A 72,089-nucleotide genomic window follows, 5' to 3' on the forward strand; every position below is an offset into this window, starting at 1 on the left:
TTTTGTTTGCCATCCTTACTAGACCATTTCTTGGGTCATGGAGGTTCAACCATGTATGGATGCACTACAAGAGATTATATCCTTAGGGTCAAGAATTCACAGGTGGTAAAAATAATGAAAAATATGATTCGAGAGTATAAGAAGAAGGGGCGAATTGTAAAATGGGGTGCAAATTTTGTTTTCCTAAACTTTCCTACAGGAGAGGACCTGGGTGTCTGTTCTCTGCTACCCTCTTGGAGATTGCTTTTGGAGGACCACATGAAGTATGGTTTAGCCACTGCTACAGCTAGTCTAGGAGATACTGAATGGCTTGCTATAGTTAGTCTAGGAGATACTGGATGGCTTGCTATGATATGTCCCATTGCAGGTACATAAGATATTGAAATGTCGGTTACTAAGAAAACAACTTTTCTACTTGGTTTATTAGAGTTATGAGCTACTGTATTACATTGGCAGGCCCATGCTTGACATGGATGGAGATATATGTTTGACTCCAAAACCTTCAAGTGAGGAGGAGTTGTGATTCTGGACAAGAATGAGTATGGCTTTGTCAAGCATCATGGAGAGAACATGCCGGTATGTGAATATTATCATTGCAAATTCTTGCTATTCATTCAGTTATCTGTGTTACATGACGTAATTGCTCTTCTACAGCTTCATACTTCTATGTTGGTATTTGCAAACTTCTCTTCAAAAACTCAGAAAGGAGGCAAGTAGACCCTAATGTGGGATGTAGAGCAATACTCATAGAGATGCCGAAGATACAAATGCCAATGTAGTCAATCATTCCAAGGGACAAGAAATAGATTTAAAATTTTTTCAAAAGGGAAAGATATCAACTGGAAGACCTAGAGCAAGGCCATGGAAAACTAGCAAGGGAGCTAAAGGAAGAAGCTCTCGCAATAGAGTTCTAGGAGAACAATATTGAGCACACTTCTAAGTATGAGAAATGACCTCTACTGATCAACAACAAAATGTGTCATCAAGTACCACAAAGGACCCAAAGCTAAGCCAAGTATTAGAAAAAAGAAAAGAAGTGACAAAATCATGGGAAATATTTAGAGACCTGAAGCTCATCATTACAGTGAAGTACATATTTGCAGGTGCTACTGGTATCGTTCCATCCACCAAACATTGAAAATTTGTGTAGCATATGCATGTTTCTATTGGTGTAGATGCTTGCTACTGCAATAGAGTATAGGCATGCTTGGGGTAGGGCTTGTGTTTTCAATATATCCCCAAGTCATCAACCGTGACCACTTCATTAAGGTGAAGATTCAAGGTCTTGAGGTCATTTTGTGCTCTTTTTGTACATCTTGATCTTCCTCTTCTTCTTCCGCTTCCCTTTGTCCTCTCTTTATAGAAAGGCAATGTCTTTTTGCAATACTTGCAACTAGAACTATGGCTCATAAACTTCATGCCTTTTGTATTTGATGTATGAGATGATCTTCCTCTTCTTCTTCCGATAGGAATTGATTGGTTTATTGTGGAACTAGTGGTAGATAGGCTAGTGGAGGCATTGAGGACCCTAATTTTGAATTGCTTGTGATAGGAACTAGGTGAAACTGATACTATTGTATATCTTAGGTCATGTTTTGTATGCTAGGACTAGCTCTTTTTTTTGCATGAAGATAGGAACCGATTGGATGGGGGATCCAAAGCCGAGCAGTTACATGACTTGGTGCACCAGTACAAAGCAGCGACAAGGAGATTTTTACCCCTTAGATTTTTCTTTTTCTTTTGCTTATTCCCTCTTTGAATGGTCACAAGTCCTCAACTCGGCTCACTCAAAACCGAGGTGCTAGTCCCAAAAGAATCACTCATCCATAGTTCCAACAATCATTCCATAACAAGGAGCCACTACATCCCTCTACTGCAATGGACCAAAAAAGATTCAGCCCAGTGCAGACAAACGACTACTTTATATAATCTTCATTGACAAAACCATGAACGCTACACGATCGAGAGGATTAGATCACGATCAGAGGAAGGGGGGCATGTTAATAGATTGGTTAACAATAGGCCACCATTGGTTAAGTGATGTGATTTGATGGACAGTGGCAAGTCCGTAGAGCCAGGATTGTGTCTTGGAGCTAGATGGGCCAAAGACGATGGTAAAAGAATGAGAAGGGAGAGTGGTATAAAGATTCTTGTATCTTTGTCAGTGGATTTGTCATCATGTTCTCAATCACCTTGATTGTCCAAGGTTCTTCCTTCGTGCCTAAGCTCAAGTTGTCTTGGGAACAAAGTTTTTTGTTCCAATTTGACTTATTGTCAATTTTGTTTTATACAATCTTCCTTTATCTCATAACATCTTTGGAGTACTTCTCAAGGTAGAGACTGTTTAGCTCTCCTACTTGTTCCTCTTCCTACCTTTGTTTTATTTTGGCGTCTACTTAGAAGGTGTAAATCTACCATCTACTAAGATATTCATCTAATCAATGTGGTTTCCATGTCTTTGCAAGAGTTCGTCTTCCATTCTATGCCCTGTACTTGTAACTCGTCAGGATCTTATAGGGGTTGGTTGGTGTCTTCACCTTTTTCTACTTTGTTCTGATTGTCATAACTTTAGAGCCCTAATCATGGGGTACTTTTTCATTATTTGGCCTATGTCTTCCCAAAAGTAGTGAATAGGCATTTTCTTCCATGACTATCACAATTAAGCTCACCATGTAGTGGTGGAGGGTGTTTCTTCCATGGCTATTACAATTAAGATCACCATGTAGAGGAACCCTCTATCATGATTACCACATTTGAGAGCATTCCTTTGGGATCCATGGGCCATTGATCTACCATTCTAATGTGAAATGGGGACGGCTTTGAAATTTTTAGCTTCAACTTCTCAAAATAATGTTGACTCTTAATCCCCTAGGAACAATGGCACCTTGTTTGTTTTGCTTCTTTATTTTGAATTTGATGATGAGACTTATCCTCTGAGGCACCATCTGTGTCCTCACCACCCTCATTCTCTTCTTCCTCTTCATCACCTTCCTTAGTGTCCCCTTCCTCTGTCGTCTCAATATATGTGGCTATATCTATACATTCATCTCCTTCATGATCATCTACCTTCTCATCATCAACAAACTTGACCTTGTATTCTTCATCGTCCTCTAAGTCCTCATCACAACCTCAACCTTGCATTCTTCATCATACCTTACTATAGGTGAGCTTGCACTTAAAATTATTCCATCCGATATATTTTGTTAATGATATTTGTGGGACATCCTTTCCTAACAAGATGTTCATATTGATATCCCATTTGACATAAGGTGGCCTCCCATCATGGCAACTGTAAAGGTTTCATCATATTAACCAAAAGACCGCCACTTTTGCATGGACTTTCATAGTAATTCTATCTATGATGAGGGCATCTAGGAACTTTTTGTTCTTATAGCGTCAGATGCAATGGCAACTGTAAAAATTCCATCATATTAATCAAAATATCACCACTTTTGCATGGACTTTTTTGTGGTAATTATGTCTATGATGAGGGCATCTAGGGACTTCCTATTCTTCTAACATTAGACACAATCTCTTGACATTCCCTCTTATATTACTATGTAGATTAGGGTGTAGACTCTCCAAGACTTTGTATCTTGAAGAAACATCTCTAAAGTAGAGCTATCCTCTCACAGAGAAAAAGCATCATGATTGATTCTTTCATACTCAATCAGATATTTGTACTCATGATTGAAGATGCATATAATTGCACTACAAAAATGAAATAGGGTAGCCTCTTTAAGGTCTCATTCAAAATGCTTTTGGTTGTGGCTACTTCTATGGCTAGTCTATTATAAGCATATGCAAATTGTTGACCATTGACAAGATCATATCTATAGTGGAGTAAGAACTTTTCATCCCTCGGTAGCTATTCATCTACCTCCACATTCAGATCGGCGGTCCATAGCTGAAACTTTTGTTTCAAGGAATTTGGTGAATGTTTCTTGAAACTCTTTAGGCCCAAAGAAAATGACTACAAATTGGAGGTGCATGTGCTATCGATCTTTGAACTAAAGGTGCATATGCTCCCCGATTCTAAACTGGAGGTGCAGATGCTGATTGATCTTAAACTGGTAGTGCATGTCCTACCTTGTGTGGAGGTCCTTGAAATTGGGTTGCATACTGTGCATCCTCCAATTATTAAACCTTTATCTTTGTAAGCATCCTATTTGTCTCCTTATTCTGATATTATCTCCAAACATTTGCAAGAGCCTCCAAATCTATAGGTCTGCAACGTTCGATGGTTCAAGAGGTGGCATCACAAAGTATTTAGCATCTTTTCTTAAGAAAACAAAATGATTGCCCCCAACTTTAGGATCTAGAGACTTTGCCAAAATGTCCATAAATTTGTTTTTTGCTCCATTATTATTTTTACTACAAGGCTGAAAGTCAAATCTACCTTGGAAAATGTCCCACTCCATGGTTCCTCATCTTTTGTAAAATCTTTCTTTGGCATCACTAAGAAAAGCTTGTTTTCCTTTTGATCCAAAAACCAAGCTTTCCTACCCATGTGATGTCTAGTCCACTTTGCGAAGCCCTTGGCAAGATCATCTTTCCACTCAAAATTCAAGTTGAGATTGGAGACAAATGCTCTAATGCTGAACTTGGGAATATCTGCATAGAGTGCTCCATAATTTGGAATCCTATATGAAAAATACAGATTTTAGATAGATATAAACAAACAACTAAAATTTAGATAGGTTAACCATGTAATTTATTATATTAACATTTTGTATTTTATATTATTTATAATTTTTTATATCAAGCTGAAAGTCCTTAGACCTAGTGTTGGGTGAGTTGTTTCATTGTTGGTAGATGATGGAGAGATTGTGTTCGAAAAGGCTATAGGCTTGGCATGGTACAAGGACCTGACCCTTGTAGTGGTTCCACCTAGCTCTTATGCCTTGGGGGCACAAGACCCAAGTACTACCCCATGGGTTAGCTTGGTATGTAACATTCAAAAAAAAAAGAAAAAAACCACCTCCCTCTTCGCGAGTTTCTAGCGACTTGACCTTGGAGTTGTCCCATCTATTGTGAGCACAAGGGTGAAGACTACGTAACAAGTCAAGCCTTGGCTTAGCATGTAATAACACCCACATAAAAGCAAAAAGATCCACCACCCTCTTTGAGACTATGCATGAGTGGTCCCATCTAGCACCCATGCCTTGTGAGCACAGGGGCCAAGAACTATCATAAGGGTAGGCCTTGGCATTGCATGCACACACACACACACACACACACACACACACACACACACAATAATTTCGATTAGTAGATGTATGTATCACACACACACACACACACACACACACACACACACACACACACATGTATACTTCCCCAACTATGAATTATTCTTTTATGTACCCCCCCTCCCCCCATGAAATCTCCCCTTTATACTCTCTTTTTAACTACCCCACACACCAAGCACATTGATCCTCCCATACCTATTCTAATCCCTTCTCAACCCATTTACTGAATCACTCCTTACTCCACTTATGACTTAAACTTCACTTGTGACTTAAATTTTTTTTTTAATTATTTAAGAATCCATATGGTTGTCTATATTCCTAGGTAAAGCGATAACAAGCTGGGGAGAACACGCATTACCTATCTACCCAAATGTAACTATGATGTTCTAACACCTAGTTTGTTTGGATGGTGGCAGGTAAATGGACCTTGACCTCGAAACTTGGACTGCCTAAGGATTCAACATCTTTTTTTAATATTGTGTTTCTCAAAATCAATATTATTAAAATTTCTTAATTTTGGTGGAATTTTTGCAAACTCTAGTTGTTGCATTTTTCAACTTAGATGTCTCAAACATTTTTTCCTTATATGTTCCCCTTTTTTAACTTTTTGTCCAATTAATAGAATTAATTTTTTGGCTCAATTATTAATGGGGCTTTTTAATCTAAACACACTCTTTAGTTTCCCAATGCAACTAGCCTTTGGGTGAGCCTTTGGGTAAGCCACTGCCATACAGTTAATTCGGATAATTCTTTAGCATGGATAGTCCCTAGTCATTTTGTGATCCGCCTTATTTTTTACTAACTTTTATATCTATTTTGCAAAAGTGGTTTACGCATTTACTATTGACATCATTTTTTTCATTTTGACACTTATCGTACAAATCCACTTTTATTCACTTATTATTAGTAGGTGGGAAGTAAGTTCCACATGGTGGGCTTACTAACCACTATGTGGTCTTATCCTCTAGGTTGGGGGTGGTGGGCCACACACACACACACAATTTTATTTTATTTTTTATTAGTAAATGTATGTATCTCGCACACATAGATGCTTATTTCTACACACACACATACACATATACTTCCCCAACTATGAATTATTCTTTTATGTATCCCCCTCTCCACTTATGACTTAAAATTCACTTGTAACTTAAACTTTTTTATAAAAAAGTTCTAAGAATCCATATGGTTGTCTATATTCCTAGGTAAAGTGATAACAAGCTGGGGAAAATAGGCATCACCCGTCTACCCAAATGTAACTATGATGTTTTAACACCTAGTTTGTTTAGATGGTGGGAGGTAAGTGGACCCTGACCTCGGAACTTGGACTGCCTGAGGATTCGTTATCTTTTTCCAATATTGTGTTTCTCAAACTCAATATTATTAAAAATTCTTACTTTTGATGGAAATTTTTGCAAACTCTAGTTGTTGCATTTTTCAACTTAGATGTCTCAAACATTTTTTCCTTATATGTCCCTCTTTTTTTACTTTCTATCCAATTGATGGAATTAATTGTATGGCTCAATTATTGATGGGACTTTTTAATCTAAACACACACACATTCTATTATTTCCTCCCCTTTCTTTCTTACGACCCTTCTTTCTCCACCTTTCATTCTCAAAAGGAACTACCCCCCCCCAATCTTCCCCTGTCCCCATATTTTTCTCTAGTTTTCCCTAATTTCTTCCCTTTCCCCCCTATTTTTCCCAATCTTTCCCCTATTTTCTCCTAATCCCCTCTAATTTTTTCTCTATTTTCTCCGTATTTTTCCATATTCTTCACCTATTTTTTTCTAATTTTCTCCCCCTTTTCTTTCTCAAAACCCCCTATTTTCCCCTAATTCCTCTTTATTTTTCTCTTATTTTTCTAAAATTTCCCTATTTTGCTCTAACTTTTCCCTTCACTGCCTTCCCCACCCCCCTTCCATCTTCCCCTTTCCCCCTATTTCCTCTACTTTCCCCTAAATTTCCTCGTCCCCCCCCCTTATTTTCCCCTATCTTTTGCCTATTTTTTCATATTTTTCTCTTAATTCTCCCTATTTTGTCGTATTTTTTCTTATTTTTCCTTAATCTTCCCCTATTTTTCTCTAATTTGCCCCCCCTTTCCTTCTCTAGACTCCCTATTTTTTTCCTAATTCCCCCTAATTTTTTTCTATTTTTTCTTATTTTTTCATATTTTCCTATGATTTTCCTCTATTTTTTTGTATCCCCCCAAGATCCCCCCTATCCTTCTCCTTTTTCTTCCAAATTCCCCCAAATTTTGCTCTATTTTCTCTTATTTTACTCAAGTCTTCCCTCTTATCCTCTATTTCCCCTAATTTTTCTCTATCCCCCCCCTCCCGCGCTCTAGCTCTCTCTCTCTCAACCCTTTTTTCCCTCACCTCTCTCCCTACCCTAACCCCCCCCCCTTTCTCTCCCTAACTACCTCTCTCCCTTACCCCAAACTAAAATCTAACCACTCCTACTCCGGGGCTCTAGCTATTCTTGTCTCTCCGAGAACCTACCATGACGACTCGCTAGGCTCCACTGAACAGAGAATGACTAGCTTCCCTACACCTTATTGAATCACCCACCACGCCAATTGCTCCCCCTCTTCACCATGCTAGCCTCATCACGTTCGTGAGAGCTGCAAGCCTCTCGCCGCCCCTACTTCTTATCGTGCCTTTCAAGCCTCTATTATTTGGCCAACCTCCCTCGTTTGGTTACCTTTTGCCTCCATGGACTGCTGGCCCTTCCCATCCCCTATTGCTACCCTGATAGATTTGGCCTCGGCTTCTGTGCTCAGTTTGCCCGCTCTGCATCCTACCAGCCTACTACTCGCATTGTCTGTGCCTTCTCCCCTATTTCTTGTATCATCTCCTGCCACCTCTCCAGAGTCCACGCCTCCCTACTCGTGCTTGCCGCACTCCGAGACCATCCCACGTCTCTTCATGATCCTCCCCGATCACAGCTACGTCAGCTTGGATTTGTAGGTATCTTTCCCCTTTGCTGATATCTCTTCCCTTTATTAAACTCCATGGTCCTAAGGCTTTTCGTCGCCTTAACTCCTTACTTACATCTATTATCTAAATCTTAACCCTTCTATTTTAATGTCTCTAAGGCCTAACCCCCACCCTTTATATCTTAATTTTAAATTTGTTTTACTTCTCTCCCTCTAAACACCTAACCCCTCTCTTCTTACTCTTTTCTTAACTTTTTAACCTCTCTATTCTTTAACTTATCTCTCTTTTAGCCACTCTATTTAACCTCTCTATTACTTCTCTCCCTCTAAACACCTAACCCCTCCCTTGCTTACTTTTTTTCTAAATTTTTTAACCTCTCTATTCTTGTTTTTCTTTGTTTCCTTTTCTTGGCTTTTTAGCCACTTACTTTGTTTTACTTCTCTCCCTCTAAACACCGAACCCCTCCCCACTTACTTCTTTTCTTAACTTTTTAACCTCTCTATTCTTTAACCTATCTTTCTTTTAGCCTCTTTAAGACCTCTCTATTAACCACTCTTCTAGCCTCTCTATTAACCTCCCTATTTTTTAACTTATCTCTCTAACCCTCCTTAACCCTTTATTATTATGTTTTTCATTACTATCTATTTCCTTTTATTATCCTCTAAATTGTGATTTCTCCCATTTCTACCTCTTTTCTAAATACATTACTAATGTTTCTTTCTCAAAAAAGTGGTTATCCTCTCTATTGTGATTGGTCCCCTCCTCTTTCACATTTGTCCTACTTTCTACTATATTTTTTGCTCCTACTCTCCCCTCTACTCTTTTTCCTTTACATCTCCCTTTACACTCTATTAACCCTTAACTATCTTTCTACTTTTTGCTATCTTTTTTGCTCCTACCCTCCCCTCTACTCCTTTCGCTTTATATATCCCTTTACACTCTATTCACCCTTAACTATGTTCTTATAATTAATTGAAAAATCCTTTCACCTTTAATTTTCTAGTTACCTCACCCAAACCTTATTTCTTACATTACCTCTATATAGAGATTTTTAATAGTTCCCTTCTTCACCTTTTATATCTATTTGATCCTCTCTCCTCTTTTTCTAATTCTTTTTTTCTAAAAGTTATACACCACTTCCCTATGTCCTTATGACTAAAATTTCATGTTTATAAAAAATGCTCATGTTTATTAATCTCTTCTAACCCCCCCCTTTGCTCCTCTTTACTTAACTTTGACACTTCTAATTCTTAACCCCCTTTTTCCATCATACCTACCCTTTAAAAATCCCCTATGTTATTAACTCCAAATAAACTCTTCTATCCTACACTCTCTCCCTATTTCAATCACAAGTATACATTGAGATGTTTAAGTTTGTTGTTAAGCTTCTATTTGTATTGTGACATCGATAATAAGGGAGGGGTGTTACGATCCCAAATAAGGTCTAAGCGAAAGAAATTTCTTTTGTGAGGATGCATTTGGAGTGATCAACGGAGTTCAAGAAAAAATGGGTGTTGAAGAAGTAGTGTGAGTTTAGATGTTAACAACCCTAATAGGCATCTTCCTTTCAAAGATCAGCCCCTTTAGATGAGAGGTTGCAAATGAAAGCAATAGATTGGATGGACAAAGGTGCTAAGAAACTGAGGTTTTCTAGGCACCAAATTTTGTGTTCGATGGAATGAATTTTCATTTCAATATGTCTAGGGGGGAGAAGAGGCACACAAGAAGAAAAGTTTCTGAGTTCTTTGCTATCGAAAGGTTTAGGAGGCTGTGAGAGAGACACGGAGAGGGTTTCAAAGGAGGCTTTATCTTCAAGGAATGAGAGATCAAGGTTGATGAAGTTGTGAAAGTTTCTATTGGAAGGGGCTAGATCAACGGGGGTAGGGAGGGGGGAGAGCACCATTGAGAATGAGGATGTCATTTCCAAGGCTGAAAATGATTAAATGACACTCATTTAAAGTATTAGCATCAATGAGATCTATGGTAGCAAGATTGGAGGCAACTCTTTAAAGTGTAGCAAACCATCACTTTTGCTACAAGAGAACTTTAGGAGTTTAATCTAGTCATTGAGAGAGAGAGTTTCGATAAGTAACGGAGAACTTTTAGCAAGAGCTTCGAGATCATGAGTTCTAATAAAGGCAAAGAACTCAAGTGGTTGAAAATAAGAAAGTACTACTTGTGAGGTGGGAGAGGGAGTCCAAAGTGGGCTATCAAGGGATTTCGATTGGTGACATCCCATGAATATTTTTTAAAGGACAAGAAAAGGATTAGAAAATATTTTTTAATGGAAAAAAATAGTGAACAAAAAGTTAATGAAAAAGTAATGAAAGGAGTCAAGAAGTCAAGAAGGCCTTAATGACTTAAGTGCACCATGTGCAACCATCTAGAGTTGCAAGATTAAGGACATCTATGTGGAAGACTCGACAACAACCCTTTGCATAGTGAAATGATAAAAGAGTGAAGCTAGACAATGGAATAGAATGAGAAACTTATTGGATTAAAGGAAAGGTTTGAATAAGTAGGTAAAACCCTACTAAAATTGTTAATAAGCGGTAGGCAATTCTATCAAAATGATTTTGCATAAATTGCAAAATATTGAGCTTGAATAAGTCCTAGCAAGCATCACTTTTATTGAAGAGGAGAGTCTGCATACATGTCACCACAATCAAAATGATGCTAGCTCTTCAAACAAAGATGACAATTATTATGTCAAGAATTTTTGGAATGTCTTCAAGCCCTATTTAAAGTTTACTTGCCTCATCAAAAAGACAAAGATGTCTTGCAAGTCTACCATCCTCTAACTCAATCATGTCATTCCGTACATGCTCAAGCACCTTGAAATTTTCTTCCCCATCGGTTCCTTACAAGCCAATTTGTTTTCTTTCCTAAACTAGATGTCATAGTTGTCCAAAGAGGAAATAATTCTCCCTTGTCACCTTTTACCACTTTAGGATCTTGCTTCTTGAAATAGTCCAATCCCTCTCCCTTTCTATTGACTACTCCCTCCCTTCCTCCTTTTCCCTCTTTAGCCCTCAACATTCTCTCCCTTTCATCTATTTCTAAACTTAACCCCTATCCACTTGGTAAAAGAAGACACAGCTCTTCCCCAAAATATTCCCTCGAATTCCAAAAAATTTGTCCCTTCAACCCCACTTAGTAATCCCTCTTTTACCTCTCATCTAAAAGATTCCCAACTTGACTCTTTCACCACTTCAACTCCCAAAAGAAAAGCACTAGAGAATGATGATACCTCACACTTCTCCATCAACTAGGACAAACACTTCTCCATCAACTAGGACAAAACACTGATCTTCTCCAACTTCTTGGTTTTGTAGATTGATTACTTCTTCAGGCATGCCCAAGCTTCATGCCACCAAAGTACTCAATAATGGGTTATTTCATTTTCAATCATTTTTTAGAGACACACTTCTCTTACACTTTAGCATTGATTCTGACACTATCCACACCTTTGACTCCTTCTCCTTTAGTTGAATGTACATTCCACCACTTTGATTCTAACTCTACAAGCCCAAACTTGTGTTCTTAGCCAAATCCTTTACCTCTACTTGTCATTGTACCTCACTTAAGAGACCTACATCTTTTCTCAAACCATTTGATGATCAATTTCAGGTCCTCAGCTTGGACCCTAGCTTCTTTCATCATCCTTTTCTCCATTCTCACATACATTTTGGCCTCAATCACATTCCTATCACCCCCTTAGATCCTCATACAGCAATTCAGTCACTTACTCTTACTTTCCAAGATGTTTGTCTTAGTCTCAATTTGAATCACACCTCATACAAAACACAACTCTCCTAAATTTTTTGGAAAAGATTTCTTTTTTGTTTCCCTAACCTTAAGTCCAAAAATCCATTCTAAACCCTTCTCAAAAACCATGTGTGTATCACTGGCTTAGACAAAGCTTCCCAAACTCCCATTATCATTTGCAAATGTTTAATACAAAAGCTCATCCTAGTTAGAATAAACTCACTTGAATTTCTACTCCTAGTTGACCCCCCATCTGTTACACTAAGATCCATTTCAAACACACTTGATTCTCTTAATCTTCTTAACAGTTTCAGTAACCTTACCCCTTTCTCTCTCCACCACCCCCTTTCTCTCTCCAACCCTCCTATCTCTCTACTCCACTACCCCTTTCACTCTCTGCCTCACCACCCCCTTCCTTCCTCCACCCCTCACCTCTCTCTACCACCTCACCTCTCTCTACTCCCCTTCACCCTCCTCTAATGCTCTCCTCCTCACTCCCCTCGCACCTCTAAGCCCCTCTAGCCCCCGCTAAGCCTCCCCTTATTCAACTCCCAGGGCGTCATACGTCAACTGCCAAGCACGACAATGCACACACAGTGAGTGCATTTGGCACTTCGAGCATGATGCATGCCCACGTTGCATGCCTAGGGCACCATAGGTGCATCAAGCATTACAAGCACCCTGTTCTTTATGCACCATCGGCATTGCATGCCTAGGGAATTGCAATTTCCGTGTGCCCTACAAGTGTGCTTAAGGTGCCATGCTTAGGGCATGCTATGTGCCTAGGTACTGAGCACCTCAAGCATCGGCTCTACCACCGAGCACCACATCACCGCACTTTCAAGCATTGACAAGCCATCGATGTGCCACTAGGTGACATTCTAGACATGCTACACATGATTCCATTGCCACACCATTCCGCTGTGTCAAATCTATCGCCATAGATTTTCACACGGCCACCGTCGTACCACCCCGTGCCGCCAATCCAACCGACGGTCATCGCTAATCCCCAAATTCCATGCGTCATCATCATACCCACCTCCACCCCCTCACTCTTCGCCTGCCCTGCTCAGCCTCAATCAGTGTGTTGCAAGAGAGAGAGAGAGAGAGAGAGAGAGAGAGAGAGAGAGAGAGAGAGAGAGAGAGGGAGGGAGGGAGGGAGGGAGGGAGGGAAAGAGAGAGAGGAGAGAGAGAGAGAGAGAGAGAGAGAGAGAGAGAGAGAGAGAGAGAGAGAGAGAGAAGTAGTATAAAAACTAACCTTAAGTTTAGTTATAACTAAGTACATTAGGTTAGGTTAGCCTAGCCAACCCTTTCTTAAGAGATATGACTTGATCTAGGTGGAGGGGCAAAAAAAGAGTGCAATGGTGATGTGGCACTATGAGTCACCTCTAGTATTTCATCTTGGAATGGCAAAGGAAAATGATCCCTCTTAGTACATGCATTAAAAGAACGAAAGTCCACACAAATATTATTGTTATTGCAAGGCATTTTAAGCCCAATCGTGAGTGCCACTCCGTTATAATGAAACTACTTGGAAGGGGGGGGCTTCAACCCAAGAAACCAAGCGTGCAAGTAGGAGGTTATCATCTTCAAGGCAATGCAATCTCTCTACTACATGTCATTTAAAATCAATTCAAGACATGTGCAAGAGTAATAAATATCTAAGAACCATGAACACAAGATACTTGACCTCCTTATGGAGAGAAGTCAATTAAGATGGTGGTGGAGTAGTTACAGTAGGCGTGGTGGGATCGCCTAGAAACCTCATTGCAAGGATTGCTCAAATTGAGATGACTGTGAAGGAAACCAATCAGTGCATGCAACAACTTCCAAGGATAGGTGGAGAGGGGTCAGTTGTATATGACAATGGGTGTAGACTACAAGTTGACAAGATGTCCCTTACCACTCCTTCAAAATTTCCCCAATGTTGAATTCTTAATCCCCACCAGCTGAGCCAACTCTCCATGTAACTTAGCTTGGCTGCTAGAATAGCTCCTTGCCTCCAAAATGCACATATCTCTTCAAAAAGTTGGTCTACCTCCTCCCTTGTTTGACTCAGATACCATCACTCACATAACTCCTTGTGCTCCACACAATGTCTAGTCACTACCTATGCCTGATATCGATGCAAGGTAGCATAGAGAGTATATGGCTTGATCAGAGGTAGCAACAAGCAGACACAATAGACCGAGGGAGATGGCAGAACCAAGGTCTGGAGCAAGAGACAGGTAGACTCTCCAGTGAGTTAATGCACAGATCAGGCTTAGGGACCTTTGCTCCATGTTCACCAGACCAGAGGAATGACCAATGGGGGTGACAGTGGCACTAGTAGACCACAATAGACCACACATACTGACCTTACACTAGCGCTCTTTCATGCCACGACAGCCTCATGCAACCTCCACCAACCTCTAGAGGATCATCCCAGTGATGTCACATCCTCTCCATGGGCTCATGTATTAGTGTTTCTATGTTGTATTTGTCTTGGATGTGGATATCTTCTTAAAGGTTCCACCCATTTAGCTCATTGTATTAGGTTCTTTTAGTCTCATAGACAACCCCTCCCCCCCCCTGCCCTCTCTCACCAGAGAGCCATCATGGCACCTAGATACATGGAGCCTGAGCATGTACTTGGACCATTACCCTTGAGTACTTGATGCTATTTTTGCTTTTGTTGTTACTAGATTAGCAATTTAATACCTCTAGTGGGCCCTTTGCTTCAGCCCAACCATCGTGGCTTGTATGTGTGTGTGTGTGTTTGTGTGTGTTGTGTAAGATCTATTATGACCACTCTCTCTCTCTCTCTCTCTCTCTCTCTCTCTCTCTCTCTCTCTCTCTCAATGGTCTTTCTAGGATAGACAGCATTTGTTTCATTGTTGAACTTGCCTATAAAGTGACCGGGATTTAGTTCCTAACAAAATCCACCCAAGCTATCTATGTCTTGAATGTCAATCTATAAAAATAAGTATTATGCTTAAGATATTTTAATCTTCATATGTATACAATATTTTGGTTGTGTACCATTGTTTATCCATATATTTTCATCATTCTCAAGTATCAATTTCTCATGGAGATCAATAGAGTTCTTGGGTTTAACTTCAGCATGCTCTATAGCATGTGAACCTTGTCATCATCAATACCCATTCTTCTCTGGATCCATAAGAACTCCTCCTCTATTGTAGTCCTTCACTTTCATATTCCCTAAAAAGAGTTGTGTAGTTGCACATGATGAGCAACACCTAACAATTGCTATGTGTGGCAACAAAATCCATCTCGCTAAAGAAATGTTGATTCCCAAGGTTTCATATCCTGCATTCGCCTAAAAATATGAGCTGTCAAGTGGTTATGACCTCCAAAGGATAATTTATAGTTTGAACCTATATCGGAATCTGACATCAAATTAGCAATAATCTAGAGTACAGTTAGTCATTTGTGGTGTGCTCTCTAGCTGTGCCCTCTCTCCTCAACTCCACTCTTCTCCTCTCCCCTCTTCATAATTTGTCATGGTATCAGAGCATTGCTTGCATTGATTGCGTTGGAGCCTGGGAGGCTTGTGGAGGAGAGGTTGAGCACTGGCTACTCATAGGATGTCCCATGGGAGCAATGAATCCCCTAGTTTGGGCAGTTGCAATTGTAGGTGTAGAGCCCTTAACAGGAGATAGTTTGTTGGTCGCCTTTGTTGTAGATCTACCAGGTTGTGGCTACAGAAGTCATTGGAACGTGCGCATTGCCTTACCTCTTTTGCCCTGCAATTGGTAGAGCTGCCTTCACTTGCAGTTGGAATCTTGAAAGATTCCGGTGGCCCTCATCCAAACACATGGCAAGATAAGGCAATCTCTCTAAGTGCCACATCAACAGTCCCATGAGGCTACCATGTCATCATTATCACTGAGAAACCAAATCAACCAGATTTTTTGCAACAATAGTGAAACTGGTCATGCTTATGTAATCAGGATAAAAGACTACAACAATCAACTCGTAGCAACAGGAAAGACTATGAACCCCACAAAAATGGTTCAAGTAATCCTGAATGGACTACGAGAGGGATACGAGAATCTAGTCCAAAGTATTGCCATCCAATGGCAAATTCTGACACTGGAAGAACTCCAGTCAGCAGTCCTACTTGGTGAAGAACTCAGGACGTAAGCCATTCAAGCATGTAAAGGTCACTCTAATGATCAAGCATTCATAGCTTTAGACTGAAGCAGAGGCAGAGGTAGATCATTCTAGAGAAGTGGTCATTATCAACAATAGAATCATAAGCAAAATCAGCATCAACAACATCAAAATCAGTAAAGAGGAAATCATTCCAATCGAGGAAGATTCCAAGGATGAGGGAATGCATCCACTAATGTGTCAAACATCCGGGATTTGGGGATTCATACAGGTGTATCGACATTGCATAGTGATTCCATGAGTGCTATTCAGCTAGCACGGAATACCTCTACTCTTTTTTGTGTGGCTAGTACACCTAGCATCATTGTTAGTGTAGCTCTCAAATTTTTTTAAATTGGAGTCATGGTTGTCGTCCCCCTTATTGAGTCATGTTTTTTTAATAGCTCTTTGGAAAGGCTTAGATGCATTGATTTATCTAAATGTTGATTGCAATGATTCCTTCTCTTTAGGAGTTTTCTTTTTAATTTTTGGAATCTCATTGAAAGAATTTATCATAGAAGCTCTAACCACTTATAATTTCTTTCAAGGAAATGGGTGTTCAGCTACAAAGTAGACACTAAATTCCATAATATCAATGTGCAATAGTATAATCGTCAATAACATTAACAATTACTTATCCATTTGTGCACTCAAGAAAGGAAATAGGGTAGGACATACCTTAGTTTATATGAAGTATACGAACTAATCAACACTAGGAAGTGAAAACATTCTCAAGAGAGAAGTTCACAAACAATTTTGAGGGGACAACAAGTTCACATCATCATGACACTTTACATGTCATGTAATTGGTCTCTATAGGTTTATTGATTTCCATTATCCTCGTCATCATAGACATTGGACGAATAGTAAAGCCAAAGGAAACCTTTATAGCAAACCCATTATAGCTTAGAATCTTATTGAGGTCTTAGAGGAAAGGTCACCAACAAATGTACCAAAAATAATGTGATAGTTCAAGAACTCTTCATCATTGAAGAATTTAAAAAAAAGTAGTTGTGTTCCAACATAAGATAGTTGATTCAAAATATCCTACCAATAAAAAATGCTTCCCTAGCTACAATAACAATAAAATAAATTAAGCACTCAAACATCAAATTAAAGCATCATTAATGCTAATCATTAGTACTTCCATGCTTAGCCATAGAAACTCTTACTAGATCTTTGTTAGAGCTATTGGATTTGGTCCAAACAATTAAGTTATCATAAATACATAACAATGGAGCTTATACCAATAGTTCTACAACAATAGAATAATATTCAAATCTCTTAGTCTTTAGTAATTCAGTCCCATTACATAACATTTATAAGAATGAGACATAACAACCCCATTTCAATGTGATTAACAATATGAAACTTATAATCCAAATGCCCAATAGTATCAAAAGAAGTATATTAATTCCAAAAACCCACATCTAGTACATTTATGCATAACAAATACCACAGTGTGGTCTCTCTAAGGACCTCTCTAAACCCACCCATCTGATGTCACAATACATTCTAAAACAACACCACAATAAGAATCTTTTCATTCATGAAATCAATCGTGACATGCAATTTTGCTACATCCAAAAGAGGGAGGAAGGAGGAAACATTTTGTCTAAGAATGAGCGAGCAATAAGGAAAAACAAAGGGTGAGGGTGGTGGTGAATGAGGGATTACAAAGGTGATTGTGTAGACAATGATTGGAATTGAATAGAGTGGCCTATATTTTGAGAGCTTATTAGAACAATATTAAATAATGTTCATCAAACTTTGTAGATTTAGATCCCTTTTATATCCTTAAATAGCAAACTAGCAAACATAATTTGAACAAAAAAGGAGCTAAGCATCCAATGAGATGCTCTAGAGAAGATAAGAAATCCTCAAAAGCAAATTGTTATACAATAAAATAAGTTGCTACATCAAGCCCATCCAATCCCCTTTGGCAGCTTATTATGGCACTAAGCATTTGAGAAAACATATAATCAATTGAACAAAATTACTTCAGAGAGCATTTAATCACTTGGATTAGCAAAAGAAATAATCAAACAATAAGGTTTACATTAATGCGTGAAACATAGATCTAAAAACATCAATGACTGTGTGTGACTTAATACTAGAATAGAAATCTCCAATGTGACAGATTCACTTTGAGGTGTAAAACTAAAACCATCAATGATCTTCTGTCACTGACCATTGATGATCCTATGTGACTTAACAATGAATAGCAATCTCCCTTTGTCGATGCATTAGGTGAAATCTTGACTCAAAAAGTTCCCTTTCCATTTGAGATTTAAACTTGATTCTAATCAAGAATTAAGAATCCACCAATAAAGAGGCTCTTGCATTGACAATTTGAAGGAAACTTGCCTACTCCTTATATGTTCGGAAACTCAATGTCATCCATCTTACCAAAGTAAAGCGCAGTTTAATTCTCCTAAAAACTTTGTGGATATTGGATATGTGGCAATATCAATGGTGATCCAAGACAAGGATAAGACTCATTGCAACCATGACTAGAGTGTCACGAGCTACTCTCTCCTTCCACCATAAGGAAGGTGTATAGCGACCATAGATTTCCTTCCAAGACAAGGATAAGACTCATTGCAACCATGAATAGAGTGTCATGTGCTACTCTCTCCCTCCACCATAAGGAAGGTGTATAGCGCATAGATCTATACATGATCTAATGGCCATAAATCATTGTAATAGTGGTAGGCTAGATTTGGGATTAGGCTATGTGCACATGTTAATGGTCACGCCGCTTGCGCTATGTACATGCATGCCCTTATATGCAAATCATGATGCAATGATCTAATGGCCATAAATCATTGTAATAGTGGTAGGCTAGATTTGGGATTAGGATATGTGCACATGTTAATGGTCACGCCGCTTGCGCTATGTACACGGATGCCCTTAAATGCAAATGGAGCTAAAAATAGGCACGTCATGTGCACCCTTAGATGTGATTCATGATCTAATGGTTGGATGTAGGCAACTCATGCATGCCCTTAGATGTGAGTTGGGATCTAAGGGTTCAAAATAGGTGCCTAATGTGCACCGTTGGATGAAATATCATATCCAATTCTTGAAAATAGGTGCCAATTTTGCACCATTAGATGAAGGTTAAGTGCATCCAAACCCTCCAAAAATGCCCAAAATTGTAAGGAAATAGAACTTTAAAAGCTCTACGCATCCTATACCTCATTATGCCTTGTGTTTAGTGCCTATTACCATGCTCAATGAGCCCATGGATTAATAAATTCATCAACGTCTTAATCAAATCCTTATGAGGCACATTTTGAGTCCAAAGCTCCCCTAATGGGGTTTTTGTCTTCAAGACTCAAGTCCATACTAGTGCAGTAGCTTAAGGATTATTCAACGCCTACTCTAATTACTCAACCTTGAACGAGTGTAGGGACAAGAAGCAAACCATCATAAATTTCTACCTTTTTTGCTACTAGAGGTGAGTGTCATCAATGCGATACCACATACTCAACCTTGAATGAGTGTAGGGACAAGAAGCAAACCATCATAAATTTCTACCTTTTTTGCAACTAGAGGTGAGTGTCATCAATGCGATACAACATACTTGAGTTCATGTTGAATAGATCCTATTCAATTGCACCATCTTCTTCATTTCTATGCAAATTCTTTACTATGAATTCCCATAGATTCAATAGTCAGTTGCAACCATTGCATATCACTACACTACTCTTGAGTAACACGTTACATGACAAAGCTAGAATCACAATGCACATAATAATAAACCACTTCCTTCTATTGTAAAGTATTTGATAACAAAGATGAGCCTTTAGGTCACAAAAGCATCTGAGTTAAAGACAACTATAAGTAAAGACAGCTTCATGTTATAGTAGCATTTGAGGTAAAGATACCTACGAGTAATACATGGCACAATACTTGACAAAGATTCATTTAACATACAACATTGTGATTCTCTACAAGCGAATCAACAAAAAAGATGAAACAACTCACATGAAGAATGCTTCACATTGTTTATCCATTTTGCATTCTACATAGCATTTTACATGTACCACATGTGAGTGGTATGGGTATCACATTTGAGAGTGCAATACCAAGATTGGCAAACTCAATCTATAATTTCTTATGTTCCTTGTAGGTGTCTACCTAGTTACCCATAGGGATTTAGAGAATGACCCCACAATCCATAGCTCTTGGTGTTCCAATTATAAATGGTTTTATGCCATCAATTGAAAGCATCAACGTTCTTGCCATATAAACAAATTGTTGCTGGGAGGTCATTGAGGGGATTATCTTAGTGCAATTTGCATGCATCTTAATTTCAAAGGTTGGGGGATGAGGCATGCAAACATTTCAATTTCAAAGGCTAGAGGAATGCACTCTTTCCTAAGGGAGTGTGCCGCATGCTCAATCCTTACTTCACCCTTGTTTAGAGGTTCTCTTCCTACAGGAGCCCTGCTACCCATTTTGTTCCTTAATCATTATCTATTGCATTCAGAGTTCCCACAACAAATTTTCTTCCTCAATAGGAGAGGTTTCCACACTTGTGCATCAACCTTCTTAGCTGGATCATCTCACACTAAATCCTCATGATTCAAAAATATTTCCCCCCAGTCTCCTCATGGCACCTAAGCAATGTTGTGAAAATTGAAGTATACGTCTTATAGTTCTATAGTGTTTCTCAATGGATGACTCTGTCACCAAGATCTCTAGAATTTCCAATTCATGGATCATCACCCTAAGGCTTGGGTAAGTTCAACTAGGCAAAAGAGGAGGTTTCCCCTTGCTACATGGGAACCACCATGTGCACCAATTCCACCCAATTTCAATTTGATTCTCTAGTTCTTGAACTACTCATGAAGAGGAGTAATTATAGTCGAGGGGTGGTAGAGACTATGAAAGGTTACTTGTGAATATAAGGTTGTTTGTTGGCATGTGTGGTAATATCCATCGATATCCTCAAATATCATTGTAAGATCATATAGGTCAAGCCTCTCATAGTATGCATACCACCTTGGAACCACAATGCATATGATAAGACATCCCTTTAGAGTTGGATGCCTATGATGACTCCAAACATCTCTTGATTGCTAGAATACCAAGTACGGATATGACAAATCTCGAGTTGATACAACTTCACCTTGCTTCCATTGATGATCTCAAGTAGCATTCATCAAAGGTCCTCAAGTTATAGAGTACAATTCATGAAGGTCTCTATCACTAGAAATGGTCGATGAAAGTTTGAGATTGGACTTCTTGGGACCTAGTCTCGAGTTGTGTTAAACTGCAAGCATTCCATTCTTGAGAGGCTTCCACATTATGTGGTGATTATGTCATGCCTTTTGCCTCTTCTCAATCACATGCTGGGCACACAACAGAGCTCGAAGCTTATTGAGCAAAACCTATTTTGGATTGCATCAAGCTCTCTAATTCAATTCTTGTTGCTACTTTAAGGATTGGGACTAAGCATTCCAAAGGCAATGCTGCCTCTATGTCATATGCCATCTAGAAGGGCATCAATGATGACGCCAACTTGTAGGTTGTTCATTAAGACCACAAAACATTTGGCTTGAAATACTACTCAATCGTATTGGGATTAATCAGTCTGGTGAGTACATGTTTGAGGACACCTACTTCATAAAATGGGTTCCTTGGTTTTTCTAAAAAACTTGATAGGGGATTCAAATCTAGAGATGAGTTATCAAAGTTCTACTTCTTGTCGAGTCATTACGCAAGGCCTTTTCTTTTGTCCATTTAACAGCATAATCATTAGCTATGAATATGCACGTATTTTGAGCAAGTTGGGTGACTAGAGTCCCATGGAGTCAAGTCCCCATCTTTGAATGATTTGCTTGGATTTAAAGGAATGTGATTGTCAGAGAGAGCACATCCTTGAGTTCCCAAAAACCATATCTTTTGAAATAGTAATGGGCAACTACAACCAAAATGATCCACCATAAACCTACTTGGAGAAATTCCTAGTAATCAAATTCTCTCTTAAGTGTCCACTTGTGCCTCCTTGGCATGCTTCTTCACCTATGACTCCTTGGTGTGCTTATTCACCTATGACTCCTAAGTGTCTACGTATAACTCCTTGGTGTGCTTCTTCATGCATACCATGTTGCTCATGAGCATGGACCCATCATTTTAGAATTCAATCTGCTCCTTGCTACTGTAGTTGTGTATAATGATGATATGTCTCCATGCTTTCAAACTATCATTGATGGTCTCAGGGCATATTCTCAAAACTGTGGTAGAGGTGAGGTATTGGCTAAGTTTCTCATACTCTAGATCATGCAAACCCACCTCAAACAAGTGTGCTTTGGGAGTTCTTCTAACACTATGGCATGTCCTTGCTTGCTTGGTAGTCCTAACAGGTAGTTTGCTCTTGAATGGGTTGTCGAGTTTGTGTATAATCTTGAAGTTGAATTCCTACAATAACAGCATCCAATGCACAAACTTGATTTTTTGTCAATGAAGTACAATAAATCTTGGTGATTAACATAGAATACGAATGGATTACCAAGCATTGGTGGCAAAATTTTTGCATACAATAAATCTTGGTGATAGAATACAAATGGATTACCGACATTGGTGGTAGAATTTTTTCATAGTATATCCCATCTCAAGTGATGTGACACTTGGTCATTGTATAGTTACACTCGGGGAGAATAAATCAAGAAAGAGTTAATAGGTGTTCCCTAACATAGGCAGGTATGCAAGAAAGAGTTCAGAGGAGAGAATGCATCAAGAGAAGAATATCTATTCAAATAAAAGAATATCTATGGGATGAGGGTTGTCAAGCGGAAAGGAAAATAAAATGTTTTTTTGAGGTGAACGTGAGACATTTGAGAGCGCTTGAGGTTTTAAGAAGTGAATTTTGATGATAAAAGATCTAGGGTCTAATTGTACTATTGCCATATGTAGCACTTGCTTGCTTTCCAAATTGGCATGGTTCCTAGACTCTCATAGGTTTCTGACTAGTTTACTCACTCCTTGTTTTACTTCCCAAAATATATTCTTACCTTATTGTGCCTTTTGGTACCATGAGAGTCATTCCACTACAAATGTTATGAATGACAGTAGTGATGTGCTAGTGTAAGCTGGCTTGTGCTAAGTGATGATTGAGTCCAAATTCTACTCCCATCTTGTTTTCATGAGGACTAGGAAAAGATATGGTTAATAAAGCACAAATCCTACAGCAAGGTGTTCATGAAGTATCAAATTTCCTATCTAATTAAGGGAGAGGGTTTTATGCTTGCCTTCAAGGGTGTGTGATGTCTAGCCCACAACATGTAGCTATTTAAAGCTTTGCCACATATCCCCATACAAGGCCTTGTAGGGGTCTTAATGTCCTTAATAGATCACAAGGTATAATGAGAATAAGGTTTGATGGCTTAGAATGTTCTAGGACATTACAACTTGGAAAGGTTTGAAAGTTGTCGAATGCACATATGAATGCACATTGCTAGAAGTACAAGGTGAGGAATCAAATAGTTTTGGCTTGCGAAGAAGCTTGAAAGCCTTAAATGAGAACAACAAATGCTCTGTATCCACAACCTTCTAACCTTGTCCAAAATCCACTCTCTTTAAAGAACCTTACAAGCACAACTACAATTTCTATTTTGTCGTCTAAAAGAGTATCCCTCAATTTTAAATTAGCATTTTATCATGTTTTAATGGCATTTCTTATCATTAACTGATGTTTATCCTAATGCCATTGATGGTAATCCTAATTTTAGCTTGACAAGGTAAACCCTACGAATCATCGCTATCAAGGGTAAAACGACCATTATATATAAAAAACTATCACGAATTCTATTGTGGGTCGATCAAGGAAAGTGAAGCTCATTTGAATAGCTAAATATAAGGCAAAATATTTACAAAAAATGAGGCATCGAGTCTAATATGAACAAGGACCAATAGCATACCACACACAACATAACTCACATTGAGAAATTAAGCTTGTGGATGGTCCGTGGTTGTGTTGAACACACACACAAGGCTTCGTACGACTCTGCACACAAGTTGACTGGTTTATATAAATGCAAACACACCTCATTTGATTTATTTTTTAAATTCACAATTATTGTAGTAAGCGTTTGCTTGCATTTATATGCTTAGGAGTATTGGATGTTTATAAACACGTGCACATCATGCCACCCTTGTGAACGTGCATATGCACAAAGCATTTGGTGTCATACAAAGGTACATATGTGTCCATATATGGCTGAACATGCAATTGCCTTATCGTATTGTCCTTGTCATAAAACATGTGCCTCTTTGGAGGGATCCCATATACATGTATAAATGTAAGCAATTGTGCATGAGCGATTTCACATGTATGTGTAGATTTCTAGTGATCTAAACGTACACACTCCCAAATTCCTACAAAAAAATTCAGATTGGTTGTGCATGCTTGTGCTTAGGTCAATGCAAGCACACGCATACGAATGCATCAATTACACATGCATGTGCTTGGTTTCGTTTATACAAATGCGCGTGCAAACATGAGCACCAGTGCACACATATTTAGAAATGTGTTTAGATGTTTCCTCATCATTGACTAAATCTCACCACATTTCCTCAACTCAATGATTCATAGGAATCAGTATGCATACACAGATGCATGCGTACCATCTAAATGCATTTCAAGAGTATGTCAATTCTAAGTTCATTCTTAGATGCATACATAAATTGTTCTCATATCAAAAAATGTGCAGGCAGTAACATACATGTACTAATGCAACCATGACAAAGATCTACTAAAACTGATTGCCCATTTTATGTCAAACATCTATTGAACAAGCACACACATGAGCATGAATGAAGGTATGTTTGAATGAAGCTGGACGTTCACATTATTGACCTTTTCCATGTAGTTGCATATCAATTGAAAAAGTGCGGGAGTATAAATGAATTACACCTGGAAACGGGTGTATGTCTTTAATATGACCCCTCCCAAAAGAGGCATAAACATAAGCATTGCTTGTCCAGCTACCCATCAGCCATAGCATTTTGATGTGTAAATGTCAAAACACTGCAGCAAATATAAGAAACATTTTGAACTTGGAAGTAGATGCTTTACACATACATTATATGGATATTTCTATGCTTGGAGACGTACACAAAGGTGTGGCCAAGAGTCAACACACTGTTGCATAAATGTGCACAAAAATGGCACAAAAGAGGACGTATTCATACAAACACCGGAAAAAATGGTACTTCATAGATGGATACAGCAATTCTGGATGCATGTGGACATACAAGTATATTTCTCCTACACAAGGGGGAAGCAATTATGGGTGAGGAAAGGAGAAGCCCACATAACCACATTATCAGTCTACCCTGAAAGGGTGGAGCATGTATTTTCCTTTTAGGATCAGCATTTCTAGCACTTCTGCCTGAATGTACACACAGCTAGCATGGGAGAGGGGGAAAAACACATCCCATACACGGATTTTGATCCTGAAGACTGGCAATTCTAAAGTTACACTGCGAATGTACGCTATGTACCTGCTAAGTACAAACTTGGAGCTATAGGAATGCTTGACTATAACATTTTAGTTTCATTCTGGGTTTAATTTTCAGAAATGATTGACCAGTAAAATGCACAGTATAGCAAAATCTCCCCACAAGGCACAGCCAGTTAGCTTGGCTTGTCTGCATGATCTATCAAGGGCTCTCGAGACTCTTGACTTCGGCTCCAAGAGTGATCATCTGATTCTAAACTACAAGGGTGATTGTCTGATTCTTGACTACAAGGCTCAGCAGAAATGGTGATAACAACAGGTTGCTTCAACTCAGTAGGCTGGGTGTCCTGGGATTCGGACATAGCATAGCTACCCACCCATATCGTGGCCCCCCTACCATGCCAGTTCCCATCTTGCACATTATTCATCTCCAAGGTCCGTGCCTCCTGAAACACCAAGCTTAAGAATGATGAAGATGCAGGTAAAAATGAGGAAGTCTATGTAGTCAGAATCATCCAGACCATTTTAAAGAGCCCTTGTCATAAAACCTTAGTGCACATTGAAATTAACTATATCACACCTGACATAACGTGCAGCAGCCACAAAAGAAATGATTCAAAACATCATCTAGAGCACTGATAACTCCATCAGAGTCACTTCCCTGCGAGAAAAGAACGTGTTAAGTGGAATGAGCCCAATCATACAACCCTACATGGTTTGATGACCCCTATCCAGGCAGCTTTGGTGCACTATAAATAGCCTCACAATACGAAATCACTCCCAAAATCAATTATTGTGATTGTTAGACAAACTGGCTACAATTCCAACACAAAATCTGTGAAAAAAAGTTGTCAGTGCAACGTAGTGAAAATAAAGATTTATTCAAAGATACCTTAATATTGAACCTTCGTCGTATTTGAATGCGATAGTAGCCAGCGTATGATGCTACAGAAACCAAAAGTACAAGTGCAAGATAAAGGAAAAAATGGCCATATCTGCACATGAATAGACCGTAGCTGATCAGAGCACCTGCAACCAAAACAGAATGAATCCCACCCTGCAAAAAGCAGCAGTAGAATTGAGAAATTGAATGGTAGCACATGAAGAGCTGTTGCATGCAGAATCGCCAGACAGGTCTTGTAATCAGTTCTTGCTTATCACTGAATCAGAAATATCTATAAGATGGCCACTTCTTTACCACACATCAGTCAGTAGTTTGGCTTGGGAAGTCTCAATGGCATGCTATAACAGGGAAAAATTTTGTATCAATGAAGAGATTATATTAAACCATAGATCAGTAAAATCTCATTCTTCTGTTGCCCTCATCTACCCTCTAGAACGCCAAATACATCAAGTTTTCCAACAGCACAATGTTTTGCGGTCCTCCCTCACCAAACAAAGCATGTTGGGACCATCACTGCATGATATCAGACTTAGTACGGTTTTTGCAGCACTTCAAATGGTCTAGCAAGGCATCAAGACTTTGGATTTTTTTATCAGCAGACTCTCTCATTGGCAAGTTCCTCATGTCTGATCAGCAGAAAGATTCTTTCGCAAATGGTGGTATGTTCCTGGAGAAGAAGCAAAATGTCAACCACTATCTTCTAACTACCGGCAGATCACGGGAGTAGCACCAAATTTGTTCCACCCAGCCAATATTGCTGAAGCGTGAGAGCTGACGGAGAAAATCAGATCAGAAACATACGTGAACAGTCCATTCTCCATCTCTCACTAACTCCAACAAGCCCCATCTCCCTAGATGGATCTAGATGCCACATGTCATCATCATAGGGCCTTCCTAATGCAACGTTTCACCCCTCACTTGGGAAGCTTTAATTTCCTTTGCCCCTAGGCACATTTCTTGCATTAGGCCCTTAGCCTTAGATCCACCTAGTCTGGTGCTATCAACCCTCACCTAGGACCTTGACATTAATTCCCTCCCGATCATTTACATGAAGCACAAACAGATATATTACAAGCATAGATCCTTTAAGGGAAATGTCGACTGATTCTTCTGAGGTCATGCTACCTCGGCTAGAGCATAACATTCCTTCCCTCTTCAGACATCAGCGTCCTCGATGATGAAGTCTGGGAACACTCTCCGCAACTGGTATACGGATTCCCAGGTAGCTTCGGATAGAGGCTGACCATGCCATGCAACCAACACTGTGGGTATCTTCCGATTTCGTATTTGCATTGTTCCTCGGTCCAAGATTCTTGTTGGTTTGCGCCTTGCATTATCCTCTATCTCTTGAAACAAAACCACACCTTCGATTAGTGAGTCACCTGTATGTAAAAATTTCTTTAAGCGCGAAACATGAAAAACCGGGTGCACCTTACACCCCTGTGGCAATTCTAATTTATAGGCTACCTTGCCTATTCTCTTTAGAATTAACCACGGCCCACAGTATCGAGGTGATAACTTAGCACACTCTCCTGAAGTTAACGACTTCGAGTGCGAAGGAGCTTTGAGAAAAACTTTTTCTCCTTTCTTAAATACTCTTATAGACCGGTTTTCATCCGCATAGACCTTGGCTCTATCCATAGCCTGGCGGATGTTAGCTCTCGCAAGTGCTAGCATCTCCCGCATCTGAACCACAAAGTTCGCGGCACTAGGCACTTTCTGAGGTACTCCAACTATAGTTGGATTCGCTGGTCTATAACCATAGTTCAGCTCAAACGGACTGAACCTTGTAGAGGAATGCTTTCTATCATTGTCGGCAAACTCTAACAATGGCAACCACTTGTCCCATGTATGTTGCCTCAATGACACATATGCCCTCAGCATATCCTCTAAAGTCTGGTTGACTCTCTCCGTCTGACCATCCGTTTCAAGATGATTCCCACTACTCATTCCCAACTCAGTCCTTAGTGTCTCAAATACCGCTGTCCAAAAATGACCGGTAAATCTGACATCTCTGTCTGACACTATGGATCTAGGCAATCCATGCAGACGAAATATATGTCTAATAAATAAATCCGCCACTTGCGGGGCACTAACAGACTCTCTAGTCGGAATGAAGTGAGCCCACCACAAGGATAGAATCATACCCTTCTTGTGTCGTAGGCAGCCCTACAATAAAGTCCATGGAAATGCTCTCCCACTTACTTAGTGGTATCTCCAAGGGCTGTAAAAGTCCAGGTGGCTTCACCCGCTCGGCCTTGCTTGCCTGACACAAAAAACACCGTGTCACATATCCATGAATACGCTTTTTCATCTTTGGCCAAAAGAAATCTCGCTTCACGAGATCATATGTCTTCTCGACTCCTCGATGTCCCGCACATGGGTTATCATGGCACTGTCGAATGACTCTCTGCCTGAGATCATTCTGACTAGGTACTACAACCTTGCCATTTCTTTTCAGCATACCATCCCTTATGGTATATCTTGCATATGTTTGGCCTTTTCTGGATGCCAGGTCATCCTTTTCGTTTTCCTCGGGTTTTAACATATGAGCTTTAGGCCATAAGCTCTGGACAAACTCGTCCACCTTTTGAGTTTCTCTGATCTCGGTCATTAGAGCACTCTCTAATACCGTGAAACTCATATTGTGCATAATGCGAGACAACGCATCAGCAATCTTATTATCCTTCCCTCTTCGGTACCGAATCGTTAAATTAAACTCCTACATGAGCTCTGCCCACCTAGCTTGGCGGCCCCTCAAGTCAGGCTGTTTACAAAAATGTTTCAAAGTATCATGATCCACATCCACATAAAACTCTGAACCATACAAATAATGCCTCCATGTTTTCAAAGCATGGATAACAGCATACAACTCCAATTCATGAGTTGGCCAATTCCTCTGAGAGGGAGAAAGCTTCTTGCTTTCAAAGGCTACTGGCCTTCCCTCTAGAAGGAGAACTCCTCCAACCGCAATGCCACTTGCACCGGTTTCAAGGAACAACCGTTTCTGGGGATCAACTATTTTTAACACCGGTCCTGTGACCACAGCTTGTTTTATGGCGTTAAAACTTTCTTGTTAATTCTCTCCTCATATAAAAGGTACTTTATCTGAGGTCAGAACAGTCAATGGCGATACTATTTCGGAATATCCTTTGATATGCCTTCTATAAAATTGGACAAATCCCAAGAATGATCGCAACAAACGCGGTCAGACTCTGAGGGATTGGCCAAGTCAGTATCGCAGCCACTTTCTTTCTACCCCCTCTGGAGTAATTATGAATCCTAAATATTCAAGCCTAACCATACACAGTATAGTTTTCTTTTTATTTACATAAAGACTGGCTTTCTTTTAAGTACTGAACACTATTCTTAAGTGTTCACGATGCTCAATAATACTTTTACTGAATACTAAAATATCGTCAATAAAATGTACTACAAACTTTCCGATATACGGACGTAGTAAATAGCTTGACGAATGTAGCAGGAGCATTGGTAAGTCCAAAGGGCATCACCAAAAACTCATAATGACCAAACCTGCTTCTGAAAGCGGTTTTATGCACATCCTCGGCTCTAATCCGGATCTGATGGTAGCCACACTTAAGATCTATCTTACTGAAAATCACGGCTCCATGTAATGCATCTAGCAGATCATCAATCCAAGCCATCGGATACCTGTGCTTAACAGTGATATTATTCAATGCTATGTAATCTATACAGAGGCGAAATGTATCATCCTTTTTCTTCTTTAATATCAATGGCGAAGCAAAAGGTGAGAAACTTGGTTGAATCTGCCCCAACTTGAGGTATTCTTCCAGTTGTCTACGTACCTCCGCCTCTTCAGTAAAACTCATTCTATAGGGAGGTCTATTTACAGGTTCTGCCCTCGGGATCAGTTCAATCTTATGCTGAACATTCCGCTCTGGAGGTAACCCATAAGGTAGTTCATCCCTAAAACATTCAGAGAACTCCTCTGTTATAAGATTAGCCAGCTTGACCTGTTGAGAGTTGTGGTGCCATGAGCACATGTAGAGCAAAGGTATGAGCAAAGGGCAAGCTGCCACATGGCATGGAGGAGATATCCCACATGTGAGCAAGCAAAATGGATGTAAGTACCCTCACCTATAAAAGGGAGGTTCATTTGAAGTAATATCAATCAAGCACTTTGCACTATCTCAAGATTCTCTTTATGAGTCCAAGCTAATCTATCTTGGAACCTAATAGACTTGAGATACATGTCATGAGCACTCTCTTCATCATGTTTCCACATAGGTTCCATCCACCTTAGAGTGCTCCATAGATCCTGAGGCACACATGTTTTGTCATGGTATCAGAGCATAGGTTTAGCTCTCCTAGTTTAGCTCATTAGTAGTTCACTAGGATTGCTCCCATTCCTAGATTAGTTGTAGGCATGTCTTAGGAGCTCGTGTTTCCGTCATTGCTTTGAGATGTTTCTGTCATTCCTTATGAGAGAGAGAGAGAGAGTTCCTTTTAGAGATCTATTTTGTGAGATAGATTTGTGAGAAGTTCTTCTTCTTCTTCTTCTTCTTAGAGAGAGTTTGTGAGAAAGAGAGTCTTTGTTTATTCAGTTTGTTGAGAGCTTTGCTACCTCGACCAAGCTGCTTCAGTCCCAAGTGCCCTTCGAACAATACGTCCAGCTGGCCAAGCCTCCGCACAACTCAATGGCCATCTTTACTTTGCTTCACAAAGCCTACGCCGACTAGCTCCAAGCTTCTATTCAACAACTCCTTCTAACGGCCTTCCTGCAAAGCAAAGGTAGACTAGAGCATTACCGCGTCAAGCAACAGCACACCGCTCCAAGCCGCGCGTGCATCCTGGTCACGAATTTGTGTCAACCCTATATTATCTAAGCTCTTGTTCTCGAAACAGTGAAACATGACGCTGAAGATCCGAGACTCTAAGGCATAACTGGCGTGCACCTTCCGAATAAACACAGAGTTGGGCTCCATTTCCATCAGTGTCTTCACCAAAGTGTAGCCAGACAGCACCATTTGCTGCATGTACACTCGGCAGAATATGTTAATCTCTTGGCGACACCGAAGCAGAGCTGATTCGAACAGCAAGAAAGTAGCAGACATGAGGTCGGGGTCGTTCAGCTGCAGGCAAAGGTCCACCGGTGGTGACTTTGTTCTTGCTGGACTATCGTGAGTGTCATCCTGATCATAGTGAGAACTTGCGGTTCTTGAAAGTTCACCAAGAAGACTTACACTGGAACTCTGACAAGCGCTCCATGCACACAGCCTCTCGTGTCCATGTCCAGCCCCTATGACTACAACGGCCAGTCTCCCAGCTCCAAGAAAGCACTGCCTCCATCAAAGACGGCCTTACAAGCTCCAATCAGCAGCCATAGTCTCCCAGCGGCTAAGGAAGCTAGCTCCCAGCCAATGACCAGCTCCAGCCGATTGCACGATGAATGATGCCGCTCGCTAAAACGACCTTCACTCCACAGCTTCTCTCAAGGAGTTCCCAGCGCTCCTCGCAGCTCCCACAGCACCAGTAAACTCCGAAAAAGCTAGTGGCTCTTGCATCCTCACCAGAGCACCGTTGCCATCACGCCTTCGCCATCACGCTTCAGGTCTCAGAGATAGTCTACATTGCTTAAGGTTTCCCACAAAATGCCACATGGCAGATAAGAAATGACTAGGGTTATTGAAAGCAGCCAAGGTTAGTTTATGGTTAGGTTGAATTGCATGGTTTAGGTGGACCATGGTAAAGTTAATGTAACCATGGGTAAACCTGTTTGGGTTTAAAGGTTGCCACATGGCATAGTGCCACCTAAGCACAGAGCCCCTGCTAAGCACAGTTTGTAAGCAGGATATGAATCCCTGTGCCACATCATCAAGGCCCTCTCTTCTTCACAAAACCTTTGACAAGGTATAACTTGCAATCCAAGAAGAATTTGCACACGCTCCAAAAAGGAAAAGTGATCGTCTTTTCAAGCTCTACGCGCCTGCCAGATCAAAATCATTGTATGCAATTAGACACTGCCAATATTGAAAGTATTCAATTGGTAAGACCTTTGCAACCATAGGAAAAAGCAAAGCATGAATGCAAACATCGATGTAAAAAGCAAGCCGAAAGCACAAGTGCATGAGATGATCATAGCAGAAAGCATGGCATCCACACACAAAGCATTAAGGCACATGGAAGAACAAAGCATCATGCATGAAGCTACACAAGGAAGAAGATTGCAGATTGAAGAACCAGCAGGTCAACTACGTGGAGTCATCATCAAGCCATGAGCCAAAAGGTGACATCAATGGAATGTATTGAGAAACAAATACCTTGCCAACCTTGCCTATTATGTTTTGTAATCAAACCTGACCACCTGAGAGTAGCTATGAAAGCACCCACCGGAGGTATTGACATGTAAAAGCCACACTTGACCACCTTAAGTAGCAATGCATGCACTAAGGGGAGGTGATGGAATGTAACTCACATCTGACCACCTTGCAGTAGCCAAAGGATCATGGCACCAAGGGGAGGTGTTGAGAGTTGTGGTGCCATGAGCACATGTAGAGCAAAGGTATGAGCAAAGGGCAAGCTGCCACATGGCATGGAGGAGATATCCCACATGTGAGCAAGCAAAATGGATGTAAGTACCCTCACCTATAAAAGGGAGGTTCATTTGAAGTAATATCAATCAAGCACTTTGCACTATCTCAAGATTCTCTTTATGAGTCCAAGCTAATCTATCTTGGAACCTAATTGACTTGAGATACATGTCATGAGCACTCTCTTCATCATGTTTCCACATAGGTTCCATCCACCTTAGAGTGCTCCATAGATCCTGAGGCACACATGTTTTGTCATGGCCATCTCACCACTTTGCGCAACATCAGTGCTAGCCGACGAATCATCAACCGGCTCTACCAATGCCATACAAAGGAATCAAAACTCTTCTTGAGCTTTTCGGATTTCCATCACGGAAACCGACGGTCCCTGAGGTATATCTTTTTCACCTCGCAAGACATAAAGCACATCATTCATCTTGAATTAATATACGTGCTTTTTCCAATCAATGGTTGGATTCTTCCTAGAATGCCACGCCATACCCAGGGCTATATCTGCATGAGCAAGCTTAGTCATTTCAAAATCAAGCTTCTCAGCATAGTCCTGAATACGAAGCTCCAACTGGGTAACCCTTTGGTCCCATACTTCAGTTGAACTTCAATCTGCCATCCTGACTGTATACGCATAGTCAGGTGGATTAGTCTTTAATTTCAGTCTCTTCACGAGTTTGGAGTTAATCACATTGTGCGTTGACGCCGAGTCAAACAGCACAATGACATCATGATTGGCCACTTGCCCTTTCATCTTAATTAACTCCGTATCATTAAAGGCTGTATACCCCGTTGCTGCAGGCTTAGATAGGATGTTATCAAGTGCACTCGTTACTAGCTTAGCAACAGACACACATAACAAACAAGATACTGACCTCTGAGAAGATCCCGCTAGCTGAATCTGCATCTCTTCCGCTTTGGGACTTCCCTCCATTTCCACGTCGCATTCTGAGACCACCATCTCAGCCATCCGACGATCTTTATTCCGTGGACAATCCTTCCACTAATGAGGCTGAAGGCAACCAAAACATAAGCCTTCTCTCCTCGCTTTTTCTCTTTGTTCTGGGTTTAAGGGAGACTTAGACCAAGCCCGGGCTGCCATTGGGGTTACTTTCCTTTTCACTCTAATGGTGGTACTTGATTTAGGAGTTTCAGCTCGTTTCGCCTGCTTGGCTTGACCACTAGGCTGAGAACCACTCCCTTTATTAATCCACCTCTTCTTGAACCCAGATTTCTTCTGGTACCCATACTGGGTTCCGAACTGCGCAAACCCACTTGGTTTGCTGCCCTTGGCATCTTCATAGTTCAGGGCTATGGCTAGTGCATCATCTAACGTGTTCGCATACTAGCCCGAACTTCCATTTTAATCCGATCATTCAATCCAAATATGAAATCCTTCACTTGGATTGATTGAGACAGGGGTTCATCAACCTTCATTACGCTCTCTCGAAATTTATCAGTGTACTCTGCCACTGATAAATTTCTCTGTCGAAGGTTTCTATATTGATCCCAAGCTCGGGATGCTTCGTCAGGAGGTAAGAAGTGTTTTCTGAATTCTCTTTCAAACCCCTCCCAGGTAGTGGATGCTATACCATCTTTTTGTTTGTTTAATCCACCACCGATCCGCTGCCTCACTAAACATGTGGGTGGCCTCGCGGATCTTCTTGATATCATTTCTGATTTCACAAATGGCGAACGCCTCGTCCCATTTGTGTAACCAGGTCTCAATGACATCAGAACTACGGTCATTCATCCGACCAGAATACTTTTCCGGCCTGTAATTGGCAATATTAGATACTTCAGCCTTTCTAGGCTAGACCGTATGGACACTAGACTCCGGTTCCATAAGAGCCTTTCCCTTCTCATCTCAAGAAGATCTGGCAGACATACTGTGTATCACTCTTCTAAGTTCATACTACCCTGCATTGGCCTGTAACTGTTGCGCTAATAACTGCTGCAAGGCATCCTCAAGTAATGCAATCCTACCAGATAAGGTGTGAGCTACTGGGTGCGACACCTGCTAGGTCGGCCGGACTCCTGACTCACCAGGGTCCCTTCTGGAAGCCCCTTCTTCTGCTTCCATTCAGGTCAATGGGGGTGTGTGTGTGTTTTTTTTTTTTTAATAACACCGCTAAAACACTGCCTTTACAAACTGACAAAATTTAGTATACTGACATTCTGACACAATTCCCTATACTAGGGAATACCTGCAATCCCAGATTCACACTAACTAGGCATTTGACACAGGCATATATCCAAATCCCGCTTTTCCCTATACTAGGGAAATTCCTGCAAACTAACTCTGACTGAAGCACACAGGCATATGCACAGGCATAGTAAACTGTAAACTCTACTGTACAGAAATAACAAGCTGCACACTAAAAACTGAAATTTTATAATGAAGGAAAAATTGATGCTCCCTGGAAGCTCCACGCAATTCGAGTCCCCGAAGCCTGCTCTCTGATCGAAACCTGTTCTCTGGTTTCGTCCCAATTCACGAACTAGTTCCCTATCTTTAGAAACGAAGGGCAGCGCCAACACCTTGCTCACGGGCTATTCCATGACCACGTCCAAACCCACGAACAGTCCACGTAGGCTTTGTACCCGACCGCTTCAGATCAGCCCGTCGCATGGAGGTCACGAGCCCAACCCTCTTCCTCCGTTTGGCGTCACGCGAAGCTCTCTGATCACCTTTCTCTGTGTTTCGTCAGGTCAGCCCGTGGAAGAATTGATGAGCTGTATAGCCGTGTCACGAGGAACAACACGCAAGCCGCTCAACATGCTCGCATCGTGGAGGATGAGGATTGTGGTAGCCGACTGGAAGATCGTAACAGTTCTGTTTTGAATGGTTGAAAGACTCTCCCACATAAAGGCTTCCTGCGTTCCACGTCAGCGATGTCCCCGGGATGGTCTCCAAATCAATTTTGACGGATGCCGAGAAGGTTTCGACGACATTTTATGGATCGCCCATCTCGGAGGGCCTGCGAATTCTCGACCAACTGGCACAGAAAACGCAGTTCAAACCCGTATCAAAGGCGCACCTCCGGTTATCAATGATCCTCGGGCAGCTTTCACAGGAGCTCGTTTGTCCCCTGTGCAAAATCTCGTTGCTCTCAAGCTCTGGTCTTTCGTCCGCTACCAACGAGCAACTATACGCTTCACGTTCCGTCACCCAGATCCTCTCTCTCACCTAGCCTTTGCTTTGATACCAAATGTCAACCACTATCTTCTAACTACCGGCAGATCACGGGAGTAGCACCAAATTTGTTCCACCCAGCCAATATTGCTGAAGCGTGAGAGCTGACGGAGAAAATCAGATCAGAAACATACGTGAACAGTCCATTCTCCATCTCTCACTAACTCCAACAAGCCCCATCTCCCTAGATGGATCTAGATGCCACATGTCATCATCATAGGGCCTTCCTAATGCAACATTTCACCCCTCACTTGGGAAGCTTTAATTTCCTTTGCCCCTAGGCACATTTCTTGCATTAGGCCCTTAGCCTTAGATCCACCTAGTCTGGTGCTATCAACCCTCACCTAGGACCTTGACATTAATTCCCTCCCGATCATTTACATAAAGCGCAAACAGATATATTACAAACATAGATCCTTTAAGGGAAATGTCGACTGATTCTTCCGAGGTCATGCTACCTCGGCTAGAGCGTAACACAAAAGGTGCCACATTACGATGGGAAGCATGAAGTCCTATAATTGATGTAGCTCATGTTGAGATTGCAATGCCAAGATGTCCATAGGCTGGGATACAGGTCAGCCCATGGATGCCCATATTTAGACCGTATGAGGAGACCCATGGCACAGGTAGAATATGAGGAGGGTTTATCCTCCACCCAGGTACCTATCAAAGGCCAGATGGGGCCAACTTCAGAAGTCCTTGTAGGACCCATTGTAAGGCTAGGACAGATCAGCGGTTCAGAAAGTTGATCAATATTACATCTTGTTGTGACGTTGGGTAGAGTTCACCCACACTCTTACGAGAGTGTAATGAGACAATTATCCTCTCATGAGGGAATTACCTTTCCACCAAAAGGTGATCCAGTTCACAAAGATCAGCAAATACTTTTCAGAAGTGACCCTTCAGCTCTAAGGAGGAATCTTCATACTAAGTTTCTGTCCGCACTCTTGGTGGTTTCTGTCCGCACTCTGGTGGTGAGGGCAGACTCAACCGTACAAAGGCTAGCACTTCAGGGGAAGGCTAATAAAAAAGAGTCGAAATTCTCTTCAATCAAGCTACAACTGTTCGTGAAGACTATGATTTCATTTTAGACTCTCCCAAACGAGTGATTCTAAGCCTAAAAGTTAAATCCCACGGAGTATCACCTTCAATTCAACCACATAAAAGACCTCGATGACTGATCTGGACGACCCTCCCACCAAGCTTGATCTACCACCAACCAAGCTAGGTCAACGCCTGACCAGCTAATCCCGGCATTGTACTCCACCTCTCGACTGAAACCTCATCCCTCTCCATGGCCTGCATCAAGCCACACCATCCTTTTCAGCCACACCCTGAATTGCAACCAGAAAATGGACATCCTGCTGTTAAGTCCCATGTGGTCTGACCTTCAATTCAGACCACCAAGATCAACAATGACATTCAGCATGCTTGAAGTGACAAATAACTACCTATCAAAAATCATGATCCTCCGATATGAAATTAGATTCCTCTTTAGGGTTCTTCATCCGACAGCAATCATAATTGCTTTTGCAAAGTGCACGATCTTCCTAGCAGAAACCCTTATTCATCACAAGACTTGCTTTGCTCCAATCTTAGGTCCCAAACTCTAGGTCACACTCATTTCTACCCATAAGCACGACGTGGATAAAAGTTTACGTCCAACTCACCACCCAATTGTAGGCTCAATCCAAGATCACGCTGGCAAAGTAGCTACACAAAGCCTTAGCATCCCATACCACCAAGGCACACCCCTCAAGTGAGCCACAATCCTTGGGGCTAGTCCCACTTCTACCAACTCCGAGCTGTATTTAGCCAAGCTAGCCCTAGCTGGCCATCCTTCTAAATATTGATTAACACCAACCCATCCAAGGTCCCCCTACCTCTATTTAGGCATACGCTGACCTTGGTTAGCAAGGGACATAAGACATCCCAGGGCAATGTCAATCAATCCCATATTCAAGGCAACGAGATCTCTTGCAAAATGAGTCATCATGTGAGACTCAAATCTATGCATCTTGGCAGCACAACTTACTTATGATGTTATGTGCATTTGCTTCAATTCTCAACCCATAGTCAATACGAGTAGATGCAAGTTTCACTTTCTACAAAGCTGTAACGAAAATTGAAATTCCAAGTCCACAAATTTATGAGCCACAAAAATCATGTTCCAAAGAACAAGAAAAACCATGAAGAAAGGAAAGGAGATAAGGGAGAACAAAAGAAAGAAAGAAAAATCATTAAAGTCTTCAGAAGACCGATGGGTCTATGAGACTGTGAAAATCCTGGTACAAACGAACTGTGAGGGTGGAGCTACTAAAACAAGCATCCACACCAATGCATAATGCAAAAAATGCAAAATGGTAGTACTAAGTACTAAGTACAACATAGTCATGTCAATGGTCGACTACATAGCAATCTCATCCTCCTCATCATCATCATTGTCAACATCATCAGGGCATCAGGGTGGCTGAGGCAATGGAGGCATGAACGTGGCGATAGAGTGCTGTCAACCACTCACGGGTGACGTCTCCTAGTCATAACTCTGCACCTAACAAGGGCTACAGTAACCCCTGTCGGCCGGGCTCCGACTCTGAATAGAGAGGGGATATCCCCAAGTGTAATCTGCCCATTGACCCTCTGTCTGAGCTGTAGAGTCGCTCGCTCTGAGTCACGATCATGTCGAGGTCTTGTCCCATGGGGGCCCATGTGATCTGGCGGCAAGAACTCCGTGATGGAGCTCTGAGAAGGATCTGCCAAGGAAGAAGTCTGCTCCTGTCTCCGTGATCGAAGTAGCCTCTTGTGGTGCCTGACTGCCTCACGAATGAAAGCCGCCAAGCATCTCTTGTCTGGATAGGAGAGGAACAAGGACAAAACCCCAGAGCTATCTCTGAAGAGGTAGTAGAAACGCCCTCGAATCTCATAGTAGACAAGACACCTGAAGATCAAATGTTCCTCCGTCTCAACCTCCTGTACGTCACACAATGTGCATATGCGCCTCTCCTTGGGTAGGCCCTCTGCTCTGCCGCTCTCGATACGAAGTCTATTTGAAAAGACCGGAGACTACCAAATAGAGATCCTCAACGAGTGGGATAAGTGGATCTGCGTGTATCCTAGTGACTCAATGAACCCCTCCTCTGTGATATGTAAGCAGTGATCCCTGTAGAAGCTGAGCTTCACTGGAAGCTCGCTCGGTCCCAACCGGGTCCGAAATGTGTATAGCTGTAAGAGATCCTCGCAGATGACCTGGTTGACCTCATGTGACGGGAGGGGAGAGAACGGAGCATTCATACTATACTGAAAGGGAGGGAGTCTATCCATGCGGAGCCCTAGTCGCTCAAACCATCTCTCTGTGCGTGCATCCCAACATCTCTGGTCCCCTCCTACCGAGAGCCATAGAGGAGGACAATGCTAATCATGATAGCCTGCTGCGCCCAGAAGTGCAATCCCCATAATCAATGACTCGCTACAGATACGTGATGACCTGAAATGCAGCATCTAGCTGTAATGGGGATGACCCAAACCCAGCCTGAATGATCTATAGGGACGGATGGCTTACTCCGGATCATCCATGATAGCATGAGAACTTGAAGCCGCTCTACACGGGTCCACTCTATATCCAACAAGTCTGGCCCCCAGTAAGGGATGCCATACATCCCCACTGGGCGAACTAAGGAGTTAAAAAGCGGCCCCTTGGTCCGCACATCCTGAAAGTGTGAGCGGAAGCATTGCCTCTCTAGTTTGGCCAATGAAGCGTATCCTCTGCCCAAACGGGCATGCATCACGCGTCTCATAGTGAAGATGGGTCCGCAGAAGACAACCTCTAGGCGTCGGATGAGGCAGGCTCTCGGAACCGTATCAAATGCTTTACGAAAATCCACAAAGCAACAATAAACCCTCTGGAAGGGTTGCGGGTAGATAGAGAGCAACACTGAATGGGGTCCAATCTACCCCCTCTAAATGGTGACTCTTGCTTCCCATCAGTGTCACAAGAAACGTTTCGAGATTTTGACAGACGTTTCGTCTCGAAACGTGTAAAATTAGTGCATTTTATATAAATTATTTTATATAAATAATAAAAAGTGTATTTTTTATTTAAAAAAATTCAAAAAAACTTTCACGTTTCGCACGTTTCTTAGAAACGTTTCGGGCAGAAACGTTTCTTCTTCACGTTTCTACTGGCCGAAATCCGTTTTCTGGTGACAAAGCTTCCCATCTAGAGTATTTATAATGTATATTCCAAAAACAAAGAGCCAATAATAGTACATCCAAAAGCATCTCTTTATGCCTGCCAGAAGTAGGCCTTAGTGATGGTTGAAGTTCTGAGATGCCAAATTTAATTTTTGGTATTTTCTTCATTTCTATTTCATGGCGAATTTCTTGATTGGTGCACGTGTACTTGTGCAAGTTGGTTGGGCATGTGGGGGAAGCGAGTTCTACACCATTTGGCCTCGCTATTTGTGGGCTTCCAGCTCTACTTCTCCTGTGATAAGCCCGTGAATTGTGGCGTTCTACCTCCGTGTCAGTAGCGTTTTCGCCTGCGTTAGTGTGCTTTCGTCTATGTGCGATCTCCGTTCAAAGATAAGGAACGGATGGCAAGGTTCGCGGACGTTTCGCCTATGCAACATCTTTAAGAACACCCTGTGAATAGCAAGTTGGATTTTGGTGCAGAGATTCGCCATGCATGCAATGATCTACTGAGCGAGGCGTTGCATGCTTGTTTTTCATCTATAAAGAAAGGTTTCTCAGAGCTTGGTGCTTCGTAGGTTTGTTGTTTCGCAATCTTTCGTCCAATTAAGGCAAAGCATCAATCAAGTGCAGAATCCAACATGCAGGGGAGAAAAGGTTTGCCAGAGTCTATGGACAATCAGAACAACACGTTTCAGAGGGGTTGATTACCTTTTCTTCTCTTCATTTCATTTCAATTCTCTTTCACTTTTGCTTCCATTTCCAAATACGGATTCAGAGTCATGCGTTGATGCTGTTGCAGAAATGCTGTAACAAGTTTCTGGGAAAGACGTTCTCAAAGCTGACGACGCCGCCATGTCTTTTGCGAACGTCTGAAGTGTTCATCGACTGTCTGTAGTGTTTATCTTTCTTGCGACCATTATATTAACGTACTATTGTATTTTCGTTGTGTATACGCAAAGGGAGGGCCGCAAGCGCAATCAGTCCCTTCTTTTGGCAACAAAAACGAAGTGAAGGTTTGACCTTCCACCTTCAGTTCGCCTATGTTACTGTCTTGTGGGGTTAAGTCTCCCAAACAATCACAGCTTCTCAAAAACTCTCCGATCAACAAGGACACGAGAGGTTCACTTCGAAAAGCATTCCAAGCAGCCGTCCACGAGGCGTAGGTACATTGTATTGCTTTTGGGTTGTTGAAGCTTTCCTCTTACATTACTGTTTCGAACGAATACAGCAACTGTTGGTTGCTACACAAGTTCAATTGCCTCGTCGCTATCCGGTTTCTACGTGTTCCTCAACTATTTTTTCCCGTGTTCCTCAACTTTTTTTTCCATTGGCTGTGGCAATTACATCTGCAGGTGTTGCTGCAGATCCTATTACTTTGTTAGGATCTGGTCTTCGCCATTATTGTTGGTCGTTCAGTTTGGTCGATTGGTGCCCGATTGTCTACAATTGTCTCGTGATATTCTGCTTATAAATCTTCGTAGCCCTGCATAACAGTTTCGTCAGTTGGTGCACAATTGTCTGAAATTGTCTACTGGAATTTGTTCTTTTGCACTGTGCAATTTTTTTAAAGTGCATATCAATTTGTTTTTTATGAGAAGCAAGCAATGATCACGGATCAGTCTCCTTCGTTGGTGGTAGACTTAAGTAATCGTTGTATTTTGTTTGACTGTGAGCGATTTCTGTCCATGTTAATATCTTCCTAAACTAGATACTCAACTAATCATTGTATTTTGTTTGACTGTACATGTTTGCAAACTGAAGTGGGACAGAAATACAAATGTAAACAACCTTAGGAAGAAACAATTCAACTAAAGAGCTCACCTTTTACTTAAGACAACATCTCTGACACAAGTTGCACCATGCATACATTATTGCAGCAAGCAAAGCATCTTCAAAAAACCACCATCCAATGAGTTGAATGAAGGCGTAGGTGCAAATGAGGCTACCTCAGGCGGCGGGAAAGAGATTGCACTAGAACAAAAAACAGTAGTACCCACACCCAACAAATTCATAGGAGCTGGGAATGCATTGCCTTTGCTTGGCATCAGTGACATGTATTTGTATTTATGATGGACACCGACCGATTTGTTATGGCGGTAGATCATCTCAGTAGATAGGACTAGACAAGCTGGAGCCACTACTTCAGACAGCATCGAATTTGGGACATGTGGTACTTATTCTATTAATAAAAATGTGCACACACGTGTCTAGGTCCTAGGGGCAATAGGAAGGGAAGGGTGAATTAAGGTACACTGAATGGTAGATGCATGGGTCATAGGCTAAGGATAGGTGTAAATGGGAAGAAGGGTCTTGAGAGATCTCAAGGGACATTAATGAAAGGGTATCACCCTTTCATTGTGAATCTCACGTAGCATTCTTCATTCACCTTGCATTCATCCGCCATCTCTCACACACCTTACATGTAGGTCGAAAATAGAAACAAGTACTCTCACGAGGGCGCTCTTCCCCATTGGAGGGCCAATCGGCATTCAAATTCTGCATGCATTGCACACATTTGCATTCTTGAAAAGTCTAGTTCTTCACATTTGGTATCAGAGCAGCGACAATCCACGAAAGGGACAGCAGGAGAAGAGGAAGAGTGCAACGAGACAGAGGGCGGAAGCATGCGAAACAAAGTCACGGGCGTAAGCGCCAAGAGCGTGAGAAGGCTACGTGGAAGAGAGCCACGCAAATAGGCATCGCGCGGGAAGGCCTTACGGGAGGCTGTAAAGAAGAGCAAACCATAAAGTCGTGAGGGTGGAGGATCGGGCAGACAGGAGGGTACAGGACAGTGGAGGACTGCATATTCGTGAGCGCAACAGCATCTTGATGCGCAAGACAAAGGACGGCCGGTGGAACAAGAAGATGAAGCGTTGCAGGCCCCGAACAGAATCCATCAACCAAGAGCGAGTTTCGACACGAAGATGTTTATGATCGTTGGAAACCATGGATTACGGAGCCCCTGAGGTAAGGGTTTTCTCTGAATTTCTTGGTCTTTGGACAGGGAACGGGGTGTCCTAACAGGGTGACTCCCCCCCGTGCGAATAGACCCTTAAAACCCTTAAACCGTGAGGAAAAGAGACCCCTCCCCTTCTCCCCAACGGAAAGTCGGATTGGAACAAGATTTTAAGGGGGTGATCCACCCATCAAGTACCCCCTATAACGGTATCTAGAGCTCCAATCCACTCAAAATAAGTAGCCCAAACGGAGTGCACCAGTTTACAGCAGAAATACAAGAAGAAAAGCTTAAAAGAGAAGAAAGAAGAGGTCATTTCAAGTGTTTTCTCGACACAAATGAAGCGGGAGTCGGATAAGTACCACCAACTCTACAACACTTGACTTTTGCTATAAAATAAACCCCTTTTCTGAAATTACAGTGAGTCATTTTCAAAAATGTGGCAACCTTCCTCATCTTGGATGCTTCTGTAAACAAACCCCCAAGAAATGCAGCATCAAACTGTTGAAGGAATGTGAGGGCTTTGTACCTGTCCTGTACTCCATTATATGTATCAAACTTGACATGAGAACCACCATCCTTAAATTCTTTATATACATTTGATATTGGCTGTCCCAAAGATGGCTGTATATTTGCAGCATTCCCTTCACTAGGGAGAGCCATGCTTGGCTGAACATTAGGCATGGGAGCATATGCTGTGGCTTGCATGCCTGGCTGCATTCCCACATTGTCATACATGGCTTGCTTTCTATGCCCAATTGGCAGTGAAATCAACATAGCATCAAAGATAGAATCTGTACCAAAATATTCAGGTTGCTGCCTCAAATATGGCTGAGGTGGTTGAGCCACATTTATGGACTGCACATTATTATTTTGAGGAGTAGAAATACCCAAACCAAGGCCTTGTGCTGGCTGCTCATACTGTTTCACTGGATGTACTTTTTGTACCTCTTTCTCAAGTGCTCTTTTGGGCGATTCCTCTCTCTTGGAAGTCACTTTCTGAGTCATTTTTGATGGCTGTCCCTCATGGGAAACTGATGCATGACTGTGCGGTCCGCCATGAGAAGCTGATGCATGTGTGTACTCACTCTTTCCGTGCTTGTGCTTTCTTGATTTCTTCTTCTTCTTGGCATTTGTTTGCACAATCTGAGCCAAATTTTGAGCCAGCTGAGTCAAAGCAGTCACTGCACTTGCAAGCTGTGCATTCAACATAGTAGCATCATCTGACTCACTGCTAGAACTAGTATCACCGTTAAGCTCAGTTGTAGCTTCATGTGTGGCCTGCTCAAAAGGCATTTGTTGTGCTCCCTGCAGCTGTACACTAGCTGGATCATTAAGGCTTTCCTGCCTTCTCCTTTGAGGAGTTGTGGAGCTCTCTTGCTCATGGGTACTCACCATGTTTATGGTTGTAATATTCAGCTGTCAAAAAGTGCAGCAAAGATATCCTTCCACCAAACTACCGAGGCCCACCTCTTGAGAAAGAGTGTGTGGTATCCCGGCAATGGAACCAATGAAACCGGCCTCTAATCACTCAGAGGGCAGTGGAACTAAACCTTTAATCACTTCAGCACTTATTTACAGCTCACAAAGCATATATCACAACCATTAACCATTGCATGATCACCATTTGGCACTTACCCATTTGTTCACAAACAAAACCACTGAAAAAGGGATGGAGGCTAGAATGCCCCTGCTCAACAGACATAGACAAGTGCACCCGATTGGCCCCAAACACCGTGGCGCCCCTTTCGGTATTTCTTTATATTTCACAGTGAAATGATTACAAGTTGCATCTGGGAGACCTTCCCTGCAACTGAGCACGCAGCCCCAATTCACTAAGCCTTCGCAAGGCTTTCAAGCATAGAACACCATCACATAAGTGCACTTAACCCATAGGCTCAACCCAAAGGCATTCTCTTTTCCGAGTGCAATTCCATTGGCTGTCCAGATGCAATCACACTGCACCCCAGCTGCACTCTCTTTGAGTGGTTTCCAGATGATTCTCAGCTGGTTTCTAATACCCTTGATGGGTTGCCTGATTCATATCAAGGCTTTGCTACTACATTGAGGTTGCTTGCAGGGGGTGATGCCAATCATTTCTCATTTGACCAGCTTGCTGCTCTTCTTCTTCAGGAGGAGCAAAGTCGTGTGAATCGCAATGCTACTATGGCTAGTGATCAAGCATTTATTGCCCATCATAAACACAAAGGTAAAGGCAAGGTTTCAGCTGGAAAGCCCTCTCATTCCCATGCTGATCATTCCCATGGTGCTTCTTCTTCAGGGGATAACAAAAAGAAGAAGAGATGTAACTATTGCAAGAAACCTGGGCATGATATTTCTGAATGCAGGAAGTGCATAGCATCTGAAAAGAAAAAGAAAGAGTCTGGTCTTGCAGTATCTGGTTCTTCTAGTGCAGAAGATCGACATGAGTCCGCTAATTTGGCACAAGACCATCATTGGGCTTTCTTGGTTACATGTCAGTATAATCATGATGTTCATGATGCTTGTATGGCAGTTTCAGATATTTGTGATGCCTGGTTCTTTGATAGTGGTGCTAGCAAGCACATCACTTCCTGTAGGAAGTTATTCAGCTCATTGGAGCTTACATCTAAGGGGGGCAGTGTCACGTGTGCCAATAATGCATCATATACCATGAAAGGTATTGGGCAAGTTACTCTTACTTCTGTCTCTGGTGGTATTGTCACTCTAGAGCATGTGCTTTATGTTCCAGGCATTCGTAAGAACCTCATTTCTATTTCCGCCATTGCTACATGTGGCTTTCAGGTTATTTTTAATGGTGTGAGGTGTGCAGTGTATGATGTTACGGATGCCTCTACCCTGGTTTGACTGGCACATTGTCTAGCGGTCTTTACAGACTTGATGCTTATGACAGATGTTCAAATGATGATGCTGCACTTGCCGATGCACATGCCTTTGCTATTGATTCTACCATGGCAGATGCTCATTTGTGGCATGAGAGGTTTGGACACCTCAATTTTGGAGCCCTGGTGAAGTTATATAAGGAAGATATGGTTGTGGATCTTCCCAAAATGCATATGCCTACCAAACATGTTTGTGAACCATGCTTACTTGTTAAGATGCACCATGCTGCGTTTCCCAAGGATGGGAGAGTTGGTGCTTCACGTAAGCTTTATCTAGTTCATAGTGATGTTTGTCTACTATTTTGTTACTTTTATTGATGATTTCACCAGGTATACTTAAATTTTCGCATTGAAATCCAAGTATGATGTTTCTTCATGCTTCAAGTACTTTATTGCCTTGGCTGAGAATGAGAGTGGGCTACACATTGCTCACATTAATACAGACAGGGGAGATGAATACATGTCGAAGAAGTTTGCTGTTTTTTTGGCTTCCCGTGGCATTAATCATTGATGCACGGTGCCTTATACTCCTCAATAGAATCTTGTGGCTGAGCGGGAGAATAGATCAACAATGGAAATGGCCAGATGCATGTTGAAAGGCAAACGTTTGCCTAATAAGTTGTGGTTGGATGCGGTCATGTATGCAAATTACATCTTGAATAGATGTCCTACAAAGGCATTGCAAACTATCACACCTTATGAGTCTTGGACGGGTCGTAAGCCTCGCATTTCCCACATGAGGACTTTTAAATGCTTAGCTTATGCTCATGTGCCTTCACAGAGACGCACTAAGTTGGATGATAAAGCTGTTAGATGCATTTTTCCTGGGTATAGTTCAAAGAGCAGAGGCTATAAGCTATATCAGCCCGCACGGGCAAGAGTTTTGTCAGTCAGGATGTTGTGTTTGATGAATCTTCCACTATGCCTTTGCTGGACTAAAAAACAGCCCGTTGTTGATGCCCCAGACATATTTGACAGCTTGATGCCTTTGTTTCCATTCGATGCTCGAGATGATGTTCCATCTGAGGTTGTCCCTCCTCCATCTGTTGGTCACTTACAGCCACATGTGCATGCAGAAATTCAGCCTGATATGCCTATCATTGATTAGGATCATTTGCACCAGGCTCTTGACCAGGAAAGAGCAGAAATTCAGGAGCCTAAAAAGGTACCCCATTGGCTCCTTGACACATTAAAAGACAGCAAACAAGACACTCCTCTGCCAGCCCATACGAGAGCAGCTGTCCGGAAAGAGCATGCTAGTTTTGTTGCTTATGCTTTGGTTGCTACAGCATGCAATGAAGAGCCATTATGTCATCAAGATGCCTTTCAGAATGATTGTTGGATGAAGGCCATGCAAGCTGAATTGAATTCTATCCATCACAATGACACTTGGGAGTTGTGTGATTTGCCTTATGGCAAGAATGCCATTGGAACTAAGTGGGTTTACAAGATCAAACAGAAAGCTGATGGTTCAGTGGACCGTTACAAAGCCCGTCTTGTTGCTAAGGGCTATGCTCAGCAGCATGGCATTGACTTTGAGGAGACTTTTGCTCCCACTTCCAGGATCACTACCATTCTTATTGTTATTGCCTTTGCTGCCCACTTTCATTGGCAGATATATCAGCATGATATTAAGACAGCTTTCCTTCATGGGCATTTGCAGGAAGAGGTCTATGCTTCCCAACCTCCAAGCTTTGAGGTTGAAGGTTCTGAAAGCAAGGTATGCCGCTTGAAAAAGGCCCTCTATGGATTGAAGCAAGCACCTCGGGCTTGGTATTCGAGAATTCATTCTCATTTGCTCACACTTACAACCCTACCGAGGCTACCCTTTACATCCGCAAGCATGGGACAGATTTGCTGATTTTAGTCCTTTATGTGGATGACATGCTTGTAACTGGGACACATGTTCAGCAAATTGCAGATTTTAAAATTGATTTGCAGAAGACATTTGCTATGTCTGATCTTGGTCTTCTGCACTACTATCTGGGCATTCAATTTGCTAGCAGTGAGGGGGGCATTTCGATGTCACAATCCAAGTATATTGGACAGCTTTTGTAGTGTTTTCAGTTTGAGGATTGCAAGCCAATATCCACACCATTAGAGACTGGTTTTCACTTCTCTTCTGAGGATGGTAGCGGTACATGTGATGTCACTCTCTATCAGCAAGCAGTTGGTTGTTTGATTTACCTATGCCATACGAGACCTGATCTACAATATGCTATCTCACAGTTGAGCAGATATATGCACAGCCCATCTATGCACCATTGGCATGCCGTGAAGCGTGTTTTCACATATCTTAAAGGCACTCAGCATTTAGGCCTTCTTTATGGGACTGATACTTCACTTGTAATGCATGGATTCACTGATAGTAATTGGGCTGGTTGTTCTGACACTCGTGTGTCACATAGTGGCAACTGTTTTATGCTTGGTACTTCATGTGTTTCTTCGTTCAGCAAGAAGCAGAGTACGGTTGCTACTTCTAGCTGTGAAGCTGAGTACAAAGCGGTTTTCGTAGCTACAGTGGAGTGTGTTTGGCTTCGGAAGCTACTTGCAGATCTTTATGCATGTCACACTGCTCCTACCGTCATCTTCACTAATAGTCAGAGTGCTTTGGCTATCGCACGAAATCCAGTTTTCCACGCTCTCACAAAGCACATTGAGGTTCACTATCACTATGTTAGAGAGCGATTATCAGCAAATGATATTGAAGACAACTTGGCAGATCTTTTTACAAAGGCTCTACCTCGACCTAAGTTTGAGGCTTTTCGGCAAGCTTTAAACTTAGTATCTTTTGTAACTTGATCTGTTGTACTTTGTACAGTCATAGGTTGCTATATCCTAAAGGACGAACATGTGCAACCATGACACTAGATATTTAGGTATCCTGAGCCATGTCTAGGATACTTCAACCCATACTATGGAGGAGGGTTTGTAGGCTATCTCATGGGCTATCCATAGATGCCACTTATACCTTGGTATGAGCCTTGTAGGCCTAGTTATAGTCAGTTAGGACTATTGGTACAGTTAGTTTATGTATCATCTAGGTCAGTTAGGACACTTAGTCCAGTTAGGGCAGTTAGCCCTAGGGTTTTGTTATGTTGGCTCTCCCTTCAACCTCCACACTTCAGTTTTGCAGCAATCTATTACAGCATCTCGTTTTTCTCCATTGTGCTTCCATTTTTTAGCTTCCATTGCTTCCAACACCCAACATTCCTTCCATGACTGACGATGAGAAGAAAAAGCTAATTAAGGAGGGTAAATGTTTCGGATGTCGGATGTAAGAAACATAAGCCAGGGCATCCATGGCGTAAATGTCCTACTCTATTAGCCAAAATTGCCAAAACAAATTCTGTAAAAGGGAGAGGCAAAGCATCCCAGCAAGAGGGTGAGGCTTCTACCTCCTCATCCCAGGACTCTACGGTGAACATAGAACCAAGAGTAAATGCTATCCATTCAACCAACACTGGTGTATGGATGTGTGAACTGAATAGAGAGTAGGCATATTCATTGTAGAGTATGGACAGAGAATAAATATTTTTCTCTCCGTGTAGAGCGTCTAATAGGATGAATAGGGCTAAAATAGATGAGTTGGAAAAAGAACTTGAAGGTCTATAGTTTCTATAGACTAAGTATCTCTCCATAGCAAAATCATCTATAGCCAAGGTCTACCTAGTTCAATGAAACATTTGGGTGAGAGAATCGTTTTAATACTAACCAATTTGTTGAGAACATGTTTCAGCTTATTGAGCAAGTTACTATACAGAGATTTCAGCAGTTTAGTATTCAGATGAGAATTCTGAGTATGAAGAGATATTGAAGACGCACTGCAGTGGTACTTCCGCATTTTGAATATTCAGCATCAAGAGGAATCAGAACTTGAAGATGGGATTTAAGTTTTGATTCAGAAGAGATCGTGTGCTACCAAGAGAAGACTATTGCAGAGTATGAAGAGGAGATGCAAATGCAAAAAGGAAAAGAGAAGCGTACGCAAGAGAAAGAGACAAGAAAGGATCCAGAAGAGGACTTCTGTCCATTCAAGCAGGAGGAAGTGTAATCCATGATTAGTGGACATTAAAACATTATTATATGTTATACGCCAATGGTGTAACATATAGTTGTATTTATGATGGACACCAACAGATTTGTTATGGCGGTAAATCATCTCAATAGATAGGACTAGTCGAGCTGGAGCCAATGCTTCAGACGGCATCGAATTTGGACATGTGATACTTATTCTATTAATGAAAATGTGCGCACACGTGTCTAGGTCCTAGGGGCAATAGGAAGGGAAGAGTGCATTAAGGTGCATTGAATGGTAGATGCATGGGTCATAGGCTAAGGGTAGGTGTAAATGGGAAGATGAAACTTGGGTGATCTCAAGGGACATTAATGAAAGGGTATCACCCTTTCATTGTGAATCTCACATAGCATTCTTCATTCACCTTGCATTCATCCACCATCTCACACACACCTTGCATGTAGGTCGAAAATAGAAACAAGTTCTCTCACGAGGGCGCTCTTCCCCATTGGAGGGCCAATCGGCATTCAAATTCTGCATGCATTGCACACATTTGCATTCTTGAAAAGTCTGGTTCTTCACATTTAACTTAATGTGCATCACAAAGATGTGCAGACTCATCAATCAACAATGAACCAGCCAAATATAGAAACCACCAAAATAATATATTTCCGTCCAAAGCTATGGACACAATACAAAAAAGATAGATCTAGAGTCCCACCAATGGTGTGGTCCTCTGATCTTATCACAAGGTCCTTCTCCTATCTGCCCGCTATCTCTAGACTCGAGCCTGCGTGCTCCACCTCGAGCGTCTGTAGACTTTCAGTCCAAAATAATCCTCTCCACCTTACTGCCTGTGTATCAGCCTAAGTGGGCAGCACCTTGAGCTAGGTCTGCAGCTTCCTCAGCCTTCTTGGTCCTCCAGAAGAGGCTCCAAGTGTTGGTCTTTGCAGCTCCTGCTTGCTGCTCCAGAGAATGATGAATGAGGACCTCGAGGCCCTCCTTTTATAGCCCCCAGGGGCTGCTGAAAAAAACGACCAGGCAGGCTGCCTATGGCCGACCCAAACAGGCCGGCCAGGCCCTGCCCTGGTCTGCCTATGGCCGACCCAAACAGGCCAACCAGGCCCTGCCCTGATCTGCCTATAAATGCCCGTGGGGCTCACTTTTCTAGGGCCTTTGGCCCACTCTTCTAGGGCTTTAGCCCTCCTTTCAAGGCAGGGTCCCAAGCCCCTTTGTCTGCCTATATAAGGCCTGGTTGGCTGGCTCCAACCAGCCCAACCAGCCCCTCCATGTGGCCGACCCCACTGCTGATCTGCCCGACCTGTTGCACCTCTATCAGGGGCCTGTTACAGCCCGCATATTCACGCCATGCTGCGCCTCTGCCAGGCTGCTGTATGCTGCCCACATGGCAGCCTGTCACCAGTCGGGGCTTCCCCCAAGAAAATAAAGAATAATCTTTATTAGAATTGACTTTGGTCAAAGAACGGTTAAGTTAATTAACCAAGAATAAGTTTTATTGTTTTACTTTTGCTTTGCATCAGTAAAAAGAGAGCTGTGGGGACGCCCACAAGGGACTAGAAATAGTCCAAGAACTAGAATGCATGCATTAGACTAACCTTTAACGGGTTAAAGTGTTGAATGTTGTTTGTGGCAATGTGTAGGACCAAGAAAGTGCAAAAGAAGCCCTAGAATTAGGGGAAAAGTGCCAAAAACAGGTCCTACCAAAGGCAAAAAGCATCCAAAAAGTGGGCGCTTATATGGAGGAGGGCCCCAGCTAGGCAGACAAGCAGAAAAAAGCAGCGCAATTCTCAAGAAAAGCCCTAAAAGAAGCAAAAAAAGCTAGAAAGCTTGGTTTTAGCTTTTAGGAAGAACAAAAGCATAAAATAGCTTTTAAAAAGTACTAAAGCTAGAAATAGCTTTCAGAAAGCAGGTTTAGCTTTTTGCTAGGCCAAGTTTATAAAAGAAGAGCCAAAGAGCTCAAGATCATTCAGTTTGTACTTAGTTCATGCTCTTGTAAAGAGCCAGTTGTACAAAGACTATTTTCTATTGCAATAAAGACCTTCGGGGGAGGGGGGCAGCCCTTCTTTCTGGCCCCTAGTGCTGTGTTCTTGCTTCTCTCCCTCATCTCCCAGCTACCTACCAACAATTTCATCTCCAAAGATCTAGCTTTGAGGCTAAAAATTAAAACAGAAGAATTGGGATTATCTTTGGATGCAGAGCATGTCTTCAAAGGGGATCCAGTCAAAGTTACACCTTTCATTGGAAAACTTAGGATTCATGTACAGGATTATGTGGACCATGAGGAGTTTTATGTTTCACCTCTCAAACATTAGGATGCAATTTTGGGTATGCCATGGTTCCATAGAAAGGAGGTGGTTCTTGATTTTAAAGCAAGAACTCTCAGTTTTGAGCATCGGAAAAAGCAACACAAAATCTTGGCGAAAGGAAAAGGCGAGACCATTCCAGTATTTCCATTGCCAAGTCAATAAAATCTGCAATTTCTGCGTACATGGTTTTTGTTAAAGAAAAAGAGGGTGAACCCCAAGTGGAAATAAGTCCATTGGAAAAAGAAAATTTTCAGTTTTCAGACTCTTTCAAAGATTGCTTTTCAGATTCTTCACCAGGAGAGCTTCCTCCAAAACGGCCTGAAGATCATGTCATAGAGCTCCTTCCAGGACGTGAGCCTCTGAATCGGCCGCCTTACCGTGTGAGCGCAGCCCAGAACGAAGAAATTATGGCACAAGTACAGGATTTGCTCTCAAAGGGGGCACAAGTACAAGATTTGCTCTCAAAGGGACTTATCAGGCCTAGTTCTTCCCCCTTCTGTTCTCCAGTGCTCTTAGTTCAAAAGAAGGATGGCACTTATCGCATGTGTGTAGATTATAGAGCTCTTAATAAAATGACAGTCAAGAACCGGTTTCCAATCCCTCGCATAGAAGATATTTTGGACAGATTGAAAGGAGCCACTATTTTCAGCCGCATTGATTTAAAAAGCAGATATCATCATATAAGGATTCAGCCCCAAGATGTCCACAAGACAGCTTTTCGGACACTTTTGGACTTTATGAGTTTCTGGTGATGCCTTTTGGACTTACCAACGCACCGGCTACTTTCAATCGAATGATGGACAGAATTTTTAGATCCCACAAACACTTTACAGGTACTTTCTTTTATGACATTTTGGTCTTTTCTAAGATAGAAGAAGGGCACAAAGAGCACTTGGCTACTGTGTTTCAAGAACTCAGAAATCATAAGCTTTTTATAAATGCCAAAAAGAGTGAATTCTTTCTTGACGAGATTCATTATCTTGGACACATTATTTCCAAGGAAGGGATTCGAATGGATCCAGCTAAAATAAGAGCTATACAGGAATGGCCAGAGCTCACCTCGGTACATGAAGTATGCAGTTTTCTTGGACTTTGTTCTTATTACAGACACTTCATCAGACACTTTGCTGACATAGCAGCCCCCTTACATGATTTGACCAAGAAAAACGTAGTCTTCAGGTGGGGAGAAAGACAAAGGATAGTTTTTAATGCTCTCAAAGAAAAGTTAACAACTGAGCCCATTCTCATTGTTCCAAATTTACAGAAACTATTTGATGTGGACTGCGATGCATGTGGAGAATGTGTGGGAGCTGCTCTTCATCAAGAAGGCCGAGTCATTGCTTATGAAAGCCGGAGGCTGCGTGATGCAGAGATGTTTCTCAGTGTTTATGAGAAAGAGATGTTAGCAGTTATTCATGCTCTAACTATTTGGAAGCATTATCTTCTTGGAGCTGATTTTACGGTCAAGACTGACCACCAAAGTCTCAAGTATTTCCTGACTCAGACTAAGATTTCCGAAAAGCAGATGAAGTGGGCAAATTTCCTGTCCATGTTTCACTTTCAGATTCTTTATACACCAGGGGCTCAGAACAGAGTTGCAGATGCTTTATCCAGAAGGCCTAAAGCGAATAATGTCACCATAGCATATCATCGGAACTTAGAGGCCATGAAAGAACTCTACTTACAAGATCCAGACTTCGGAGAGATCATGAGAAATATTCAGCAAGGAGTATCATCCAGTCAGTATACATTGAAAGAGGGGTTTCTCATGAAAGATGATCACCTTTGTGTGACTCAAGATATGCGAGCCAAAGTTTTGGAAGAATGTCATGCTCCTCCTTATGCAGGGCATCGAGGCATTTTGTCTACTACTCACGCCATCGAGAGATATTTCTTTTGGCCATGGATGCGGAAAGACATTCATAAGTTTGTAACGGAATGTCTTACGTGCCAAAAGGTAAAGTATGACAGGCACAAGACCCCAGGACTTCTCATGCCGCTGCCCATACCACAGGGACCATGGGAAAGTATTGCTATGGATTTCATCTTTAATCTTCCTAGATCCAGAAACGGGAATGATGGAATATGGACTATAATTGATAGGTTCAGCAAGCAGGCCCATTTCATTCCAGTTAAAAAAACCATTAAGGGAACCACATGGCCAAATTCTTTTTGACATAGATCTTTAAGCACCATGGGATGCCTAAGTCGATTGTTAGTGATCGAGACCCCAGGATGACTAGTTTATTCTGGAGAGCATTATTTGATAATATGGGGATGAAGTTGGACTTCTCATCTTCTTTTCATCCTCAGTCTGACGGACAAAGTGAGAGTGCCAATTCCACGGTATTGGATCTTCTTGAGTGTTATGCTTTCGAGCAAAAGATCGAATGGGAAAAGTATCTTCCTCTTGTGGAATTTGCATACAATAACACTGTTCATAGTTCCATTGGAAAAGCTCCATTCGAAGTTGTTTATGGAAAAGCGATTTTGCCACCTATTCTCAGAACAAAGGATGAGATATTTGCAACCGACCAATATGTCCGAGACTTAGAAACAGCTTTCTAAGTGAGAGTGCCAATTCCACTGTATTGGATCTTCTTAACTGTTATGCTTTCAAGCAAAAGATCGAATGGGAAAAGTATCTTCCTCTTGTGGAATTTGCATACAATAACACTATTCATAGTTCCACTGGAAAAGCTCCATTCGAAGTTGTTTATGGAAAGGTGATTTTGCCACCTATTCTCAGAACAAAGGATGAGATATTTGCAACCAACCAGTATGTCCGAGACTTAGAAACAGCTTTTTCTCAAGTTCGGACAGCAATTGAAAGATCTCAACACAAGCAAAAGAAGGCAGCAAATAAGCACCGGAGGGAGATGAACCTCCAAGAAGGAGATTGGGTATTACTAAAGTTTGAAAAAGCACGTCTCAGGAAGATGAAATGAAAAGAGAAAGTATATCCCAAGTTGTCTCCAAGATATTATAGGCCATTTCGGATTAGTGAGCCCATAAACGAAGTCACTTTTCGAATAGGGTTGCCGAGACTTGGAAGATTCACAATGCTTTTCATGTGAATCTTCTAAAGAAGTATCAAGGACCAGAACCCACAGAACCAGTTCAAGAAGAGCCACCTGAGGTGGAAGAGATGGAGGAGATTCTCCAACCAGAACAAATTGTATATCATACAGAAAAGAAAGGACCCAGAGGCAAGGTGATCCGTAGATACCTTGTCAAGTTTAAGAACTATTCGGCACTTGATGCCAAGTGGGTAGATGAGGACTCCCTCTCAAAGTATCCTCAAGTTTTACAATTGTATCAAGAAGCTTTCAGTTGAGGACAACTGTTTAGAAGCCGAGGGGATGTCACCAGTTGGGGCTTCCCCCAAGAAAATAAAGGATAATCTTAATTAGAATTGACTTTGGTCAACGAATGGTTAAGTTAATTAACCAAGAATCAGTTTTATTGTTTTACTTTTCCTTTGCATCAGTAAAAAGAGAACTGTGGGGACGCCCACAAGGGACTAGAAATAGTCCAAGAACTAGAATGCATGCATTAGACTAACCTTTAACGGGTTAAAGTGTTGAATGTTGTTTGTGGCAATGTGTAGGACCAAGAAAGTGCAAAGAAGCCCTAGAATTAGGGGAAAAGTGCAAAAAGCAGGTCCTACCAAAGGCAAAAAGCATCCAAAAAGTGGGCGCTTATATGGAGGAGGGCCCCAGCTAGTCAGACAAGCAGAAAAAAGCAGCGCAATTCTCAAGAAAAGCCCTAAAAGCAGCAGAAAAAGCTAGAACGTGGTTTTTGTATAAAAGTAGCTTTTAGGAAGAACAAAAGCATAAAATAGCTTTTAAAAAGTACTAAAGCTAGAAATAGCTTTCAAAAAGCAGATTTAGCTTTTTGCTAGGCCAAGTTTATAAAAGAAGAGCCAAAGAGCTCAAGATCATTCAATTTGTACTCAATTCATGCTCTTGTGAAAAGCCAGTTGTACAAAGACTATTTTCTATTGCAATAAAGACCTTCGGGGGGGGGCAGCCCTTCTTTCTGGCCCCTAGTGTTGTGTTCTTGCTTCTCTCCCTCGTCTCCCAGCTACTCTACTTGTCGGCAATCACATTTCAACAAGCTCTTCAAAGTTCCCACGCTTGGTTCAAGTTCCGGTTGCAGATTCTAGTGCAAGATCAAATTGCGATTTCTTCTACAGAGCCTGTCTTGGATTGCGTGCCAAGTTCTTGAGCCCGAGAGTATTTCCTTTGCTGCGATTCTGTGCCAAAGTATTCCCTTTGCTGCGAATTTTGGTTTCTACGCGTGGATTGAAGCCCATAAGCGCCTACAAGCCGTGCCCGGGAGCCCAGGAGGAATTTGCGATTGGTTTGAGGGCTGTTCTTTGGTTTAGTTACGGTTACAAGCCCCTTTGGCTGACTTGTCCTTGTGAGGTGCTCCCCATGTGGCAGCCCCCTCTCACGTTTACTCTTGGGCACATGCCCTATGTCTCCCTCCCCCACGCTCTTGTCATATGGGGGCTTACAAATGGGGAGGTGACCTTTCCAACATGGTCATAGTACCACAAAATTGGTGCCCCTTTCAAAGGCTTCAACCTGAATAAATCATCCCACCCACAGCCATATGTGCCACCTAGGAGGCATTCCAACTTGGCATCCATATATGGCTTCAAAAAGGGCTAACCCTATAGATGAATGCTTGGGGTTGTAATAACAAAATTATGCAAAAGCCATTTACCCCAAGATTGTTGAGCCTTAGATACTCCACCCATTTATTCAACTTAGCAAACTAACCGTCTCAAGATGATATGCTGTACTTGGAGCAAGTATAATCCCCGCAATGGTAAATAGCTCCTGCCAAAATCGACCCATAACCTTTGCATCTGTGGTAATGGCAGCATCAAGCTACCCAGAAGCTTGCTGTACACTTTCTTATAGTGGCATGGTAGCATTTTGAGACTTAACCACATCTTTCCTGACACTTTCCCAGTAGTTACATTCATTAGCATATTCATAGGTCTCGGATGACAATGCATCTGTTGTCAAACACCACTATCCTATATTGTTGAAGAAATCTGGAAGCAAAGGAGCTTCACACAAAAGCAAGAGGAAAAAATGTGGAGAGGAAGCCATAAACTGAGTATTCCAAAGCAACCTCTTAAAAATTAAAGGAATGAGGCTTTTATAGTAAACCCTAAAATTTAAGGTAGGTCTAAGAGACCCTAGACCAAAGCCCCACCCAATCAAAAGGAAAAGAAGAAAAGAATGACCATAAATGCTCAAAGTTTTTCCCTTCATTTGAATCATCAGTGTCTGATATGGTCAGCAATTATACCTCTAATTCATGGTCGATGTTGATGTCCTTATCTTCCCCATCTCCCAACTTCTCTATTGTTGAAGCACTAATTGGCCCTCTTTCTGATCTCTAATATGGCTGCAAGGACCTAACCTACTTCTGAACTGATAAGCTGAAATGCCCCTGCGGCAAAGCTACTTGGAAACCTCTGCTCAGTACAGCTTAGCATATCCCAACTTGCTGCCCACCAGGAATAGGATATCTTAAAGGATTGGCTCTTCACACCATACGAAGCTCACATACCCCAGCATTCTCCTGCTTTTAACATAACGCTATCAACTTTGCTTCTTGCACAAGTAAATACCCCCCCCATCTAGCCAATTGATGTGGATCGTCGATACAACCATTTGAAAGTTATCAGCAACTCTACCAAACCACAAACCTTTAACATTTTCTCATTTCACAAACGACTTAGTCTGAGTCAACAAAGACTTAATCTTTACCTTACATCGTCAGCATCCATCCATAGGAAGCCTCCCCCTGACCAACTGACCTCACAAGCCTCATATAAGGAAACAAAAGAAGTCGCTGTAAACCAAGCCCCTCATAGCTCAATAAGCTGCAAAGGACAAGTTTCCACCCCTGCTTGACCACAAGCCCATGCTGTTAATTTACCAAACACAACCTCACGAGTCCCTTATACTCAACTAACTGATGTGCCATTACTTAAACACCCACAATCTGCCTAATGCGCTTGCACAAATTGTGCCCACATAATATTGTAGTGACCTTATTGTTTATCCGTGACATTCCTGACGGATGTCAAGAAGCCCAAAGATAGAGATTAAAACGTTATTATGTGAAGATGCACATCCATGTAATCTCCACTTAGTGTGGCACCCGCTTATTATCAAGGCCAATATAAATATTGAAAGCCCTGAGACGTTGAAAGCTGGTAAACAAACACTGTTACAATTTGAAGAAAGTTCAGGCTCTGATGGCATGGAGTCAGAAACCTTTATTCTTGTGTTAAATGGAAAATATATATTACTGGGACTAAAGGGCTCACTAAAGACAATTGAAATCATCCTTTTGAAGGAAGGAAATTCCGAATGCAAGGGAATAAAATCTATTCTGCTTTTGAACACACACACACAGCATTGGCATCTTCAGAAGCATCCTTGATCTTTGCCTTCACGGATGATATATCTAACAGTGTGTGTGGGGGCGTGTGGGTGGGTGTGGCGAAAGGCTCCGGGGGAAGAGAAGGGGAGGAGACTAGCCTTGCTTAAGCAGCTGCCGAAACCAGCCCTATGGAGGCTTTTTCCAACAGTTACGCATGGACAGCTGCACAAGACAACATAAATCATAAATGTAGGGCAAAATGCGAAATAAAATGCGAATTTAATCTAAAACCAAGAAAGAAGGCTGGATGTGACACACCAGAAGGTTTGCAGGGCAATTTCAGTGTTATCGGAACAATCCCACACTCCACCTTCCCACATTCTTTGCACTCCTCCAGCTTCACCTGCATCTCGTTGGATTTCCAAAGATACAGGTTCGCTTTGCATGGCTACTGTGGCGCATAGCAGGTCGAAATCGAGTATAGGTAGGCTGTCCAATGACTTCCTTTCCTTATCGTGGTGCGATTGCAAAGCTACGATAGGACTTTGATGCCAATTACTACCTTTTCCGTCAAGAATCAAGCGTTGCACTTTCCTCTCCGGCGAAACACAGACTGCTTCGTGCAAAGGCTCTTGGGGTTGCAAAGGGCAACTGCTCGTCTTTTCAAGGGATCCCCTGGGGCGTTCGCACTGAGAAGGTTCCATTTGTTAAAGAAGAATGCTCTCAAGAAGGCAAGCATGTGCCGGAACACGAGCTCCCAAAGTTCCGATCAGCGGCAGAGAGCTGCACTACGCAACGAACTGCAACTCAACACGCACCGCAAGCTTAAAGGAAGAGAGAATGCAGCACTTTTCGCCTTGTGATGCCCTGATATTGGTAGCGAAGGTGCGGGATAAGGAGCGATTGCTCGTTGGCAGTCAATCGGTGGGTGTCGCAAGGTGCATTGGTGAAACGGGGGAAGCAAGAATGGGGCAGAGACGGGGCGATGAAAGAAGATGCAAAGAGGATGTAGAAGGGAAGGAGCGATGGAAGTGGGAGGGGAAGTGTGATGCGAGGATTGAGCACAACACCACCGGCCTGAAAGCCAGCCAAGCACTGAATTGAGACCACACACCACCGTCATCTCGCCGTCATCTCTAACGGCCTCCTCTTCTAAGGGGTAGGGACGGGGAGGAATCGGACGGCTTCTGACCCGTGGCTTTTTTGGTGAGCTGAGAAGGCACGTGTGTAACTAGCTTTTCCGTCGTCTAACTCATAACTATTAACTCGAAATTGAACTTGAATAATAGCATTTTATCAAAGTCCACAACTCTAGCATGTATTGTGTGCCACCGTGGAACAAATGAAGTTAATCATGCGAAGGTAGTCGCAGAAGTCTAATTCATAATCCTTCTAGAGCTGAAAGAAATTAAAAGCATGCTTGCTAGTGCAATGCTGAAAAGAAAGGAGTGAGGAATGGAAAATGGTTTTGCAAAAGAGGGAAAGCAAGTGTTCGCCACTAACATTGTCATTTGCAGCGGTGATCAAGTCCTCCCAATCTCTTGAGGGGGGAAAAAAATAATTTTTTTGTGCCTTGCAAAATCAGCATGTTTGAAGGAGGTGTAGCTGATGTGAGTGATGAAACGACAAAATTGTGAACCTTTGTGGACATATGCGAATAAAAAAGTCGATCGTGATAAATCATACATGAGTGGAGGATGAACAATGAGGTAGCCCAAACTGGAACGTGATTCCCCCTTGATCAAGTCGGCCACTCTGACAAATCAAATCCTGTAAACTTTTGATGTTGAGATAGTTGGTGGCCTATTGAAAAAACTAAAACTGTCGGTGTATTGTAACTTTGACAAAACGGAAATTGTAGGGGAAAAGAAGAAGGCTATACCATCCAGACAAACTACAATTAACAGGAGTATAAAGCTTGAGATGATCTCAAAAAAGTAGATTATACCAAGATAAGTTTAAAGAGGGTAGCCTGCTTTCACATCCTCCTCGGGGAGGTCGGGTTTATCATCCGCGCCCTTGCAAGCCTTAACATGTAAGCAATACTCAATCACCTAGGCATTAGTGATCGAAGACACTGATACTGACCATGTCATCCCCTTGCTCAATGTCTCTAGCAAATGGAAACGGAACGCCTACTTAGGATATATCCCTTGCCCAATTGCGCACCCAAGCAACTGGTTGACAAATATGATCCAAAGAGAGGACACAGCATTGCTTGCATACAACGATCAACGATTCTGATTAGTCGCACCTTTTGCCATCCCTTTAGAAGTGACGCGCTCATGCCTCATTCCAGGCTTGTCATCCGGTAATATTGCTTCGACAATGTGCAAGACTCTCAGAGTTCATTCTTCGCTAGGTATGCTAGATTTGCCCTTGCCTGCAGCCGTTTGCAAAAAACCTTGGGGTTGAAATTGGAGCTTTGACGCATCTCTACACCATTGGAATCTTTGACTCGTAACGATTTAGTGCTCGAGACCGATTGCGAAAAAATCTTTGAAGAACAAGATTACAAGACCAACGCAAACATTTGTCCCCGAGATAGCTTTGTAGAGTCCTCTTGCGTATTGCATTACAGTGTGCTATAACTTGAACGCAGATGTAGATTTTGAATCGGCCGTAATAGATAAGTACTTGCGGATGTCTCTCATAAAGGTCAACAAATCTCTCTCTCTCTCTCTCTCTCTCATGCACACACACACACACACACACGCATGCACACATAAAATAAAATTGATTAGTAAATGTATCTCACATACACAGATACTTATTTCTTTACACATGAACACACACACACACACACACACATGAATACTTCCCTAACTATGAATTATTCTTTTATGTATCCCTTTGAAATCTTCCCTTTACACTTTCTTTTTAACCACCCCACATACCAAGCCCACTAATCGCCCCATACCTTCTCTAATCGCTTCTTAACCCATGCACTCATTCGCTGCTTACTCCACTTATGACTTAAACTTCACTTGTGGCTAAATTGTTTTTTTAATTATCTAAGAATCTATATGGTTGTCTATATTCCTAGGTAAAGTGATAACAAGCCGGGGAAAACAGACATTACTTGTCTACCCAAATGTAACTATGATGTTCTGACAGCTAGTTTGTTTGGATGGTGGCAAGTAAGTGGACCTTGACCTCGGAACCTAGATTGCCTGAGGATTTGATGTCTTTTTTCAATAGTATGTTTGTCAAGCTCAATATTATTGAAAATTCTTAATTTGATCAAATTTTTTGTAAACTCTAGTTGCATTTTTCAAATTAGATGTCTCAAACATTTTTTCCTTATATGTTTTCCTTTTTTAACTTTTTATCCAATTGATGGAATTAATTGTATGGTTCAATTATTAATGGGACTTTTTAATCTAAACACACATTTGCTTACAAGCATCTTCTTTTTGGTTCACCATGACCACACGGGGAATCTAAGTTGTACCGGTATACTACTTAGTAAGGGCCAAGGTCATGCTACCATTATGTTTGGGCCTTCTATGAGGTTCATGTCTCCTTACATGGATGATGAAGTTGACATTATATAAACCAAGTACATTCATTGAGCTACAAACAACAACCACACCAATAATTATTTATCTCATGAGGTTAGGTTGGATTGGTACCTCCACTATTGTCCAATTGATAGGACCTTTGCCTCGTTTGGGAACTAAGAGGAAGTATGTAGATTTATATATATATGACTAAAAGTTTCCATCAATGCCCTCCATGAGGCCGGTATATGTGTAGTACTCAAATATTGACATTGACTTGAACCTAAATAATGGTTTGAAGATGGCAAGGCATTGGCCCATTATTGTGCAAGCAATATGTTCAATCCTAGGGCCAACACTCGGTAGTGCAATGTCAATGTGTTTGGCTACTTCATGTATACCAAAATGCTCAATTCTAGGGCCAACATTATAAAGTCAAGGTTGTTGGGCCAAGTGAATCATGAGTGAGCACTTCAAAGCAAAAACCACATTAATCATGGATATTACACCATTGAAAGTCTTCTATATTGAGCATGCTCTGCAAAGCCAAAATTTTCCAAGGAAGGCCTTATGGACAGAAAATGATGTAAACTTATATTAGTTTGAAACAAACTTATTCACCCTCAAGTTGCCAAAAAATAAAAACCCTAAAAATGCCTTCTTTTCACTCCTTCCCTTGCCTCTTTTGCTCATGATACTCCGACCCTCATTTGATATTCTATTCTTTTGATCAAGTAAGCCTCAAACACTTGTCTTGCTCATAGCATGTCGATTGGCATAATTTCATATTGTTAAGAAGATACGTAATTAGAGTTTTCTTAATGCACATGCCATTATTATATAGGGAATTCTTTGATTACATGGTACAAGGTGGGATGCTTGTCCCACACATTAAATATAGGGTCCAATCTACTTTATTGCATGTCTCCATATAAAGATGTTGATCTTCGCAAACACTTTTTCTATGTGGAAAGGAATTGGTATGCATATTATTACCCACTTGTCAAGCTGGTTCCACTGGAATAGGACATACCATGTATCCCTTGAAGCCACTTAAGTTGTATCTCACCCAAGTGTAGCATAGTATAAAAATTGCTCCCACACATTACTGTGCACAAATGTCGTTGTACTAACAGATAAGCTTCTAGCTTTTTTATTGTCCACAACTAATTCCATGTGGTTGCGAACATTTCTAACAATAACATTGGTAAGCACATTCATTTATCATGAGATTCATACTAAATACCATATCGCCCACATCCATGTAAGAAAAGGGCTTGGGTGTTCCATGGGGGGTGGTGGGAGGGAGGGGGGGAGGGTTCTTTTATTATTGAAGCACATGCTCATGACTATAATATATTAAAATGGTATATTTTTTGAAAAGGCACTCCTGTAACTAACGGGTTTTTTTGAGGCCCAAATATGCACATGATAAGGATCTCTCTAGTATAAGCAAATCCTAGGATATTCGCTTTCAAACATCCATGACCTATAAATCACATTCAATTGAGGATTTTTTATAATTAAGTGTTGATATTCCTTTGACATTGTATGAAGGAAAAGACGATATATTCGACCAATTCGACAAAAGTATTTAACTTAAAGTTATGAGACATTTTATGCTCTTACACTTTGCTTCATCTAACAGTAGATCATATTAAATCACAACATTTCAAAGCTTTGAGTGTAAGAAGAGTTGCAAAACCTCCTAAAATACCAACTCCAATGTTGCTCTGATACCAATTGACACAATGAAGCTCCACAAAACTTCTAAAAACCTATAGGCCATGTGAAAGCATTAACATCTAAAAGTACAAAAATGTAGTGCTTCTATACTACAAGCTAGCTAATCCCATGAAAATTCTCAAATGCACAACACGTTTATTCTAATACCTTAATAGTGAATCTACAACCCCATGAAGAAAAAACTACAAGAAGCACAATAAGCTAGTCATTCTCGACCACAAGCTAGTCCCAAAAGACTCTCACAATATGTATCTATGGGAGTCTTTTAGTGTTGAAGCATATACCTATGACTATAATATATTAAAATGGATTTTCTTTTTGAAAAGGCACTCGGGTTTGTTGAGGCTCAAATATGCACATGATAGGGACCTCTATGGTCCTAGGATATTCACTTTCAAACATCCATGACCTACAAATGACATTCAATTAAGGATTTTTTACAATTAAGTCTCGATGTTCCTTTCACATTGTTTGAAGGAAAAGATTACATATTCGACCAATTCGACAAAAGTATTTAACTAAAAGTTATGATACTTTTTATGCTCTTACACTTTCCTTCATCTAACAATACAATATATTAAATCACAACATTTCAAAGCTTTGAGTGTAAGAAGAGTTGCAAAACCTCCTAAAATACCGACTCCAATGTTGCTCTAATACCAATTGACACAATAAAGCTTCACAAACCTTCTAAAATACATAGCTGATTAATACATAGGCCATCTAAAAGCATTAACTTCTAAAATTACAAAAATGTAGTGTTTCGATACTACAAACTAGCTAAGACCATGAAAACTCTCAAATGCACAGCATGGTTTTTCCAATACCTTAATATTGAGTGTACAAGCCCCATGAAGAAATTATTGCTAAAAGCACAATAAGCTAGTTATTCTCTACCACGAGCTAGTCCCATAAGACTCCCACAATATGTATCTATGTGTTTTTTTATTTCGAAAAGGCGCTTCTATAACCAATAGGTTTGTTGAGGCTCAAATATGCACATGATAGGGGCCTCTATGGTGTAAGCGAATCTTATAATATTTGCTTTCAAACATCCATGACCTATAAATCACATTTAATTAAGGATTTTCTATAATTAAGCATTGATGTTCCTTTCACATTGCTTGAAGGAAAAGATGATATATTCGACATAAGTATTTAACTGAAAGTTGTGAGGCTTTTAGTGCTCTTACACTTTCAACCAATATATTCAATAATTCAACATAAGTATTTAACTTAAAGTTATAAGAATTTTCATGCTTTTACACTTTCCTTCATCTAGCAATACATCATATTAAATCACAACATTTCCAGGCTTTGAGTGTAAGAATAGTTGCAAAACCTTGAAAATACCAACTCCAATGTTGCTCTGATATCAATTGACACAATTACACTCCACAAATCGTCTAAAATAAATAGCTGATGGATAGTCAACCTATACGCCATGTGAAAGCATTAACTTCTAAAAGTACAAAAAGTTAATGCGTCTATACTACAAGCTAATTCCATGAATAGTCAGCCTACAGGCCATGTGAAAGCATTAACTTCTTAAAGTACAAAAAGTTAACGCTTCTATACTACAATCTAGCTAAGTTCTCAAAGGCACAACATGGTCTTTCTAATACCCTAATAGTCAATCTGCAAGCCCTGTGAAGAAACAATTGCTGAAAGCACAATATGTTAGTTATTTTATACCACAAGCTAGTCCCATAATACTTCCACAATATGTATCTATTTTTGATGATGATGATCTCAACATCATGTTCTCGTATCACACTAATATTGGTATTCGAGTTTATAGGGCTATGGAAAAGAGGGCTTTAAAAGTTTCCTTGGGCATGGATCATTTGATGTATATAAATCTTTTTTTTTTCATGATAGATTAGTATGGAGTTAGCTACATGTGGCTCTACTCTTCTTCACCCTTATCCTCACATCCCTTCTTGTTGTATGCATGTGTGTGGTTATAAACTCCCACTCACCCTCATCTTTCTTATGGTATTAGAGCTAGCATCTTCATTCCTTATTGTGTATCCTCATCTTTGGGCCTTCAAGTAGGTCGTGTGCTACGTCCCTAGCTAGCCATGATTAGCTATTGACACACTTATGGATCAATAGAGACACTAGCAATGGACTCGAGAGGTTAGGATGAGTAATCCTAACTAGAGTGTTATATTTATATGTAGGTCTAGAAGGGCACAAGGCCTGTATACTATTTATAACTATGGATTATGGCTATATTTTGGTATAGGGGGTTCAATTTGGGAGACTAATTAATACATGGATAGTGATCCAATTAGAGGAATGGCTGTACCTAATAAGCTAGGTTGATGCATCCCTTAGGGATGGGCCTTCCTTGTTATGGGATGCAAAGGTCTATCAATCTAGGGTCAAGATATGTGTCATCCCTATAACTTTGGTGCTTGGGGGTGAGTGAATAGCTCTATGATCAGGCGATGGGTTCCATACGTAACACTCAATGGTTAGGTTCCTAGTTTGTAGTTCAATGAATATTATCTTAAAAGCAAATTTAGGGTAGAAGTCATCTCTATGGTATCAAAGTAGATTGTTGTTGAGAGAATTGCGGTGGGACGAAGACTCTTTTAATTCATGAGTGGTTGTGCTTTCTTGATCAGGTGCACTTTGAGACATTTTTGTTGTGCCTTTTGGTTCCTTCTTCCTTTAGGTAGTGGGGAAAAGGCATCCATAACTAGGGTGAATGTTTTGGATAGAGGCAAAACTTTATTGGCAATACTGGATAAAAATTAGGAGAATATTATCTTTGACAAATAGGGACAAGTAGTTCATCATGGAAAAACCTGCCCTCTTGCATCAAAATATTAATTGCGTAGAATGGGGGGAATACTAAAACTTAGGGGAGGGCCTAAAATGTGACCCTCACCCTCGTGGAAACCCATGGCAACAAGGCTAGCTACATGTCCCACATACAAGTGGGTGACTAATGTCAAAATGCATATAATGCCCAAGATGGAGATAGTCCTCATATTCCCACGTTTGCTTTTGGAGAATGAGGCTCTCTAGGGGTGGCTAGCAGTTATAGTGTGGGACCCTTGACACATAGCCCTATATTGGTGGCTAAAAGGCCAAGTGGCACCTAGCATATGATTGACACTTCTACAAAATCCTCATATGGTATTAGAGCAGCTCTCTATGGGCAAAATTTAGGATGTGATACATGGTAACCATATTTGGTAGCTCGTGTGGACTATGCATTGAAGTTGCCCATGACATGGCAATGCATGGCATGTATAATGTATTTGCAATACATATGGAAGTGAGTTAAAGACCCCTTGCACAACACAACTATGCAAGTGGCCAACGACATGCATAATTTACAATAACAACTATACCAAAGTGAGTTAAAGACCCCTTGCACAACACAACTATGCAAGTGGGCCAACGTCATGCATAATTTACGATAACAACTATACCAAAGTGCATGTATTGATGGCTGGCAAAAAAAAGGGGCCAACAACCATGTGCCTGGTACAATGGTGGACTTGGTCCCCCTACATCACCTTGCATTCCTACCTCATTGGCCTCTTGGGTCAAGGTCAAGGGAGAGTGCACAGGTCTTAAACCCTATGGTTTCCATACTCTTGCAATGTTTGAGTCCCTTCCGACACTGTATGTAGGAACAAATTTTGAGTCCCTTCCGACACCATTCTGTTACAAATTTTGAGTGCCATCCAACATCGTATTTGGGCATGGCAACGTCAAAGGGGACGTTTTCACCCTATGTACCTCATTGCATCAGTGAAGGCGCAAAATAAGGAATCGGTCATTAGGATTTGCATGTCCATGTGTCTGATCGGGCTCAAAATTTGCACAAGTCCTAAACATTCCACCACAAGAAATCGCTTGAAGACAAAAAGAGTAGAGAAATTCTAGTGTATGCTTATGCAAATGGTAGAGTGTTGGATGATGTTAAGGGAGAGAGTAATGATGAACTCTTATTTTATTGATTTTGGACTCATATGTCTACATTTTGACTAATCCTAAAAATCCTTCCCAAATGAAAAGTTTATTTTATGAAAACATCATTCGAGAATCAAACGTTTACTTTCTGGCACTCTCATTTCCGTTAGAATCTAAGACAATGCCTAAAATGTGACCCTCGCCCTTATGGAGACATGTGGCAATAAGGCCATGTACATATCCCACATACGAGTGGATGACTAATTTTGGAATGCATAGAATGCTTAAGATGGACAAAAACCTCATATCCCTATGCATGATTATGGGAAATTAGGCTCTCTAGGGGTGTTAAGGTAGTTAAGGCATGGGAGCCTTGAGACATGTCTCTTCACAAATGGCTAAAGAGCCAAGTGGTGCATTGAGCCTATGATATGTCTACAAAAACCTAATAGAAATTGCATTCCTTGCTTTAAGTATATTGTCTAGGTGGTGCACTCGGCCCATGATTGACACATCTACATAAACCTAATAGGAACAATATTCTGTACTTTAAGGAAAATCTTTGGGAGAGTGGTATCAATCTTACTAAAATGCCAATATTCTCAAAGACAATGAAGACTTGATGGACATGTTGAATAAGAAATGAGGCAAATGAGGTGTCCTTGTGATTTAGATGTACATACTCGAATGCATTTGGATAAATATATTATTGAGAAATATGGCACACTTATGTGATTGATTTTGTACATGCTGTGGATGAATGGTAGAGCAACCACAATCAATAGAATCCATCGGTTGCTACAAGAGGTGCTTAGGTATTAGAGAAGACATTTGGAGGCTTGCCAAAGAATTAAAGAAGATGCATATATTTGAATGCATTTGGATAAAGATATTCTTGAGAGATATGGCATGATTGTGTGGCCGATTTTGTACATGTTATGTGCATGAATGCTATAACAGCCACACACAAGGTTAGCTAAAGAGGTGCTTAAGTATTAGTGCAGACATTCAAAGGCTCGCCAAAGAATCCACAGGGATACAATGCAAATTAGCATGTCTTCCTAAATAATACACTATACTATGTTACATTTATAACTAATTACAATAGGTATTGTAGCGTTTATTAAATCAAGGAAGTTTTGAAAGAATTTGAGATATTTAAAGGACTCAAATACATTTTTTCAACTAGACATGTAGAACCATCAAATACATGTCTTTGACATTCTCCAACTTTTGCAAAGGGCATGGAATTAGAACACAACTTACATGTGTGAATACATCTCTATGGGACACAATAGTAGCATGGATATCCCTTGCAAAAACTGTTAGAGCAATGCTTTGATGGAAACCTCTACTAGCACAATAACAATTAGAAGACATGACCACATCAAATTATTTGTTGAATAGATTACTAATAGGACACATCCAAGGTGTTACTTCCTTCATGGGATACGAGACAACGATTGGCCACAGGCATTCACTCGATACAAGACAAAGATTGGACATAAGAATCTAAGGGATATGAGCATTCAATTGATACAAGCCACAAATTGGACACAAGCATTCATCGAATACTAGTTTGACCGCTCCAAAGAGCACCCGCGCCCCTAGAGATTTATATATTTGCAACCCCCATCCCTAGAGAGTTATCTATTTGAAACCTCCATTGGATCCTTCTTAGGAGGTACCAACTTAGTCCATCCAAAGAGCATGCCTTCCCCACATTTATGTCCTACAACCATAGCCGCCTTCTCTCCCTCAACATGTTCTAGAGTTCCTTTTCTTGACCCTTATCAGTCTCAATATCATCACTCCCCACCTTGCCCCCCCCCCCTTACTTGTTGCATTTTCAACATAGATGTCTCAAGCATTTTTTCCTTGTATGTTCCCCTTCTTTTACTTTTTATCCAATTGATGAATTAATTATATGGCTCATTTATTGATGGGACTTTTTAATCTAAACACACACTTTGATTTCCAAACTAGCCTTTAGTCCCCAACTAGTGCCATATAGTATTCACATCCATTGGATAATTCTTTAGCATGGATAATCTCTAGTCATTTTGTGATCCGCCTTATTTTTTACTAACTTTTATATCTATTTTGCAGAAGTGGTTTATGCATTTACTATGGGCATCATTTTTTCATTTTTACACTTATCATATAGATCCACTTTTATTCACTTATTGTCAGTAGGTTGGGAGTAAGTTCCACATGGTGGGCTTACTCCCACCTTGTGGTCTTACCCTTTGGTTGGGATGGGCCACACACACACACACATGCACGCATACACAATAATTTTGATTAGTAAATGCATCTCTTACACACAAACACTTATTTCATTACACACACATGTGTGTGCACACACACATACATGCATGCATGCATGCATAGACACACACACACACACACATGTATACTTCCCAACTATGAATTATTCCTTTATGTACCCCCCATGAAAATTTCCCTTTACACTCTATTTTTAACCACCCCACACACCAAGCACACTAAACCTCCCATACCTCCTCTAATCCCCCCTCCAGGGTTCCCCCCACCCCCTCCCTTCCCCCCAACTAGCACAACCACTTTGGTTTATCCATGCTATTTGGTTCATTTCTAATAACTTGACCACCTTCTTCCAAGGGAGACCATTGAACGTTGCATTCAACTCCTTCCTTTTATTCATGAAGACAACTGACATGGAAATGTTTAGAAAAGCTTCCATCACCTTCATGTACATCAATGAATTGATAAGACCATTGATGTGAGAAGCATGAAGTGGGTGATGTGTAGACCTATGACACAACTCTATGTTGTTTGCACTACACTGTGTGATGCATGAACTTATGACACAACACTAGTTGAAGGTGCTATGGAGTGCTGAATGCTAGAATAAGAAGAGTGATAAGTGCTGAGTGCAGGAACAGGGAGAAAAAACTCCAAAAGGAGATAAGAAGGAATAACGCTAATGACAGATAACCAATAAAGCAATAGACAAGAGCATAACACAAGCAAGTGCCTAACTTAGAATGAAGGGATCCTTATACACCAATCTCTCTGAAGCAAGATCATAGATCACTCATCCACGGTAGCAATACACCATAACAATGCAACAGGCGAGCTCGTAGCTCTAGCCTCTCTCCTTCTCACTCTCAATCCCCATACAATGTTGAATGAATCCCCATCCCCCTCATCTCCCCTCTTCACCCTTGCCTTTCGAATGGGAAATCCCCTCCCTCTCTCCTATTGATTGTCCCCTCATCCTCCTTAGCCATCTTGCCGCTGAGTCTCTTCATGTCTTCTGCAATGGTCAGCTTGTTCCAAGTCGATGCATTGTAACTACTCCATGTGCACCGCCTACAACAACCCTGTATTTGACAAGGCATTGTTGGATGAAACATCTATGCCACCTTAGGTCTGCAAAGGTTGGCAGAGTGTCCTATGAGTCAGGTTTGCAGAGGTCGGCAGAGCGTGATTGTGTGACACATGAAGACCCTTCAAGTTGATGCATGACCATGCACTTGGATGATATGTCCTCCTGATGACTATGTGCCCATGTGACTATGCCATCCCGATGACCATGTCCTCTCCATGGACTTGTGTCATCATGTGACCATGTCGCCATGACTTGTGTCATCCTTGTGACCATGTCATTTCTCTGACTTGACTCATTTATTTATTTTAAATCTCATATGCAATCCTTGATATCTCAACCATGGGATATATGAAGAAATTGATAGAGGTTTTTTTGTGTGGCACAAAATTATAGCATGATAGACCACCATTACTAAAATACATATGCAATTAGCCTAACCCCTTTTCCCATAAGGCTTGAAGGTT

General features: G+C 41.3%; 1 protein-coding gene across 2 annotated transcripts; it reads right to left on the minus strand.

Annotated features, from left to right (window-relative positions):
* Window positions 1–25,262: 25,262 nt before the first annotated feature.
* On the minus strand, window positions 25,263–60,146 carry LOC147898989 (PLAC8 family protein). Of its 2 annotated transcripts, XM_087378151.1 has the most exons (6): window positions 59,624–60,146; window positions 59,380–59,512; window positions 59,220–59,283; window positions 26,482–26,646; window positions 26,170–26,250; window positions 25,263–26,035 (listed from the first exon to the last, which is right to left on the minus strand). In XM_087378151.1, exons 1-6 carry the CDS (start codon window positions 59,763–59,765, stop codon window positions 25,766–25,768), a joined length of 855 nt encoding a protein of 284 aa, XP_087234277.1. In that variant the 5' UTR covers window positions 59,766–60,146; the 3' UTR covers window positions 25,263–25,765. The 2 variants fall into 2 exon arrangements, with proteins under 2 accessions (XP_087234277.1, XP_087234276.1); XM_087378150.1 differs by having other exon boundaries at window positions 59,380–60,145.
* Window positions 60,147–72,089: the final 11,943 nt, after the last annotated feature.

The sequence above is a fragment of the Dipteris shenzhenensis genome, chromosome 8 (assembly GCF_047967505.1).
Source record: "Dipteris shenzhenensis isolate YYH24624 ecotype China chromosome 8, Dip_SZ_1.0, whole genome shotgun sequence".
Taxonomy (NCBI): Eukaryota; Viridiplantae; Streptophyta; class Polypodiopsida; order Gleicheniales; family Dipteridaceae; genus Dipteris; species Dipteris shenzhenensis.

Bases quoted from the DNA above. Each gene is read 5' to 3' on its own strand.
- LOC147898989 (XM_087378150.1), bottom strand. From the start codon at position 59,765: ATGGAACCTTCTCAGTGCGAACGCCCCAGGGGATCCCTTGAAAAGACG. The intron at 26,251-26,481 runs GTATCTTTGAAT...CTTTTCTCGCAG, and splicing joins GACGAAGGTTCAATATTAAG to GGAAGTGACTCTGATGGAGT. The intron at 26,036-26,169 runs GTGTGATATAGT...TTGGTGTTTCAG, and splicing joins GCTGCTGCACGTTATGTCAG to GAGGCACGGACCTTGGAGAT.